The following is a 71,157-nucleotide window of genomic DNA, read 5'->3' on the forward strand; positions in this document are numbered from 1 at the left end:
TACTTTTTATTTTAAGTGCTACTATAATCATGGTTGTTGGTTCATGTAGGTGATTGAGACAGTTTTCCAGCAAGATAAGAGCAAATTTGACTCATCGGATAACTTATCAAACAACATTCTTGGAGGCAAAGGTCAGGGTACAGCTATAGCAGCTTTGAAGGAGCTACGGAAGATCAGTAGTTTACTTCGAGAAATGTAAGATAGCTGTATATCTCTTGTACAAGTCGTAAGTACAGTCTTCTATGGCTTAATCATAAAAAATAATATTTATATTCTTTTTCCAATTTTTCTTCCATTATTTGCATCAGACATGTTGGTCCATTCAAGTGAGCATTTATAACCAACCATTGTCCATCATTGTAGCCTCTTTAACTAAGTAGGGATCTGATCCAATGGCATTATAGCAATCTGTTACCATTATTTCTTTTAAGGTGATGTCTTGATGATTTCAACTCATGGATATATATTATCTAAAGCTGATAATTAGAATCAATGGTTGCAATGTGTTTTTGATAATTGATGGAACAAAATTTTCCACCTTTCTTCATTCTATGAGGCCATGGAATTCCATCTTCTCGACGAAATCTCTGTGAATATTACACAAGTATCATATAGCAATGTCAACAAAATTATTTGAGGTACTCTGATTTGCTTATGGCTTGGAAAGATCATTGACTTTATCCTTGTAAACTTTAGCTGAGAAAATTATATCATGTAGCTGTTCCCAGATAGTTGGGACATTAGGGCTGGTTGTTGTCCTGTCATAAAACTAGAAATGTGTTTAGGTGTTATCATCATCAAAAGAACCAATCATAATTTAGAAATAGATCGAAAAGCAAATTATTCTCATTTTATTTGGTGCTATGTTGAGTATCATCAGTTAGCATGTATTCATACCAGCAGCTTCTTTTAATCCATGATTGACGACAAAGGTACGATCAGTCCTACAACAATAACATCAAAGCAAAGTCTCAACTAAGTATGATCGGTCATTGTGTAAAATTTTTTATGCTTCCCTTCTACTGCTGTCACATTTGGTTGTCCTCTTTCTTCTTTTCTTTTGCTCATAAATCATATTGTTCTGAAACTTGTCATTGCTTAAGAGATACATATGGAGGCATTGCTATGTCGAAAATATATAATCTTGGTAGTTGTTTTCTTAGATCTGTTGGGAGAAAGAAAAAAAATGAAGACAGATGAATAGAAAGACAATAGGAACATGTTGGTGAGTATTTGAAGTTTTTAGATTAAAAATCACCACCAATTTGGATTAGATTCTAGCAACAGCTGCCTTATAAGCCCTACATTGTGATGCTTGAGATGATATATATTATCCATTGTGAAGTCTGTTTCTTCCATGCAAAGTTAGTTGTAGCCATTGATTGAAGGCAAAACATTGTACATGTGAGAACACAAAGAACAAAAGGAAGCTGCTCTGGTGTCATGCAGCAGCCAATTATGGCCATGAGAAGAGGTATATCTAAACCATGTCATTCTGCATCTACATAGAAAATTTTCTTTCTTTGTTTCATGAGAATGGAAAAGGATAACACACATCATGACATTTCATTATTCACTGGCATTGTTCAAGAAGGTATAATAGTAAAACTCATGTTGTGTTTTTCCCACACATCAAATTACAATTAGCTGTCACCTAGAAATTTGAAAAGAAAAACGCTTCTTCTTTTTTTTTTAATTAGAGTTTAGAAATTATGTTAAATATTCTAACTGATAGTTAATTTGAGATTATTTGATTGCTTTCTGAATCTATAAAAATTTCTGATCAAGTTAAATAGTTAAATAAAAATGTTAAATATTTCTGATACAATTGACTTAAGTTCCAAAAATGAATCTGCATTCTTGTTTGGTATGAAGACTCTATTAAGCCCAAATGTGATAGAACTACATAATGTGAGATTACTTAGCTCATTAAACATGTAATAACTTTGGTTCCATAATCATTATGCATTGCCTTTAAAGTCGTGGTTTTCTTATTGTCATACTTCCTGGCAAGTTGAGTCTTAGCAACTACTTGCTGCTATCTTGATGTATACATACAGCAATTGCTTAATCTGCTTCCACATTCTGTCACTTTTGAGTTAAAAATACGAGAATTTTTTAAATAAAATTTAATTTTTATATTAAATGATGTATAAGATATTCGAGCATATGACTTATCAACTATGCAACAATGCATCACTCCGATATCTTTTGCACATAACATTTTTAAACTTGATTATAATAGAATATATTTATTTTATTAGAAACAATTGGGTAACATCATGATCAGATTCAGGCTTAATTCTATAGTTTTCAAATCAGAAAAAATTATCCCTTGGAAAACTATACCTGCCACTATGTTCAAACATTTTTGCTAGCCAAAAAAAAGAGTCAGGATGCTTTTAATTTCTCAAAAATGAAAACAAGAGTTTTCTTAAAGATGATGAAAATTTGTTAGTACCATATCGATTTTGATTGTCAATTTGATGTGTCGAACCGATCCGACCTAATCTGTTTTTTTGGAAAGACATGATCTTGGTATTATGAACTTGTAATTTTTTGAAAAAAAAAGTTGTTGTTATTCAAAATTTATTATATTTTTCACAATTTTTTTGGGATTTTGGTACTGTGTTAGTGTAAATTAGAAGAGATGCAGACATCCATGTTTGATTTGAAGCACCTAAGATCCAATTGCACATCCATCTCATTTGGTCCTACATTTGTTGTTTGATGTCCACTTAAGAAGCCAAACTTGGTTGACTGACTTGTCATTTTAATGAAATGGGTTACATATGCAAGTCACTAGATATGTCATCATCATCATCATCATCATCATCAATCATCATGAGAGGACATGTTCAATAAATCACCAGTGGAAGATAATAACAAAGCCAAGTTTTTCCTTAGTCTTGTCATTCATATGCATTATGTCATATACAGAAGAACAAAGTGGCACATAAAATGATGCTATGACATCTCAGGTCAACCCAACTCTATATGGGTCAGGTCAACAGTTAAATCACTCATACAAGGGTTGACATTGTCTGAAGTACCCTTACATGCCTAATTTGAACATTTTAGGAATATGTCAAATGAATTCGAGACATTATGCAGTGGTTCATACAATATATGAAACAAAGCGAACAAGGTAGAAGTCAAACCTCCACAACGCAACAAGTATCAGTTCAAACACTATAATGAACCAAAGATGGCAGGCGGTCAACGCTGTACGCATGCGTTGTCAACCCAAACAACGGCATTACCTTCTGTTAGATACCAAAATCCCAATTCCATACGTAGACTAGCTATGATTTCTAGCCAACAGTAGAAAAGGATCATGATGTCTGTGGTTGATTTGAAGTTCGATTAAATCTGCTAAAGATTTTTAAGAAATCTCAGTCACACTTAATCTCTCGAGGTGGTATAGTCCCGAGGTGCACTTGATATTTGAGAGTGAGCTCCGGTCGATAGAAGATCCTGATTTGATTAACCATGATAGAGACAATCTCATATTTGAATAACTGATTTGATTATAATTTAAGTGATTGATTAATGGAATTTTTTTTTAAAAATTAAGCGGGACAAGTACACGTAGAAACACTTGTCATATACCATTATGCGCTATGTATTCTTCCAAGTTCATTTGTCCTCGTGGTATTTATCGTGCGAATGATTCATCATGTATTTGAACGTCAATCTCGGATATTCACTTATTTGAGTGACTCCTTTTCTTACATTTTAAAGTACGTTTTTCTCAAACGATTACGTATGCTGGTTGCCCTTAATACAATCATGTTAGGTTCCCAACGTTCACGTGTCAAGTGTTTCTACGTGTGCTTGAGGAGGGCAGTCCCACTAGATCCCCCAATACTTATAATTACTCAAATTCTTGTTGCTTTGATTGCTCTTTTTTGTTTAGATTTTTTATTGAATTGAGATGTGATAGTTGGTCTTGTCATCTTCTTCGTTTCTTTTCAGATGTGTTTGATGATTAGTTTGCTCATATAATTTTTCAAATGACATAAGTGAATCTCGAATTGCTACCATAAGTGTTTTATATTCGTTTCCTAGACTATTAAGAATATGAACGATAATTTCTTTATTACTTAGGGGATGAGTTGTTAAAGCTAAGTCATCTATAATAATTTTTATATTTTACATATAATCAACGGCTCTAGCATCACAACAACGATCATCAACATCTTGTATCACTAATATGGTTTCAAGTAGTGGAAAAAGAGAAGAATCATACTTGGAATATTTCGATTACTGCATTCAATTTTATCTTTTATAAATAATCTTTCATAGTCGTTTGGGATTAGGAGAAATATTTCGTGTAATGAAAAATATTTTCCATTGGGATTTAACTGACGTGGTGATGTATCGATTGTAGTTTTTTTTTATTTTTTTTTTAATTTTTTCTGATTAAGATGTCATTCAGACATACATATTTTCTTTATTGGACCATATTTTCTTGATCTGCTTTTACAAAATGAAATGCCAAATTCCATAGGATTGGAGATAGAATGTGCACTGAAAAAAGTCCATTCACAGTTTTTCTCCAAACCAAGTTTTCCAACTCTCTCTCTCTCTATAGTTCTCAGAGTGCAGAAAGAACACTGCCTCCTTCTCTCTCTCTCTCTCTATAGTTCTCAGAGTGCAGAAAGAACACTGCCTCCTTCTCTCTCTCTCTCGTTCTCAGAGTACAGAAAGCATTTTCTAATGATTGCAGTGAGTCTGTTCAGCATAGCAACCTCATCATCAAGCTCTCTCTCTCTCTCTTTCTCTCTCTCTCTCTAGTCCTCGGAGTGCAGATAGCATTTGCTAGTGATTGCACTATGTTAAGCATAGCAACCTCATCATCAAGCTCTCTCTCTCTCTCTCTCTCTATAGTTCTGGGAGTGCAGAAATTATTTGCTAGCAATTGCGGTATGTTCAGCATTACAACCTCATCATCAAGCTCTAATGTTCCAGCGAGAAGACTCGAGCACTTCCCAACAAGCAGCACCTCATAGGAGAACACATATCTGCATCGAGTGGTGTGTCCACTACTACGGAGAGCACAAACAACCATCCGTGATAACATGTTTGCACTATTAGACATGCTTTCTATCCTTATAAATCAACTAAATTTTCCTCCACATAAACTCCAACTAATTGTCTCTAATCTTTCTCAGTATTAGACCTCCTTTGATATCATGTATCACGATATAATATTAGCTTGATGCCCAATTATCACTGATTTGGAAGACTTCAATCCAAATTAATAATAATTGATCAATTTAATCTTATAAACTAACCCAATCTTACTTAGCAGACTAGATTTTAGGTGTTGTTTGATACTAAGATTTTTACCCAATTGATAATATAACTATCAATAATGGAGGGTTCAAAGACTTATCCAATAAATTTCAATGATAAAGATTTTGATCGTAATATCGTAGGATATATTGGGTAATTTCTTGAAATAAATTTCTTATTTTGATAAATTCTCTCTATTTTTCAAAAATTCCTATTGAGCGCAATCTTTTTCCTAAAAGATGAATTGGCCCCCCTTGGCCAGTCGTCTCCTTTGCCTTCACCCGATTGCTTCTACTTTCGTCTCATTACTCTCCTCCATATTGCTTGTTATCCTCATTATCTTCATCATCACTTTAGCATAGGGATTGTGGCTGACGGTGCATGGGTCCTCCCCGTCATTTTCTCACCATCTTAATTATCTCTATTGTGACGGAGGAGATTGCGGGTGAGGACACACGACGAGGATAATAATGATGATAGAAAAAAAGAAAGAGGAGGATGACAATGTAATGTGAAGATGATAGTTGACAAGGTGTGAAGGCAGTCGAATGGAGGCGAAAGCAAACATAACTAGGGGCAAACAAGTGAAGGGTGCATGCGTGTCTTGGCTCACAACTCCTTTTGCCAAGGTGATGATAAGGACAATAGGGACAATAACAATATCATTTTTTAGAAAAAAAATATCGTAGGAATTTTTCAAAAATAGATGTTAACTAAAAATTTATCAAAATATTTTTTTAAAAATTATCCATATATATAAATAAATATATAGAAAAAGGCCAATTGTACCAAATACTTTTATCCTTGTTGAGCCAACAAAGTTTCATTCAATGTCAAGTTGTGATGATTAATATTTAACTAGTTGGTTTGATATCATTTTAATGGTTTATAGAGGCACTCCGATTAATTTTAGATTTCCCAAAGCAATAAAGAAAAGAAAAAAGAGAGGATAAGGAGTCCTTCTTATTAGATCACAAAATTATTAATATATATAATTTATCCTTTAATTTGAGTTGATTTGTGATGTCAAATATTTATCCCATCGAAGCATTTCTATTTCTATTTCTATTTCTTTTTCTGTCTTCTTTATGCTACATAAATAATAGTTGGCCGTCGGACTAATTTGCTCGTTCCCACTTCCCTGTTCGTCCTCTTCGGCCTCCTCCTCCTCCTCCTCCTCGAAATCCCTCAACCCCCGCGGCAGGCCTTTAGATTTGCTAAAGAACGCGTCTTGGCGGCGGTGCCGACATGCCCTGACTCCATCAGGCGAGAATTTTGGGCAAGATGGCGGTTTTCTTGAAAGACTAGAGAAGGGATTTGCGAGATGATGCGGCGTGGGGTGGGGCGGGACTTCTTGATGGGTTCTTGCTAGAGGTACGAAGCCTCCTCCATTGCGATCCAAACACTCATGACAGGCACCAATGCGCGCCCTTCTTGATTAGGCCTAATTCGATTGGGTAATGGTGGAGTCATGTTGGTCCCGTTGACGATAGAGTTTACCGTTGATATATTATTGATGCAGAGAACAGTGAGTCAATTTGAAATTTTTCTTGGTTTGGTTTATTGGAGGCTGGTGATCCGTGCGCCAAAGGTGAGGTTTTGTGATGCAGAAAGAACCTATTTTGAGGCCATATTAACCTTGTTCTTAAACCAAGTAGTTCGTAGATGCCTTAGCTAGACGTTGCCAATTACCACTGAAGTTGCTAGGTCCTAGTGTTTCCACCTTTTCTGGTAGCAAATCACCAGCTTTTGATTTCGAAGATGGATTTTCACATTTTCTTATAGAACTACAGAAGATTCAAGACAAGCTCTGGGTCTTGTTTTCTATCGGATAATACTAAGCTGAATTGGTTCTCATTCTTCTCGGTAATAGTTTACAGGACCTATACACGATACTTGAAAGTGCTTCATTTTGTTACTATGTCATGTAAACATTCTATTCAGTCTATTGCGACTACTTTGTATGAGGTTCAAGCTTACTGACGTTAGGAAGATAAATTGGAATGGATAAATTCTTAATAGAATTACCATCTAAGCTGTAACCTTGAGATTTATGGTTATGTTGTTTGTTCATTCCTGTATTTGGATTTTGACACTTCTTGTAGATCATTTTATTGACAGAATATGGTATCTGGTATTGCTGAAAGCGGCTGCAGAAGTAAAAAATGAAGACTTCTAGAAAGAAATTAATTTGCTACACACCTAAAAAGTCTTCTCTTCTTGGGAAGGAACTCCATTCTAAATTAGACTCTGAGTCAGCAAAGAAGAATCTTCGCAAAGTTTCCTACAGTAGGAGATGCAGACTTAAGCCTAATACTTTTATGAAGAAAAGGGGAATAAGGAGGAGGAACTTTTTGAATGGGAAACCTGTCAAAACTATGCAGAAAATCTCCCACCATACCTCAGTTAATGGCCAATGTCTCTCACGATTATCGACAAATGGATCTTCTTGTTTGTGCAGTAAAGGGAACCCAGGGACTTCAGATGACAATGGAACAATTAAATTGCATAGAAGGAGAAGGCGTAAACGGAAGAAAAAAACTGTAGAACGTGATGAGGCCTCTTGTCTGCAAAGAAGGACAAGGTACCTGCTAATAAAAATAAAGCTGGAGCAGAATCTTATTGATGCATATTCTGGAGATGGTTGGAACGGCCAGAGGTGTGTAGCCTTTCCAATGATGGCTACTATGTAAACTTTTTATTAGGTTTTATGCTTGATTCTTATGATTGAAAATTTAGCTCATGATTTGAGCAAAAGTTATATTTTATTGTCCCCATGGTAGACACTTTCTTTTTCTAAGATGGTACTTGTTTATTCTTTAAGCCCTGGTTCTCATGTCTATAGTAGATGGTATGTCTTCGTGCTACCTATGAATTACTTCTTCCGGTTCTATAATACAAAAAATTGGATCCTGATCCGAAATAAACCAAGATTCAAGCATGTCAATTTAATAAAAAAATAATTTCTTATTTGAAAAGTTTCAAATAGTTGATTGATGAAGTTATAATGCATGTAGTAAATGACAGATGTAGTTATCTTCCTGTTACGCATCTAAGCACCTTTTATCTCTCGTACTTTAGCAGCATGCTAATTAGTTTCAGTCCTATCTTAGACCATATGATTCTTGAGCTGGTCTTGATTGTGTCTCATATTCACAAAGGGTAAGTGGGTAACACTCTTCATTCAAATTACTGCATTTATCTTTTCACTTGACCTAAAGGTGTAGAGAGTCCTACTACTTGGGAGTCTTGGACTAGCATTTAAAATCATCCACTGTAATTCCCCAAATTTGATCAATAAGATTGTAAATTTTAGGATTCTGTTCCATGCAAGTGCTTACGCAACTGATTTCTGTAAGAATGCAGATCATAGTAGCTTAACCCTTACTTGGTTCTATGGTCCCATTTGGCAGCCGAGAAAAGATTAAACCCGAAAAGGAGTTGCTAAGAGCTCAGAAGCAGATAGTGAAATGTAAAATTGGGATCCGTGATGCAATTCGCAAGCTGGATTCACTTAGTTGTGTAGGAAGCATTGCAGATTCTTTGATGCATCCAGATGGATCTGTATTTCATGAACATGTATGTATACTGTAATACATGTAAACACTATTATTTTATTTGTCTGGAAATTGAATATACTGCATGCATCGATTATGATTCTTAAATACTTTCTAACAGATTCATAATTTTCCACTAGATCTTCTGTGCAAAATGCAGATCAACTGAAGCTTTTCCAGATAATGACATTATTCTGTGTGATGGAACTTGCAACAGTGGCTTTCACCAAAAATGTTTGGACCCTCCATTAGAAAAAAGTGTGTCATTATCTTTTATATATCTGTATAGTTCTTGTCAATGTAACGGTATCACATTCAGATAACTCACATTTATCTTTTATGTTTGTTGCTTCTTATTTCCCAAATATCATTTCTATGTCAGATTATGCTCTCTTGCTTGATTAGTGAGCTATTTTATACTAAATACCGATGTGCTGTCCTTGTAAGTTGTATCTATAGAATATCAGTTTGTAGCATCAAAGATACATTTGGAAATGAGCACTCTAAATTATGCACTGTGCATTGAGAGTAATATATATGAATGCATGTATGTCATGCATATCCAAGGCAAAATCAGAATCATGGCTTGTTTTCTAGCTTTAGATCAAGCCCAATTTCGTCCAGAGGCTAGCATGTCCTCCAAACTTCTCCTCTCCTAGTTCTTTTTGCCTTGGCCTCCCCCTTACGGGATATCTTATTTGTATGGCTCAGCTTTATAGATATGCATAGATGAATATTCTACTAGTGAAGATAGTAAGAATGAATGTTCGTGAATCTGGAACTAAAATTGGCAATATAGTTTGAAATCAAAATTTTGATAGACCGGCTCCAGTATCTTGACTATAATTGTATCAGGTTAGGTGGAAGCAGTAGTTGGCTGAAATCAACATATTGTTGATTTCTCAGTTGTCTTAGAAGTAGTTGGAGCTGATTCCATTCACGTTGGATGATTCAGAACAGGAACACTCAATCCATTACATTGTGGTTTTAAAGATGTAATGGTTAAGGTGATGGTGGGAATGATATATGATATCTTGTCCCATTGACATGGCTTAATGATGATGGTAGAGACGTCAGACACATGGTGGCTGTTTCGTGGCATGGACTGATAAGCATTGATGGTAAGTAAAGTGATAGCAAGATTTGGTTACCCACTTTGACATAACAGATCGAGGTGATGATAATGATGCCGGAATAATTAGGATAGTGGTCTGTTGTATTTCATAATTAACGAATGGCTACCACTATCATGGGAATGAAGAAATTTGATCTATAAAGGTTTTGATTGGTGGAAAGCTACAAATATAGTTGATAGTATTTGAAGTCCTTGATGCTGAATTAGATTAGATGGAAAATTTTGATGTGTTGTCCACACATTTTAGTCTGGTTTATGGTTAAATCACATATAGAACATGATTAAGTTATATTGTATTATTTGTGGTGAAAATCATTTATTTAACTGAAGGAATTTGTTTGTTTTGTAATTGTTGATGTCGAACTGGCGATTTTCCTTTGTGGCTTTTGTTGAATGTATGGTGCCAGATATTGATAGAGTGACCATCATTGATTTCTTTCATCCCATCTGATTCGGCATCATCTTCCTAAGATTGATGGGGACTAGACCACCCAACAATGATAAACCTGGAGACAAATGCTTTAATTGTTTTGTACTTTTTTTTTTCCTTTACTATGTAGGTCCAGGTCTTACTATGATCATTTTAGTATTCTTCCAACTCTAGTTGCGATTTTGTTAGTGTAACTAACTGTACTATTACTTCAGTTCCTCCTGGAGACCAAGCATGGCTTTGCAAATTTTGTACCTGTAAATTTGAAATTCTAGAAGCTATTAATGCACACCTAGGCACCTGCTTCAGTGTGAACAGTAACTGGGAGGTTGGTACCTAGCAGTGATGATATATTCAAGTTGCCTTTTCATCAGAAACTACATTAAGAAACTAGGAGCTGACAAATCTCTCTGTGTAACAGGACATTTTCAAGGAAGCAACTGCTTGTTCTGATGTTGAAAACACAGGCCTCAATCATGCTGAAGTGTGGCCATCGGAGGATTCAGAAGATGAAGATTACAATCCAGAAACAAATGAAAATAGCAACAGCAGATCAGGAATCGAGGAAAACATGTCTAATGACTCTAGTTCGAGCAGCCTGTTTTCTTCATCCGATGGAACTATATCTTATTCTGATTCAGAACATTACAGTTATCTTGAAAAACCATTTAATATCATAAGTAGAAGCAAGAACAGGGTTGACCTATTTGATTCAGTAGGCAACTATGATTCTGGTCCAAGTAATGAATGTGCGATTACCAGCTACCGTAGGCAGCGGAGAGATGTTGACTACAAAAAACTTCATGATGTAAGTACCATGAATTTCAGTTTCAATTGTGAGAATCAACTAGGAAAACTCTATGCAGCTTGTGATGTGGTTAATATGGACTTTTTCTAGAGCAACTTAGAATAATTCTTTATTCAATAAGGTAGAAAGAATTCAGAAGATACAATATTTATGGGAACTAGTGAACCTTCTAACAGAGGCACTTAATGTCATGGAAGATGCCTGGTAAAGATAAAAACTATATTTCCAGGCTTCCAGCTCATGCAAGCTACAAGATGTAACTACTGGACAGTTTACATCTAACGAATGTGAGCATGTAGCCAGATGCATCTTTTGTGATTCTCTCTAATAAGAAAAAAAATTGGGAATTTTCTTAACCTTTATTTATCTATCTTTCCTCTTAATTAGTCATAAGAACTTTTAGGAACATTGCCTTTCATAAAATGTAACTAACTTTTGCGGAATCTAGTTTTTGTCACATGATCATGCACTCAAAATTAAAACTGATGATCTGAATGCCATTCACGTAAGGGGAAATTGTTTTGGCTGAATTGCATGTTTTAGTTAGTATAGCAAGATGTAGACAGTTACTGGAGGAGCCCCAACTTATAATTAAGAAAAGTTCATAAATGGGGTCCTGCATCTTCGTGATGAATCAGTAGTACACAGGAAAGCATACACCTATATTTAGATTACCTTGTGGAATTTAGGGATCCCTTATTCCTTACTAGGTCACAATTTGATGGAATTTATAAGGTTCTCCAGCTTTTGAGATGATGTCATATCCAAAAACCTAACACAAGTAATAACTGATGATTTCATCATTTTCATTTAAACATTAAAATGATTAGTTTGTCAGATAATGACGATCAATCTTGTGAAGGATCCCTTGATATTTCTAGTTTTGAGCTTCATAAGTTTAAAAAGTACTTTTTCATGTAAAGTACCATGAAAGTTTATAAGATTTTGTGTTGAACTTCTGAAAAACATTAAGTTACAGTTCTAAACAAAATTTCAATTTTTTGCTTTTTTTGTCTCAGTTATTCATTCCTATATTGATAGTTTAGCAAAAAAGTTATTTTGAGAATATTTATTTGATAACAATTAGATACAAGCAGTGATTTCAATAGGCGCTTAGGCGCTCGGGCGAGGCAAAGCGAGGCTCGAGCGTCTCGCTTTATTTCCAGGCGGCGCACTTCAAAGAGGCGTTGCCTGAGCGCTCGCCCGAGCCTAAGCATCGGGCGCTTCGAGCGAGCGCCCGGGTTAAACCAGGCGACTGAACTAGCGTTTTAGGTCTGGTTTGGTCTCCAGTGCTTTAGTTGGTTCAATCGAACCAACTAAAGCACATATATTAGCCTTCCTCTCGTGACTTCCCAACCCTAACCCTGCTCGCCGCTCCCGCTCCCGCTGCTGCTACTCGCTGCTACCACTGTCGTCGCTCGCCGCTCCCGCTCCTGCTGATCGCTGCTACTGCTACTGGTACTCGCTACTGCCGCTACCACCGCTGTCGCTGCCACTATTGTCGCTCGCCGCTGTCGCTGCTCGCTTCTATCGCTGCCGCTGTCACTGTCGTTGCTCGCCGCTCACACTCCCATTGCCGTTGCCGTTGCTCGCTGCTACCGCTACCATTGCCATTGTCGTCGCTCGTCGCTCCCGTTGCTCGCTGCTACCGTTGCCACTGACACTATCGTCACTCGCCGCTCCTGCTCCCGTTGCCATTGCTCTCAGTCAGCAGCCTCGATCTTCCTCTTACTCAAACTCTTCTCACTTCGATAGTATACTGTTAACAGTATATTAACAGTATACTACTAACAGTATACTAGTAACAGTATTTTTATTTATTAGATTAATAATATATTATTTTGATTTTAATACTATTAATTTTTATTTATTTTAAATTATTGTCATTGTTTTGAATTTTGAGACTTTTTGTTAATGTGATATTATGATTTTACAAGATTTTCTTAATTTAATATCATATTTTTTATTTAAATAATTATATTTATTAATTATATTATATATTTTTATATTTTAGCATCTCGTTTCGTTCGGGCGAGCGCTTAGCGCCTCGGGCGTTTTTAGACCTTAGCGCCTAGTACTTTTTAAATCACTGGATACAAGTATCTTGTTTATCATTTGCTGGTTGTTTGCCTTCACACTTACTATTGTTTATTCTTTATAGGAAATGTTTGGGAAGGAACCACCTGAAAACGTGGCACAAAGTGAAGATGAAGACTGGGGTCCTAATAGGAGAAAGAGGAGAAAGATGGAAGAAACCACTGGCACTTGCATGGCTAACCCTGTGACTGAGGATGGATCTTCAAATCTTGCACTGACAGAGAAAATATCATGTGATAAGAAACAGCTCTTCAGAATACCTCCTGATGCAGTTGAGGTAATCAGACTTGCACTCTTGTGGAAGCACTTTGATTAGGTCTTTTATTTCTTTGCTTTTCAGTTTCTTTATTCTACTTTAAGACATTGGGTGAACTATGAGGGAGTTGAATATGGATAAGAGAATTCCTAGATTAGAAGTTGGTAATTAGATTTGCACTATTGAGGTGATACTGACCGGGTTTATCTTTTTATTGCAATTCTGGATGCTACACTGAAGAAAAGATGGCCAAATATCAATATTAGTGTTGCTTGAATCTGGGGACCAGAATCCAAATGAGAGCATATCCAAATGTTTAATTCAGCTGGGGGATGAATGCTGGGATAAGTACTAGACGAATAATTGTTCAAAAATAGTATCATACTTCTCTTCTAATATTGTTTGAATGTAAATTATTGGAAGTTAAAAAAATGATAAAAGATCAGATTTTTGTATTGGTATGCCATTTGATATCTTCCAATAAAAATCTTAATGCACTAGGTTCCATCGGACACTTACAAATACGTCACAGTTGGTGGATCTGACTCATGATATGTTGCATCTTCAAAACCATTCCATAGGATTAAGCCCACACAAAGTAGGCAAGAATACAAACCGTAATAAAATGCAAGTGCTAGTGGTTGCTTCAGGCATCTTTGATGAGGTGATTTTTTTTCAAATTGTCAAGTGTATCTTCTATACTTGACAATCATCTCATCCTCTTTACATCTCTGTTAATCTTCTCGGCCTACCCAAGTATCTTGATGAGGTGAGAAGGTCTCAAGGCAAAAAGACACGAAGTGGTTGACGACACTGATCTACCTCAGTTTCCTTGGACCTTTTCTAGTAATCTCCAAATGAGAGTGGTGAGAGATCTTGAGGTGATGCTTGGTGGAGTGATAATGTTCCTCAATCATGAGCCATGAGCCAAAATACGTGATGCCATAAACTAAGAGAAAGAGGTTAAAACAACTTCCTGAATCACTGAATCAATTTGGAAAAATAAGATTAAGGCGGGATTTTAAATAGTTGAATGAACAAATTTTGAGAGTTTCCACCTGCTATAGGAAAACCTTTTGGGATTTGAATACTCTGTGAAACATATGGGTATCCTATAGGATCTATTAATCCCTCGATACTGATTTTTATTTTTCGTGGTGCTTGATGAAACTGAGTTGAACCTAGTTTGTTGGGAAAAAAAGAATAATGAATATGTTTAATTACCTATTTAAATTCAATTTTAGTCCGTGTTTTAAGCCCTAAACCTGTAGCAGATGCAACACATAGGAGTGCCACCACAAAAGATGCCAATCTATGACCCTTCCCCCTTTTTCTATCCCTTTTTGGTTAACCAGCATGTTTATGTTGCACTGCTGCATGCCTACTCAAATTTCATATAGCACAAAATGTTTTTTCAAAATGTCAAGTATAGAAGCTAATATGTGGGCGACCGAAAATCATTAGTTATAATCTCGCCACTAGTTCAAAACTTCAAATAGTTTAATGCCAGTTTTGATTACTTGGCTCAGATTAGCTTGGAGCCATGGTTTCAAATTAGCAGCTTTAGAATAATTTGTTCTACCATTCTGTTAAGAGCGATCAAAGAAGGATTGCCGTTTCAAAAGAAAGGAAGAATGGCAAAGAGATGATAACTTATGTCTATACATGAGTTACTAAATTCATGAAGAGATATTAAGAAATAGAGCAATGTTGTTGACTTTAGTTATGTACTTTGGTTTCTTGTCAGCTCAGCTACCTACTAGGATTGATCGTGGAGTAAACTTCATTTGTTTCATTATCTAACCTTTTTCTATGCAATACAACAGAAACTTCGCCTTGCTTTTGCTGAAAATGAACTTCCTTCAAGATCTGCCAAAGAGAACCTGTCTAAACAATTGGGCATTTCATCTGAGAAGGTATGGTATTGCATACTTTATATCTGATCAACCTTCTAATTGAATAAAAAACTTACATGTTGTTTTGCGATATACTTGGTATTGTGTAAAGTATGGTGTGAGATCAGTCATATTGGTCACTATTCATTTTCTCTTTCTCTTGTTTCATGTTCTGAGCTTTTTCTAAACATGTATGGACTAACTCTGAGAAATGGAATGCAAATGCAAATAAGCTTGAGCGAAACAAGCAAATGCACCTAAATGGCAACAGTGAAACTCCACATGCCTGAGCAAAACAATAATGCAGTAGAGCCTTGAAACCTAGTTCCTGGTAATCTATATACTATTGCTATTAATCATTATCATTATTCAATTGTGATTGTAGTGGAAGCTTTAAAAATTTAATCTAATCAATAACTTCTTTTGTTGCTCTATTTTTTTTCTTGAGTTTGACATAAATTAAATGAAACGTTGTTACAAAATATAAGTAGGCACTAACGTATTAAAGTGGAAATAAGAAAATGAAGGTGGTACTCTAATTTTACCTGGCAGAACAGTATGGATATAGGAGATTTATGTTTGTCCTCAAGCTCTATTTTTGAGCTATAGCACTTGTATTGTCTGAAAAATCACAAATCAGCATGCTCAGGTTTTATCAACAAATATATTTGCTGGCAGTTACCACATTGTGCCGTTGATGTTTCTTATCAAATTGCTCCTACAAGATGAAGCTGCCCCGTCACTTGTGTGGAACTTGCTAGTACAAAGGCTACCACCGACTGATCTAACATGTGTCTATGAAAAAAGTTTGAGTTAGTTAAGAAACTGAGAAGAAATAAGACTAAGAGAAGAGAGGCAATTGATTCTTGGCAGATCCTCTGCAAGTGCATTACATAAACTTTTTCCCATTGATTGGCAGGACAAGTGAGGGTCTGCATTAGAGTTAATTTGCTGTCCAAGTGCTTCATTTGAGTTTCATTAGGCTTAATTTATACTCTCAATTAGCTGTATTGATCTCCAAAATAAGGAAATAAAGAAAAGAAAAAGAAAATAAATTGGGTGGTGCTTGCGATACCATTGTGTTTATCCTCATTTTAAAGTATTTAGTTGTTGCCTTCATAGTAACCTTTCTCCAGTCTTTTGACAGTGGCCTTTTGCTAAACCGATTAGATACTGCATATGCTTGCATGAAATATTGTCTTTTGAAGTTTAAATTTTGGCCAGACAAATCAAACTTTTTAATTGTTATTTGCAGGTCAGCAAGTGGTTTAAGAATGCAAGATATGCTGCTCTTAGGATGAGAAAGGTCAACTTTGCTATCTTTTTTACTTTTTCTCTTTATATGAATATCATGCACATGATCAAAGTTCAACAGGAAAGGCCATCATATTCTTACTTTTTTCATTTGTATAGATCTATTGTTCTTAAGATGTTATTTAGCTTAAGATTTTGCTGCTGCATGTTTTTGATGAATTGTTCTATAGAAATGATTGGAAGGCATGCCTATTACAGGAATTATTTTCCTAAGACATTGAAAACTTTGTTTAGCATGACAAAATAACTGTTATTTCCGAATGTTCCCATGGATAGCTTGATTTCACTTGAAATGGGGTTTAGCTGTTGATTATTTAATACTGTACAGAGTTTTTTTTCCTTGACGTGCTTCTTTATATCCCTTCTTTGGCAGCAAGGCAACACTGTGCAACTTTTCATTTGCTTGGCGGAAACTGAATTCAACCCCTAAATGCAAACCTTAGTAGAAAAAATAGATTTCTGTGACTAAGCTTAGTAGGATAAAATTTCTGCGACTAAGCTAAGTAGAAAAAATTGAATTAACATGTTTTTGGTATCTGAATAAAATATCCACTACTTTTTTAGCACAAAGATTCTTTACTTTCTCCTTTCAACCAAAATTCTTTTCAATTTCTAAAACTTGGCCCTAATATATAGGAATTTTTTTTTCATGTATATTTAGAAAATAAAATAAAGATGTTCGCTCATGTTCCATGTTTTCAGACTAGATCATTGGTGTAATAACTTGTTTTACCTTGTGGGAAAAATTTATTCAGTGAGATCTTTGAATTTTCATATCTGATACCTTGTGCTTTATGGAGTGAGAAAAAAACAGATGTGAAGGGAAAAAGAAGCCGAGAAAAAGATATATCTCTTAATGAATCCATGCATTATAATGGAATTTGTCCTTTCTGTTCTATATGCAACATGACCTTCTTGGAAAGTCAGGCTGATGTAGAATTATTAAAATTTAAATGCTGTCTTTGCTTCTCTGAGGTTTATGATCAGCAGTTGATTTGCATATCTCCCAGTCCTGGGGAATATTTTTATATTGGAAACACAAACAAGTAAAACGAGCTTTGTCAAAAATTTTCAAAGCACAATATTAAGGCTCCACTTTGAGTTGGAAAACCATCTAAGAAAAGATTGAGCCTGATCTTTCAAATGGAGTGCTTGCTGATAGTCATCTTTTTTCTTGAAAACTTCCAATTCATGTGGCTATTTTAATTGATACAACCTATTTAGAAGATATTTGAGACAGCATATCCAGTTTAGCAGGTGAAAAGCTGATCTAAAAATGAGTTAAAATAATACTTGATGGTCAAATCTTTTGTCCTTGGCAATTTCATAGCCAAAATTATGTTTGGCTGTCAAAACAATAAATGACTGTGATAGCAAATGTCAGATAGCTTGTAATCTGCTAATATATTATTGCCAAAGGGCAATGTCCACATGTTATTTGGGCCGCTTATATTCTTTATGACAGTCCTGAGTGTGTGTTGGAGTGCATGGTGCCCATGCGGTGGCATCTGCTGCTGTAGGAATCATGTAGCAGTCTGGACGTCTACTGTGGTAACAAACTGTGTTTTGTCCAATCCCACCTGGCAGTGTCCTTCAAAGTTCTTATCAGTAGCAGCTTGCTAAACCACAGACAACAGATAGTGGAAACTTACATTTCTTCATGAATTGCATCTCATGGTCCAATTTTCTAGGTATAACTACCATATGTCATCAATCAAGTAATTTTCCTAGAGAATTAAAAATTAGTCACTGAAGGGCTGGAAGCTCATATGAAGTGAAGTTACGTCAATTTACAGTTCTTACCTATTACACTTATCATCCTTTATTCATGTGCCTAAAAATTTTAGAAAGATTATCTGAAAGAAGTGTCCACAATCAATGATGATAATATCAGGAAATCTGCAGAGAAGAATGGCTAATGAACACTCCTTTGACAAGATCCAGGTATTTCATTAGATGAATGATCTAAGGTGGTTTCCCACTCGTTAGAGTTTGATCGAATACCATATATGGCTCTTTTTCAAGTATAAAATGAAAAGATTGACGCTAATGTGATTAATTAAATTGATCTCTGGTTGTGCTGCAGAATGAGACAACAAATGCTGTTAAGAACCAGGATACATCTATTTCCATGAACGAAAGCTTGTCTGAGGATTTAGGCCCACCGGGTTGTCGGGTAAGGCACAAATGTCTTTATGAACACAAATAAATTCATTTTTGCTATTATTTAAGTCTTAGCTTAGCTTATCCATTTGCATCATCCTCTATACTAGGTGGGCAAATCATTCAGACAAGTGAGTGGTCGAAGGAGGTTAGTTCTTGAGAGAACATTCAACAAGGGAGGAACAGGTTGCCAGTTGGATGAGAAGACTGACAGTGAGCAGCTCTACTTAACTGAGGTTGAGAGGCTCTGTAGACTGGAGGATAAACTTCAAAGTTTGAAGAAGACATTGCTGTCATGCATGGATGAAGACAAACTGACCACCAAAACCTGTGTAAGAGAAGAGACTGTGATCTATGTTCCCGTTGCTGAGGTCAAGGAGAAGGCATGACACGATCATGACTGCTGTATTTTCTTTCCCTTTATACGAATTTAGAAGGATCCAGCTTCCCATAATCCTCGAGATCGTTGCACCACATGAGCTACACCTGATGTGGGGAAGACGCAAGTCATGAGAAATACAAAATCTGAAACTTCAGCGAAATGAGAGCAGTTAGGGACTAATATTCTTTCTTCAAACTGTGATGTCACTGCAAGCAACAAAGAAAACTAACAAGAAGGAAAATGTTGGACTGGATTGTTTGCAATTTTGCTCTGCTAAATGCTGACAACCCTTTGTTTTTCGACCACATCTCTTTGCATTCTGTTCTCCTTTGTGCTTGGCAAACTGGTCCAGTCCTTCTCAATCGTTTGACTGATGTTGCATAGGTATATGGGGTGTGATAAGATCATCAGCAGCAAGTGTAATTGATATCAAATATTATTGAATTGACTGATTTATGATACCTGCTAATTTGTGGCTCTGTTAATGTTACTGAATTGTACTTTGTTCAATTCAGCAGCAACCTGAAAGCAAATCCACCCAAGTCTAAGTGAGCCAACTTTGATCAGGCTTGGACAAACTTGATGTTTGGTCTCACCCAAAACCTGATGCAAAGTTGGACAAGAGGCATACACCTATTGTGACATAATGCTGGGAATAGAAATATGATGTTCTCAGTAAGAATGTCTGTGGCAGTGGAAGAAACCAAATTTGTGCCCCCCTTAGTAAGTTCTCAGGCTACTGATCTCTTGCAGCCACTGCATGCCCTCTTCAATAAGTGTATTCTCTCTCTCTCTCTCTCTCTCTCTCTCTCTTTTCTTTGTGGTTGGTTGATCTTATCCGAGTTTCTTATCATATCCAATATTAGATCTTTGATATGAACAAACCCGATGAAATAACTAATAATAGGTCTAAATTACTAATTTAAATATTTAGTACAAATTAACCACAGTAAATTCATAATACCTAATAAACATACTAATTGGTAGAATTAAAAATAAGAGGATGATTAATAACCCTGATACTTTTGTGCACTAAGATTTCGAGGGCAAAGTTTGTAATCGATTCTCTTGAAAGAAATATATGTAATATTTTTTTAGTGAAAAAATGGTTAAACGTGCACTTGATGCAGCTCATAAAAGAAGAAAATGCATTACATACCCTTTCCCCAATAATACTGTTGATGGTAATATTCTTATGACAAATGTATATACTAGGAAATATAAGAGCGGATGAAAACAAAAAGTAAAAGTTTCAAATTTCTTAATATGTTTTTATCGTCATGCGGAAGATTGGTACGTAAAACCTGTAAAATAAAAAACTGCATATCAGAAAGATAATTGTGTTTTACTTAGGGAGACCATATATCCCTGAATCCCTATAGATCTGTTGGAAAGGATGAAGGAGGTCAAGCATCATCTTCTCTAGTGATGATCCATATAGTAAAGCTGTGATGATGTTTCTCCATGTCTGTTATCTGAAAAGGAGAATTAGAAAGGAGAATAAGAGGTATCAATAAAAAAATCCTAGTATTTAGTCATTTTCTATTTATAGAAGCCTTCAGTTAACCCTAATAGATCTTGCCCTATTAGGTACTGCATCTCTATCCACACGTACTATTACATTTTATTGAAATCTGTAAATATTGTGATGCTTTAGAATTAAACATTTTGCTATTGTTTGTCTACAATCGTCGGAAAAAAAAAAAAAAAAAAAAGGTGATGATCTCCGTTTGCTTGACAGTAGATTCGTTTCATAGTCCAATCGAGAGAAGTAGCCAATGTCACTTCTGAGATGATTCTATCATCCACTTTTCAGCTTTAACTGCGTCTTGAACAAGTCAGGTTTTGTCTCTGAATTGCTTTTTGGATTGTAAGAAGCTACTCTTTTGCTTAATGTGAACTCAATGATCGAACACTCGTTTAAATATTACACACCATGCATGATGTCTAAACCTTCATGCAAAACCTTTCTACCTGTGGAGGACTATATTTCTAAGTGAGCATGTGTGACACACTGAGTGATAGTTAAGTGTGACAGACGAGCTACAAGTGATGAGCGATAGGTGCGATGGGCGAGTGGTGGGTGAACGGGTGTGATAGATAAGCGACAAAGAAGTAGGTGCGACAGATGAGCAGATACGATGACAAGTAGGTGCGACGAGTGAACGAAGAAGAAGAGAAAATCCGTCCGAAAAAAAAATTTATATAAAATTAATAATTTAAAAAATAATAAAATTATTTTTTTATTTATGTAGTAATATAAGGAGAATTAAGGTTAAATATTTTAACTTCTTATTGGGATCTCAATATAGATTAGCTAAGGGTAATATGTAATTACCCCCGACGTTAAAAGATAAATTAAGGTGCCGTCCATAATTTCCCACAACCGCACGTTTCGAATTCTACGGTTCAGATTATATATCCTCGGTGGGCGACGTCACTCCCAGCATGTCTCCGTGCTTGGTTTCGATTTCGTGAGTACAAATTTCTTCTTCGCTTCTTCGCCGATCGGACACCGAGAATTCTGGGGCTTCTCCAATTCGACTCTCCCATGGTCTTCTACGGAATCGGATCAGTGCCTGTTCATCTACCGATTACTTTCTTCCGCCGAAACCGATCGATTCCGCACATCATCTAGATCGCGGTTACTTTTTTTTCTGCGGTTTTCACGTCTGTGATGGTTAAGCTTTGTGTAATTCGACTAAAACGAAAGAGGCATGAGTGAGAAACCCGGCCAACCGGCGGATTTGAATGCGGCTCGCCTCGTTCGGCAGCCGGCCGCGGCCCATCCGCCCGCCACAAGCGCCGGCGAGGCCCAGTTGATAGCGGCCACCGACGCTAGGACGTTTTATTCGTACGTGCACGACCAGGACATTGATGGCGGCGGCGACGGCATGGAAGAAGGTCACGATGGTGCCGTCGAGTAGGAGCGGATAGAGGGAGCGCGTTTCCCGATATTGGCAATTTGGGGGATCCAAAGGCGGGGATCGTGCCTCCGGCCGCCAGCAATCAACTCACTCTCTCCTTCAATGGGGAGGTATACGTGTTCGACTCGGTGTCCCCTGAAAAGGTGAGATTTTGCGTACTTTTTTTTTGGTTGCATTTGTGAAAGGAAAAGCCTCTTATATCATCAAATGCTTTTAATTTAGAATAGTAATACATTTGCTTATCCTGTAGGTTCAAGCTGTGCTTTTGTTATTGGGAGGACGTGGATAACTAGTAGCTTGGCTTCAAATATATCAGCTTCGAATACATCGTATAAGGTACTTGTTAGACTAAATAATCTTTAATGGATTAGCAAACATGGGTGGTCTCTAATTTTGCAGCTTTGTCTGTTGGTTATTTACAGCGCTCAAATTTCCCTCACAGAGTTGCTTCACAACTGAGGTTTCGGGAGAAGAGGAAAGAACGGAATTTCGACAAGAAGATATGGTATGCTGTTTGGAAAGAAGTTGCCCTCAGGTAAGAGGTGATTTTTCTATTATGTTTGTCTGCAATTTTCGTATTAGTTTCTTCAATGCATCAATAGATGGTAATATTCTGTGAATTGTATTTGAAATTGCAGATGCATGTCTTGGGAATTAAATAAGTTATATGATCAATGTGAATGGCCATTGTCCACATTTTAGTTATGTGAAAAATGAAAGTTTCTTTGCAATAGATATTGATACTGTGGATTATATTTAGTTTAGGGGCCTAAAATGTGACATACTTTGTTATTTCTGTTCTATGTACTGTTACAAATATGTATATTTGGTCTGTGGCTACGAAGTTCATGGTAGAGGAGGTGGAAATGGGAAGTAGTTCATAAGCATTTCTGAGATGTCACATGGTCTGATGTTTGGGTATGATGCAGTGCAGATATTTCACAAATGTTTTGTTTAACTCCATGTTAAGTTTATTAGTCTGGCCTTTTGATATTTTATCTGCAGCATGTCTTTTGGCATGTAGTGCTCTTCATTACTGTTGCTTTCCTTATTGTCAGGATGCAGAGGAACAGGGGTCAGTTCAGATCATCAAAATCAAAGCCTGAGGATGCAACTTTGGGTGTCACAAATTGCGAGGGAATGCAACATTGGGGTTCAATTGAAGGTCGACCTCCATCAGCAACTGCGTATGTTCATTTACTTTATTTCTATGGCTATTTGAGAATTCAAAAGCAAAATCCTTCTAAATTAAACAATGGCTGTTTGGTGCAACCTTTCATTATATTGGTTTTCTTGTGGTCTTCGTAATATAATATGTGTGTGTATATATATTAACACCCATGGGACAATTTGAAAAGGAAAGACTTTATTTAGTTTCTTGCTAACTTGTGTATGTTTCAGCTTATTATTTTCCTATCTTTCATCTTATTATCTCTCTATTTTTGCATCCAGGATAATCTTCGATTTATCAACCATAAATTCTATTGTTTAAGTTCTAATGCAAGATATATCACAGGATGCTGCATAAGATTTTGCGATTGACATTTCCTTGAAAATTTTCAGTTGTCATCATTGTGGCATCAGTTCAAATTAAACACCAATGAAGCGCCGTGGACCTGATGGACCAAGGACCCTATGCAATGCCTGTGGACTTATGTGGGCAAATAAGGTAGTTACATCTATATGTTGATCAATTTGTTATGGAAGTTTTTATATTTTCATGAATGTTCAGACTAATTATTCTTTGCTTCTATACAATCATCTTCTTGTCTGTGACCTTTTGTTATTTTTTGTTTTCTGAGAAGCCGAGATTTTTTTTCCATAACTTGTAGCAGACTTAGTTTCTATTGTGCATGTAAGAAAATTTTGATGTTCCCTTTTGGTTCTTAGATTCAAGTATTTGCATATCATGCCCCAGAATCTGGGGTGGTTTAAATGTGCAAGTTCTTCCATTGACCATGCTGTCAGTTCATGACAACCTGTTGCACACCATGTATGAACATGTGCTGGTTCCTGCCAGTTTATTTTATAGCATGCTAGTGCACCGCATAAAATGACACGGTGCTACAAAATTATCATTTTACGTAGATCTTAATGCGTGGCATTGGCTTATGCTAGGAGAACAGCATCATAGTATACATATTGTATGAACCTGTGATCAGCAAGTACTTTGTGCCACAGTGGCACTGCCACCAGATCTTGAATCTTGGTTAGCAAGTCTTCAGCTGAATATGAAGGGCATGGTTTTAAACAAATAAAGTGTCTTATATTTCATGTTTGGTAATTTTTGTTTACATATAATTGTGTTTTTGATCATCATGGAAAAATGTATTGCACTATCCATTATATGTTGATAAATCATGTGAATTCAGCTTGCTAAAGAGAATCATTGATGGGAAAGTATTAAATTTGAGTTCATTTGGAGATTTTGCTAGCTGTAGCATGTGGATATCATTGGCTATATTCACTTATTTTATGAACTGTTGTGACTGCTTCAAGAACAGATTGTTTTTGAAGTATGTGGATGCAGGCATGTAACAGTAAGTCGAAGGTAAAAGTGATATGGTTAAGAGTTGGGGTTGCCAAGCTTCATAGGATCAGGATTGTTCTGGGGATTTACTATCAGGGTATGACTGGATCTTATTAGTGGATCAGGGTTGGCTATGAAAACAACTGAAAAATAAAGATTGTAAACACATCAAAATGAAAATTATAAAAGTAAATTTGGGAAAACATAAATTATATATGCTATAAGATTCTTTTTACCTTTGTATATTTACACAGCTGCACAACATATAAAATGGAACTAAAATATAAAAGGTAAAATGAAAAACATTGAAGAATAACTTATAATACACATTATGAAATAAATTTAATTATGTAATAAAAAATACTACCCCACTGAAGAGCTGTTATAGATCCATTGTAGAAAAAAATGCTAAAGTGGCCTATCTAGAGCTTTGAACATGGTGATGGACCCATTGAGGCTTTGATGCCTATTTAATCACCGTACAAGTGAAGCATTGGGTAATGCAGAGATAGGCTAGAATAATTAGCATTGGTGCCTCTTTAGTTACCATATAGGTGAAGCATTGTGTAATGCAGAGATGGGAAAGAACAGGACTTTTTTAAAAGACTGCCAACTTTGTTGTCAAAGACACGAGGTGAACTCAAGATACCAAGTCTCATGACTGCTCAAAAGCAAGAGGTGTAAATAAAAGTGCAAACCTGAGTGAAGCAAGGCACTACTTTAATTAAAAAGAAACTTTAACGAGAACTAGAGTTATGGAACTTTAAAGTTTGAACTAATAGAATAGCTTGAGAAAAAAAAATAAAGAAGCAGCATTTATTAAAGCAAAAGAAATACTGTAGCAGAATAATTAGGAGTCACTGACCAACAAATTTGGTAAATGCTTACATCTTTATTGTTTGGGCGAGCAATACAGCCGTTGCTGTGTAAGAAGCAGAAATTACCATGGCCATCAAGCAAGCAGCAACAACATTTGCCTCCACTAGCTGGCCAAGCAGCAACAACTAGACAGCTTCATTAGAGAGAGAAGGAATAGAAAATTATTAAACATTGACTATATGTTGGTCAACGTCGATCATCCGTTGATCTCCAGTGGCTGTCTACAATGTCTAGTTATCTGCAGATGATCCATCTTTTTCTCCTACCCACATCTTAGGGCATTATGGGATTTGGATTAGGAAAACTTATGTGTGTTGATATGTCAAGTTAATCAGCAGCCTATGTTTTAAGTTAGTCGCATACTTTACCTAGAACCTAAGCACAAATGGCTTTCCTGATAAAGTGGCTTTGACTTGATGCAGTAGGGACACCATTGGTTTGGCTTGCCTTGCCCAGGAGGCTAGGTAAGCAAGGTGCATGCTTGAGACAACACTGCCCGTAACATCTCCCTTCTTTGAAATGTTATTTCTATTTTCTGAAGTGGCTAAGAGATGCTCTTCTCCTCACTCTCTCTCACGAATCTTTCATCTTTGCCTCTTGCACTAGGAAACATGAACATTGTGGCATCAACAAACACAACCACAGTTGCTTTTTTGTCACTTTGCCGACCTTACACCCCCTTTTTATTGTTGAAGTTGACAAATGGGAAGATTGGTTAACTCAGCCTAGACTGGTGAATTTCAACTGATTACCATTAGATTTGATTAGCCCAAATCAGATTGGCGTTCACTACTACTTCACCTCCTTTTTTTTCCTCTCTTCTACTACCTCCAATGACCACATGCCTTTGTTTCCTCCCACCATTGTTGGCAGTGGCAAAGGAATTGAATTTCTGGAGAAGAGATTTGGATGGCAGTTGGATTAAATTTTTAGACTGGACATAAATCATAATTGGATTAAATTAGATTGTGAAGCATTGGATTGGTCTGAGCCCTATCTTTATGCTCTGTTTCCAACCTCGTGATGATTGTATAAATTGATATTATGTTTGTTTTGGATATACAGTTTTGAGAGATGAATTATATTTTATGATGCCTTTTGTGTGTTTTGAATGTATTTTTTATAATGTGTGTTGAGATGCTATATGAAATATAGAACAGAATCTTTAGGTTTCCTTTGTGTTGTATATGCGAGGAAGCATAAAGTAACAGAGCTTCTTTGTAGCACTGTGAAGAATTGGCATTTATCATCTGTTAACTTCTGATGTTTGAATTATTTGATCCTTATTCTGGATTCTGCAGGGTACATTGAGGGACCTCTCGAAAAATCCATCTTTGCTTATGCAAAGCGGCACGTCAGAAGGAATTGAAGTGGTAAGTTGTTTTATTTTCATCTAATGAACTTTATTGCTTACACAAAGCCTCAAAGTCGCTTGATTGACTTTTCTCCTTTTGGATGTCACAATTACCATCACAATGCCGTGGGATGTATGCACATAGAGCTATGTCATGTGAATGGTGCCTTTAAGTAAATTAGAGTTCATTTTCTGCCCGAAGTTGCAATTTCTACCTGTTTCTGGCTTTCTTCTTCCCAGTTGCTGTCACCAACTCTTTCTCTCCTCAGAATGGAGCTTCTGTGCCTGTAGCTGAGCAGCTGCCTCCTGCGAACACTGCCAATGGCCATGACTCATCCTCCTCATGATAGGAATTCTGGTTTGAGAGACTAATAATTATGAGTGAACTCTTGTGCTTGTTTGATTTATTACGATCTTAGAGAGTACCATACATTTGCCTTTGCCATATATCTTCTCATGGTGTTTGTCTCATGTTGATGAATTAAAACTACTTGGCATTGTCTTGTACTCACCTTACTCTGGTCTCTCTTTATCTTTCTATCCAGGCTTTCACCAGTGATGACAAGTCCAGCCATGCAAAGGATCACATTTTAAATGCAAAGGTGCTTCACAGAGTAAGAAGTTAAATAACTAGTAAGAATCAGTGATGGATTACTGCCTAATTAACAAGCGGGCTTGTCATTTTTCCATTGTGTTGAAGCCCACTTTTATTTGATTTAATTTATGAGGGTATTTTAAACGTTCTTTGCAAGTATGAAACTGTTTACTCTTGCTAATTTATTCATTTTGAGATTTTTTTTTTATGGTCATTCTTATTATTCATTCCTAAAAGATTAAAAATAGAAACAAATACAAATAAAATTATATATAAGTAATTTATTTGTTTTCTATTTTCAATCTTTTAGTAATAAATAATAAGAATGATCATAAAAAAGACTCCTAAAATGAATAATAAGAAATTTAAGAAATGAGCAAAGTAGTTTTGTACTTGCAAAATCGATTTTAAATGCCTATTATGTTGATACGTTCCTATTGATATTTATCAATGCCAAGGATACCAATTCGGTATTTAGGTTTTTTATAGCAATATCGAATGGTATATATATATATATATATATATATATATATATATATATATATATATATATATATATATATATATATATATAGGCTGATCATAAAGTCTTGACATCGTCTTATAATTATTATTTTAGCTATTAAAAAAAGAAAGACATTAAGAGTGAAAAATAGAATATTGTCAGTGTATGAGATACTCATTAATGTAAGAAATAAAATAGATGATAATATTATTTTTGCCCCATCCGAACGTGAATAACATATGGGAAGACACGTTAAATCATTGTATATAGTTTTAGTTATATTTATAAATTAATAAAGAATATATGTATGAGGACTGGACAGAGTGAGACAAGTGATACTATTTCCATCTCGATTAATTTTTAGAAATGTTTTAGAAACGAAATCATCATTTGCCATTTTTATGCGAACAAAAATGTGATAAAAGTGTGACGGGTCGGGTTACTCGGAGTTTGGGCCCGATAGGATTTTGAATCTGGACCGGCCTAAATTATTCGGGTCAAGCTCACTTCGATTTGATCTCTTTTGAGCCCCTCATAGTCTCCATATCACGTGACATCATAATTCGCCCTCTCTCTCTCTCTCTCCCCGATGGCGCACCGGCTGCTGAGGGACGCGCAGGCCGACGGATGGGAGCGGTCCGATTTCCCCATCATCTGCGAGTCCTGCCTGGGCGACAACCCTTACATCCGAATGGTACGCTCGATCCATATCTTGAATTCGTATTCCTCCTTCATTGTGCCGCTCGATTGGTTTCTCTTGCTCTTTTTCGTAGAGGAATCTATGTTTTTTCGGAGGAACTCCAATGATTCCGTCTGAGGGAAATATAGGTTCTAATCTCCGAGCGATTCAAGATGTTTAGGTCAAGGGGATATGAGTCGGTTGATCTCTGAAGTACGAGATCTTACTTTGTGAGGTTTCGAGTTAAAGATTAGACTCTTTTGGAAGCCTATTTCTTAAGGTTGGTAACGAGACCGCAAATCCTGATCTTGTTTCGCGTGTAACATTTTAAGGCTATTTTGGAGAGTCTCCTTTGGTTTAGTTAGGTTCTCGATCAGGATGAAGCTTCATATGTTGCTCCGCTCCCTCAACTTGAGGTTTGGATCCGACAGTTGCTGCGCTGGATTGGGGCTATTGTTGCTATTCGGGTGAGGTTTTGGTTGAGGAGTATGTTATTTCCTGTACTGTTTTCATTTGGATCTCTGATGTGGTCCGCATTGTGAAGTGGAATCTGAGGTTCTCTGCTGATGCTAAAGTTCCAAGGTTATTTATGTGCTTGGCTTTGGTTAACTTTGCCGTCCAAACGTAGTACTAGAAACCCACACTACTAATAGAAGAGTACACAGAACCCTTTTTCTGTTCTTTCAAATGATTCCCTCGTTCCTGGTTTTGGCTTGTTATCGATTTTTTTTTGTTGCCACTGCTAAGAATGAATAAAACTTGTGGCTGTTTTGGTTATTATGGTGGCTGAAGTACATCCTTAAGTAAGAAATAACTTGTACCTTGAGTTGTTCCATGTTTATAGCATGTTGTTTACTTGGGGTGGGAATGTAGGTTGCCACCAATATGTATCGGGTTCGTATGTACTGGTTGCTTCCACATCCATATATTTCCATTATAAATTTGAAATAATTTTAAAAACTTTTATGGAGGAAAAGTGCAGGTGTCCTTGCACTGTGGACCTCGTCTTCTATATTATGGTCTTGTTTAACTGTCTATTGTGTAATTGGAAATGTGTTTCTTCAGTGGCTTTTTTCTTTCTCATTGTTCAGACAAAGGCTGATTATGACAAGGAATGTAAGATCTGCAAACGGCCTTTCACCGTCTTCAGATGGAGGCCTGGACGTGATGCAAGGTACAAGAAGACAGAGATCTGCCAGACATGCTGTAAGCTGAAGAACGTCTGCCAGGTGTGTGTCCTTGATCTTGAATATGGTCTACCAGTTCAAGTTCGGGACACTGCCCTCGCTATCAATTCTAATGATGCCATCCCAAAGAGTGATGTGAATAGAGAGTATTTTGCTGAAGAACATGACCGCAGGGTATGATAGTCACTTTTTTTGTTCCTTTGCTTGCCATTCACATCAGATTATTATGTTTCAGTTTTCTTCTGTGGAGTGTGTGTTTGTTTCTCTGCCTGGCCAACACTGGTGTGTTTGTTTTCTAGTGCTTTTTATTCATTCACCTGGACTCCATGTCATGTATGCTTTATCAATGTTGTTTACTGTACCTATTGCTTGCAGTGTACTTTATTATCTGCTTTTCTGGTACAAGTGGATTTTGTAAACATTTACCTTGTTTAATTGTAGTGGCTGGTAGAATAGCTAACTTGTGGGGTAGAAATAGTCAACTTGAATTAGACCTTTTTATAATTTTGATTCATTGGTTGGCATTTGGAATTAATCTAGTTGTGTGAAAGTTCAAGCACTTCCAGAAAACAGAAAGTCCTTAAAACAGATTAGTTGATTTAATTTGACTCAGTAGAATACATGAGTATTTTTCATGTCCGTCCACATCATGTCTTCAAAGCCCAAAGGGGTTTTCCTGTAGATTGAAGTGCTTTTATGATGATCAAGCCTGATATGCAAGTTGAAGAACTGAAAACACTTCCAGAAAACAGAAAGTCCTTAAAACAGATTAGTTGATTTAATTTGACTCAGTAGAATACATGAGTATTTTTCATGTCCGTCCACATCATGTCTTCAAAGCCCAAAGGGGTTTTCCTGTAGATTGAAGTGCTTTTATGATGATCAAGCCTGATATGCAAGTTGAAGAACTGAAAACAAAGGGAGAGATCTTAGATTACTTGGGCATCCCTTTGTTCTTTTCAGTTGGTAGTTTAGAAGAGAAATGTAACTGAAGGGTGGAATGGAACAAGTCTTGGCACCATGAGAAGGTTGCTTCTTATCAATTGGGTTGACCAAGGTTCAAATCGTCGAAACAGTCTTTGTATTTGTAAGGATAATGTTGCTTATGTTGATCCTTCAAGTCAGCAACGGCAAAAGCCTAGTGTATCAGGTTGTGCATCCTTTAGAAAGAAACATAGTGGCACATAAGAATAAGTCATGATGTAAGTTTATGATTAAAAAAAAAAAAAAATCAGTAATTTGGTTTCTAAAATCAGTTAATACCAAGGTAGGCAATACCGAATGATACCGTCCGGTACGGGCGGTACATATCGGTCCGACGGCATATCGATACGCGGATTGCCAGCCACCTGGCGGAACGAAAAATAATAATAAAATAATATATATATATATATATATTTAAATATAAATATTTTAGAAAAAGGCGACGTCGCCGAGGCGCCTCTTTCATATATATATATATATATATATATATATATATACCGAGCGGTATACCGCTCGGTATGTCGTTTCGTACCGTACCGAGCGAACGTCGAAACGTCGGTACGGTACGATATTGCGAACCTTGGTTAATACAACTGTAACTAGTTAGTAAATTAGCTAATTAACAACTTAATTTATTCATAAATAGGATGCAAGCTGGAGTTGAGCCCATAGTTCTGCTCTAAACAGCTTACTGTAGATTGTCTTCTCATCAGCTACCAATATGCTTCTTTGCTTGCATTTTTTGCTTCTTAATAATCTACGCATATATTTATTGCTTGTTTTTGTGGTATTAGCTAGTGATATGTTATTCTTCGTTCTTGTCACACCAATCCAACAGTATATTGTCCCTACTTGTTGTTTGTGTTAGTCTCTGCTGAAATTTTCTTTTTACAGGCCAGAGGTGGCATAGATTACGAATCTTCGTATGGAAAAGTGCTTCCAAATGACACCATCTTAAAGCTTCAAAGGACAACACCATACTATAAAAGAAATCGAGCCCATGTTTGTAGTTTCTATTTGCGTGGTGAATGCACTCGTGGAGCTGAATGTCCATATCGACATGAGATGCCTGAAATTGGTGAATTATCTCAGCAGAATATAAAGGATAGATATTATGGGTATGTATACTGGCTAACTCTATGTTTAATGTAAGCAATAATGCAGCACAAGTGGAGAAAATTTATCTGGAAGTCAACACAATCGATATCTACATTACCAATAATTTACCTATTCAAGGCATCAATTGCTGGCTTTTTACAAATCAAAATGGCAGCAAAAGATTTATATAGCAGACTTCAAATAGTTGGGACTTATAGTTTTATTATTGTTCTTGTTGTTGTTGCTAGCTATCAATTGCTATGGTACAGTGGTATAATGCCTGGTATGTGCCAACTTGATTTGGTATTAGTGTGCAGTTTTACCATGTTATTAGACCAGTATATGTTTCATTAGGCCTATTGATGGGTCATTTCACTAGCTATTTCTAGTCAATAGGAGTAAATTGCAGTCTTTGCTATATCTATATTATACTTCTAATATTTCAGATTGTTTTCTGTTATAGCAATCTGCATCATGATGTTATTTGTGGTACTTTCATTGTCAAAAATTCCCTTTAAAACAAAAGATATGATAGAAAAATATTAGAACCAGATATGTTGATTTAGGTACAATCTCTACTAAATAGAGGTTTGTTGCATTTCTTATCCAGTTTATCCTGTGGGATTTGCCTTTTTGTAGTACATGATTCCCGGGGATAGCAAGTGTTTCTAGTTTAGGTTTAGTTTGCTCTAGAAAATGGTTAGGGATTTCACTTTTCAAGTAGAATCAAGTATATAGCATCTGAATCAGGAGTTTGTTCAGGCAGCACTGCATCATTCTATCTGCAATTTCCATTCTCACTCTAGTCTGTAGAGACCTATTTAGTTCGAGCGACATTTTTTATTTTCTCTTGAACAGATGAATTGATTGTAATGACACTCTTTTTCTTGAATTCAGAGTGAATGACCCTGTTGCTCAGAAGCTTTTAAGCAAGGCTGGTGAGATGCCTTCTCTAAATCCCCCAGAAGATGAGAGTATAAAGACCCTATATGTTGGTGGCCTAGATGCCCGTATTTCCGAGCAGGATCTGAGGGACCACTTCTATGCCCATGGTGAGATCGAATCCATCAGGATGGTGCTCCAGCGAGCATGTGCATTTGTAACTTACACAACAAGAGATGCTGCTGAAAAAGCTGCAGAGGAACTTGCTAACAAGCTTGTCATAAAGGGTCTCAGATTAAAGCTGATGTGGGGAAGACCACAGGCCTCAAAACCAGAGGGAGAGGCACAGGATGATGATGCCGGAAGACAGGGTGTTGTCACACATGCCGGGCTGCTTCCAAGGGCTGTCATATCTCAGCAGCAGAGCAACCATCAGCCGCTCCCACCTGGCACCGAGAACCACCAGCAGCCACCCCTCAACTACTTCAACATTCCCGCGCCACCGCAAGCTGCACGGACATTCTACCCGTCCACCGATCCTCAAAGAATGGGCGCGCTAGTCCCGACACAAGAAGGTAGCAACAACAAAAGCGGGTCGGAGAAGCAGCCAGAGCAGCAAGCACCAAATCTTCACGGGCATGCTTTTCCCATGGCTCCTCCACATCCCCAAGGGAGTCAGTACCGGCCGCCATATTATCCACCATACGGGTACATGGCCCCACTGCCACCGCCATATCAGCAGTACCCTCCATACCCACCGATGATGGCTCCACGACCGCCACCACCACCACCTGCACCACAACCTGCAGTGCAGCAGTACACTCGAGGCCCTCCTGGACCATCTTAGAGTTGACATCCCTTTGTTTGTGAATCTTGTTCTTCTTCTTCTAGATCACTGTCGATGAAGTATTGAAATGGAATATGAACTTGTATCCAGCTTAAGTGCAGTGTGCATCAAGAAGGTTTTTGAGGTTGGTTGTGAAGGAAGCATGCAGGAACTATTAAGCTTGTGTTGTCACCACATTGGGTAAGTCGTCCATGATATGATCACCAGACCTGCATTCAAAACAAGGTTTTATATCTCGATCCATTATTGGTATTATAATCTACGGATCAATATTGGTATTATGACTCTGTATCAGAAATCATGTTCAATATTAACCGGTTTTTTAAACCTTCAGTATTTATCGCCCACCACAGACTTTAGTTGTTGTTGAGCCTCTCTCTCTCTCTCTCTCTCTCTCTCTCTCTCTCTCTCTCTCTCTCATGAATTGGCAGTACTTCACTGTTCAGCGAACTGATGCCACAAAATTCCCAGGCAAGACAAGCCCAATGTGCTGTACCATTTCAACATCAATCATCTTTAAAATGAAATATATTAACTTTTTTAGCTGAAATAATTCTGTGTTCACCACTTGTCTTTGCATCGAAAATAGGAAAAAATGAGTTCAAGTAAACAAAGAGAATGTTGTGGTTGAGTTGGCGAGGAAACCAGCTCAATCGCCTATGGTATCAGATCTGTTGAAGCAAATGAAAGCTCCCCGAAACCACTGGGGAGAAGTCGGAACTGCAGAAAAAATCACCTGCGCCATGCAATTACCAGACTCTGTTTGCCCCAAAAAAGAAACTAAGTTTAAACTTGAACTACCAATAATGTTGTACATGGAGGCACTAAGCGGGAATGCATCCCTCAACATTCTACAATGCCTAACATAATTCCAGAGCATGTCGGGCACCAATGTTTCACTGCAGCAGTAATACTTCCTGCACAGTGCATCCTAAAGGCAACCATGTGGTGAATACATATAACAAAATCTGCAGTCAGTAGTCTACACTGTATCTGCCCCTGCCTAAAATTTGCTGACATTCAAAAAGGTCACAATGCCACAAAGCTATGACGGCGACGATGCCACAGCCTCTCGAACACCATCTCCCATCATATGCATCAAAGGTATCAGCACAACAAACTGGAAAGAAGACCCAAATCACAAGTTAAAAATCATTCATCAAATGTGCACTTCTTTCGAAAATTTAAAATCTAGAATTTACAAGACTAAGAGCTCGATCAGAACGTGCACATATCTTTAATTTTAAATCTAGCATCCACCCTACCATTAATTTTTCTCAATGAACGTAAATTAACCTAGTAGTTCTGTTGGTAATGCTGACCAACATTTGGCAATCTCGATACTAAATTAAGATTATTGGTCTATGGTAAGGATCAAGATAACCCACAGTACCTGAATTATTCATCTTAGTGTAAAACGAGTTCACTGATATTAAACAAATAAAGAGAACGAGCCACAGCCGATAAGCCTCTTTTGACAGCCAATCTTTGTGCCCTGATCATGATGTACTAGGGTTTGAAGGCCTAAAAGAACACAGGAGGGAGAGACAAGATGTTTTCAAATAGGAAATTCTTTAATGGAGACCAAATCCATATGTTTTCTATTTTCTTCAATGAAATTACTAAAAATAAGGTAATATATTGGACATGAAATTTTCTAATAGAAGTTCTAGCTGTAACCCGAAGGCAATTGTCTAACTCGATTCCTTCTGACTACCTCCCAAGGCTTTCAGTCCGCGTGACCTCTGCTTGGGAAGGAAATTAATGTGGCAGCAATACAGATGCCTCTAAACAATGAAACATGCTGATGATAGCAAATATACAAAAGCTACAAGAAGAATTAGCAATGACTAGTTTCATGGTTTCCCACAAGAGCTGGCTATGAGCCGACGGAAGCCCTGGCGAAGGCCAGCTTTCTTTAGGCTTTTGTGTCATCAACCCAAATAGTCTTTTGGTCTGACATGGTCTCAGGTTCTGATCATGCTCACCCAGAATCACATAAATCAGTCCCAAGATGTCTCACCCATTACTTATCCTAATGTCATTGATCTTTCTACACTTCGCAGCCCTTCTAACCATTGTCATTGTTTGTTTTACAGCGACAACCTTGATATTGCAGCTAGAGGAGCTCCACCAATGGAGGATGACACCCCTTTAATGGTCTATTATGCCATCAAAGGCAGAGAAGCCAAGAAAGGAAGGCAGTGGAAGCAACCTCAACGAAGTGAAAACATTTACGCAAACTCTGATGTCATCATTGAGGTCCAAAGAAAGAGGATGATTATGGTGCCAGTAGAAATTTTCAAAATTTCCATATATGACTCTGATAATAAAGGCACTCCACTGAGAGTTAAGATAACTTCCAGGAGGACTGATGATAGGTTGGCCGTGAATGATAAAATGCATCATTCTAATATTTCCCTCATGGTGGCTGGATGGACAATGAAGGGACTGCAAGGTACAGGCCTGTACCAAGCACTGAGCTTTTATTAAGTTTGACATGACAGGCTGAACCAGATGCCATATCATATGGGCCAAGCTTAAACCCAACTCCCAGCCCAACACTTATAGACATAAGGAGAGATATTGTAGCTCATCAGTATTTGTGTTTTGTACATGTTTTGACTCCCATGATTATCAAATGGCATATCAAGGTTCTTCCATATATTAAAACATACAGCAAACATATCACTGCTGCTCTGACTTCATTTGTCTAACTAATTGGAATATAGTTTTGAGTTCAAAAAGACATAATTAAGAAAAAAGCATTCTTAAATAATAAATTACAACATTTGGGAAGAATGCCATAGCAAAATATGAAGGTATATACGGTAATTGAAAGTTTATCCTATTTTATGATGCTTTGACATCTGAAAATATATTCTGATACAAACAAATGTAAGCTTTTATCATTGGAGTTGCATGTTTGTTCTGTTCTCTAATTTTACTCCTACTGCATTTTACCTTATGAAGATGCAAGATAATTAAATAGAGTATGTTAACGTGTGACCTTAAGTTGCTAATTATACAATGTCAAGAATTCTAGATGACTGAGGTAACGAGTACAGTATCTTTGAGCAAGTTGTACCCATAAAAATCAAATTTACAATGGTGAACTTATAGGTTGTAGCTAATTTCAATCACCTCCCCACAAGGACACGAAACCCCTCATTCCTATCCTAAAACAATATCCTCCCCCGGATGCAGTTATCTTCATCGTGATCAGAAAAGGTGTCACATGTCATCCATCAGGGAAGAGGCTTGAAATGGAAACTAGTCAGGAAGGAGGGAAAGATCAGCTTTTCTAAGAAAATGTGTACCCATTTATTTATAAAGCATATTCCCTGTTTACAATGTATTAAAAAATCCTACCAGCTCATTATCAAGTCTTCTTGAACTCATATGTAGATAGCAATCCAACTGACTAATTAGATTTTTCAACAACATGAGGCAAAAAACAAAGCCAATAATCGCCATAAATAAAATTACAAGGATAATGCGAGACAATGAGGTGACTACTTATTTATCTAGTTCAGCAAGATTACCAAGATGCATGATATCACCAGAAAGAACAAACAACAGAAAGCAGCTCCTTACCTTGAGAGCAGGTAGATGCTTATGTACTCAATATTGTTGCTCAAAATTAGCCAAAATAGCCTCGACAATTTGGAGATCCACACAGGCACTTCTTAGCTCTCTGCGATATAAAGCCAGTTCCAATTTTCTGTTGACCAGCTTCATCTCCATGCAGACCATAATCATATGTCAGTTCAGTCATGGGAGGAATGTGTTTGATTGCAAAGAACATTATATGTGGATAATCTTCATCACCATGATCATATAGAACTGGTTGCCAAAAGACATTAGGCGAGCAGCTATGATTCATAAAACGTGCTATGTTTCCTGAATTCTTTGCACTTATCGTAATAGGAAATGGTCTAAACACCTCATTTGAGTTATTTATATCTGGATCTTCTAGTAACTCAGGCCCACAATTCCATCTGGAAGCTTTCTCACCAAGATATGTCGCTTGAAAAATATACTCATCTTCTTCACCATCATCTTCAACTCTGGTTTTACTGATAACCTCACCTGCATATTCACAAATGAATGTACCTGCCCTGATAGGGTCCCAGGAACGGAGACCCCAACCACGGTCCTTTGTCCTGAAAACTTCAAAGTGGAGCCTAATTCCCTTTTGGGTCACCCTATTTCGGCAATTAAAAGAGCATTGACAAGAAACACTGCACTCATAAATCAGAGGCTTCCGTCTCACAAGAAGCCCCATCGAATTATATGGTAAATCACCATCATTTTGTTGTGCACAAAAGCAGTTGGTATCACCAGGGAGACACACACTAAGACACATGCAACCCTCTAAAGGCTTCTTTGAGATAGTATGACACAAATGTTTAACGGTGGTTACATATACAAAATGGTTTGGACCTCTCTCATCATCAACATCATTGATAAGGCAAACAGGTATGTTTTCTGCACCTGATGATATGTCAGGCAATATGACTCTGCCTCTAGATGATGGGTTCTCTTTCCACTTCTGGATCATTTTCCATACCGCAATTCCATCAGGCTGCCCTGGTTCTCTCAGCAACTTGTACTTGAAAATATTGAATCCTGTCTTACCTTTCTCAACCCATGAGTCATCAATCTTATAAAGACCATCATAGATGTATATTTTGCCAGTTGGACAGCTAACATCTTTGGTACTACGTACAACCCGGATCTGATTCTTCCTGTGCAAGCTTCTTTCGAGAGCAAGGTTACCCCTTTCCAGTTTCTGGTCATCTGGTTGCTTCTTATCATGCTTACCACTACCTCCCTGGCCGCTGTAAATTAAAACATCGACATCATCATCTTCATTCTCATAACCACCAGCCGAGACAATACAAATGGCAACAGGCTCATCTTTGTCAGAAAAACTAGCTGTCATGTAATCAATACCGGCCATGCTAGGAGCATGCAATCCAATCAAGCACATCTCAAACCTAAAATAGAAAATATCCCCAATTTCAACTCCTGGGACAGGTCCGATCCTCTTTCCTGCATTAGCCTTGAGATCCTTACCAGACATGATGGCCCCAGCCTTCAGATCTTGGCGCCTGTTTACATCTTTTGCTTCATCCAACTGCAGAAGCCTCCTGCGAAGTGCATCATAGGTCATGAGGACAATCTCCACAGACTCCCTGGGGTGGTTTGATGAAGAGGGCAATAGGGGAAGCTCAGTGTTCAGACTCTTATTAGGTCGTTTGCGCTTGACATCTGTCCCTGAGCTGCCCGCCTGGTTGCTACTTCGGCGTCCTGCCCTCTTAGTCTTTCTGCCTGATGCTGGCATATTGTCATCAAGAGAAGGGTCCTCATCCTCATCTATGGAAACATTGGTCGCTGATGGTGTCCAAAAAGTACCGGAGGTTGGTGTCTTGGCAGAAGTGGAGAATGGAGAGGCCCGCAGAGAGCCATTAGCACCAGGCGTCATTGCAACATGAGTATCTACAACACGAGTAGCAAAAGAGACAGGGTCAGGGTTTGATGGCTTTTGGTTGGGAGCTTCGTGAAAGCTGAAAGGGGGGAACGCCGGTGGGACTCCTGAAGGATATGATGAATCAGAGCCAGCAGGGGATGAGCCAAAGGGGGTGACACAAACAAAGGGTGGGACAGTTGACTGTGTAATAGCATTGAAGCCGAATGGTGCAGGGAACATCGGAGCCAAAGATCGTAGTGGTTTCACATCCAAGACCCCATTTTCACTGGACGAAGGAGTGCAATTGGAATGCCTTTCCATGGCAAACAAAACACTGGAAGCTGCAGAACAAGAAGAACCAATTTAATGAAGTACTCAGGTAATTTCCCTTCTCTTTATAACAGCATGAACTACTATAAAGAACAAAATAAGCTACAAGCACGCCAAATCAGGAGTAAGAAAGAACTAATAAAATAACAGCGAGGCAAAACATCTTAGCGATCTTTGAACAAGCCAAGGAAAACCGCTAAGTTCATCAAAATCGAACTTCGAAAAGCTAGGAAGAAAAAGTTCCTTTTTCCTAACAGAATGAACCACTATGAACTCGATTAAGAAGTGCAAATAAGCCAACATCACTTAAAGAATACAAAGGAAAAGAAAACAAAACAAAAAAAAGGTTCTTTATCCAACTTCAGAAGGCAAGACGACTGCTTTTGGAGCGGAGACATACTTGCAGCTATATGTTTAGAAGCTAACAAGCTATGACAAAGGGAATAAAAGAAAAACAAGCTAAAAGCATTTGACAAAAGACATCAAAGCGGTAGAAGCAGCAAAGAATTAACAAAAGAACATCTACGAAAACCCTTCAGGGATCTTCGAGCAAGCCAACGGAAATCCCAGAAGTCGATCAAAATCGAATCTTGAAAAAGCTCGGAAGCACAAAAAGCACTAACTTGCCGCAACGACACAAAAGAGAGCTCACAGATTCGACAGCGGAAGCAGATTCCTCGACCAAATCTCTCGCTATAATAGTGGTCCAAGACAGCAGCAAACTGGGAGAAAAAGGGACACTAATCGAAGAACCGATTACCGGTAACAACCAGTAGCAAGGTCAAGGATCGTAGGCTACGGGTAGAGATGCAGCAATCCTCACAGACCTCGGGCGGTCTCGGCTCCTCTTGCTCGCATCTCTCTCTTCGCCTTGTGCACCTGGAGGTCTGGGAGCGGGGTTTGGTCGCTCGGTTCCCCCTTCGCATCTTTATTGTTCTCCTCTTGTCGGAACCTAAACGGAGCGTGAGAGGAGGGCGAAAAAGGTAGGGACCACGTCCGTGCTATCGTGGCAGCCCCGACAGCCCTTAGATCTTCTCGGATCCTTGTTTCGATAGCGAAATGGGGAAGCGGACGCCGACCCAAAAAAATACCCAAGCGATCCCAGCCGTCGAATCGTATCTGCTGCAAGAACAAAAATTAAGGTTAAGACATAAAGTAATATTTTGACCATAATAGAAGGTTCAATTTTAGGCAATTTTAGCAAATTCATGTGGCAAATATGATGTATTATTATATTGATCTTTTTTTGTCAAAATATGCACATGAACTCATTTGAACTGATTCCAATTTCTTTTGACAAAATTCAATCCCAAGATCTTATTATTGACAGTCAAAAGTTGAGATATTCTCAAAATTAATTGGATAAGATTTGAAATAGTTAACTTTTGACAAGTAAATCTAATGCACCACATCTCTCTCCCTTCAATTTATAGTCACAAGATCACAGAAGTGAAATTATAGTCACCATGCAAAAGAAGATATATGTGTTAGCATTTATAAGCACCATCAATGAAGTCCCAATATCTCAGTATATTTTTATGCATACACCAGCTGAATCCCACAGTGTGAAACCACAATTGGAAACTCTACAAATCATGGACATGAAGACAATGTCAAAGCTGATTTATATTTTAGAGGAATTTCAAGGGAACTTCAAGGAGAATTCCAACTTCCATTAGCTTTAATTATAGTAAAGAGAAGTAAGAAAGTGATTTTATTTTTCTAATTGGATGAAAATATTTCAATTAGCCATCCAACAACTGCAAACTATACAACAGATGAAGATAAAAGAGCTCATGACACATGGTTTCACGTTGATATTGGTGGGAGGATGACAACATATGTATAAGAATGCAGATGCTTTGACCTTTCTTCACATCTGGCTCTATGGTATTATCATCTTTGGATTTGGAAGAACTTCAATTAATTTGCTCACCACTTGCCAGGCGTCTCTTCTCTTCTTCTACTTGCTCGAGCAATGCCTCCAGTTCAGCTTCAGTAAGTCCCTCTAAACGTTTCTGGAATTTAGGAAACTTTCGTCATTTATCTAGTAAAAGAAATTTATCAATTGTCATTTTATACAGTCATGTAAATCCCATAGGATCTTCTAAAATTTCTCTAAGACACTAATGGGGATCAATGTTCCAAGATAAATTTGAACAAACATATTCTTGGTATTGAAAATTATAGTTTTACCTTGATATCAAAAGCAACACTCTTTGCTAATGTCCATGGACCAAAACCAAAATTTTCATATTTTTAACTTAATTCAGACATAAATTCCCTTTACACAACTTCTCATATAAACATGTTTATAGAATAACTTTTTCTTTTTCATAAAAGTCTTTCTATAATTGGATTCCTTGTCATCCAAGAATACCAGTTTTAGGAATAAAAAAACACTTACCAACTCCAATACCTCAAATACCAAAAGCACCTTGTACGCTCGCTTACTGCAAGTCTTAACTTTCTAGGAGTAATCTTGGGTGTGCATTTTCATATTCAGAGTAACATCACAACTTCAGAAATTTGACATGGATTCATTTTATTTTCAAACATTTCAAGAATACCATTATCAATCTCAAATAGATATGCAAACTCAAAAGAGAAATTTACATCCAAAAAGTCGAAGTACAAAAGAAACAGATGTACAAGACAAGCATTTGTGAGATCAACTTGGAGGAAATAGTTTTCTGAACTGAAGGAAGCATTACTGACCTCCATGACTTTCTTTTCATAGTCTCTTAACTGCTGAGCATAAGTCATATCTTTGTTTGCAACTCTAAACATGTATGTAGAAATCCATCCAACTGTTAGGCCCAGGACAATAAACAATTGAACCACATTCCCTGCTTGCAAAGGATCAACCCCAGCAAACTGAAGCAAATGAAAAAGATAAGATTAAAAAAATTGCAGCATGGAAGTTCTTATACGAAGTAACAGATGTCATCTGTGTGTGCTAATAAGTAGATTAGATTCTCCACAATCTCATTAACTTTTTCCTTAGTCAAGGTTCCAGATAAGTTCTACCAACTTCTCATCTAAAAAATATGGTTGCATAGATTGGAGAATCTGATGGAGAAACTGAGTTGAAGAATTAGCATTACCTCCAGTCCACTTTTTAAACCAATGCCTGCTAAGGTGACTATAAGACCAATCAGTAAAACATCCTTTCTTGTGTATCCAAATGGAACCTGCATGACAAAATATTAAGTCTAAACATCACTTTCACCAACATTTCATCTCGAAGAGCTGATTAATCAATCAGAGTCTACAGCAGAGAAAATTACATGGTGGGATAATGACTGCTTATTCAATGAAATCCTGGTGGGAAAGAACCAATAATTTTCAAGGAAAAGGAAGGTAGGATATTGATATTGTGGCAAATGCTGGAGACTTTGTGCTGTGCTAATATTGATAAATGATAACAAAGCACTAAATAATTAAGTACAGCAAAAACAAAGACTTTCTCATGTGCTAGTATTAATAAAAGCATTACTCCAAATCATGGGCATCTGTTCCCACACACAATAATTGGAATAATCTTTTAGATGTCTTTCCAGTACAGAGTACTGCAGATCAGATTCAACAAGATGACTTAGACCAGAATAAAAAATCACAACAATTACAAGAGAATTGTGTGTTTTTGAACGAAGTTGTAATGTGATCTTGGTCCTGAAAGACCATGTAAAGGTCAAACAACAGTAGAATCAAGTTCCAAAGAAGGCACCCATAAATCTTGTCAAATAAAATCAGAAATATATTGTTCCATGTGTTATGGATGATTAAGATAAATGTATATCCAAAAGATTTACAATTTTTAAAATAAATATCATGAGAACCTCTAAGGTGATATATTAAGAGGAGAACAGCTAGACATGTATCTAGTATAATGGCTAAATGACCACATAGAAAACTGGCATTAGCACAAACAGGAAGAGAACTATACCAGCTTTAGAAGTTATCCATGGTACATCTGAGACCAATCATTTTTCTTACTAACACAATCTTGCATAATGCTCACTGATTTTCTCCTAAACCAATTTTTCCTTATTGCTTTCTATAAGATTTAGGGACTAGAATTAACCTTTGCTCATGTTCACATGTTTATATATGTCAATATTGGGCAGCAATAGGACCACAATTTGGAAAAGGCGTCAAAATTTAGAAGCCAGCATTTGCAAGGAAATAGACATCTTTTTTTCCATAATACTGTAGCATGAGATCAAACATGGAAAAATCTTCAAGGAAGAATTGACATAACCCGTTCTCACCTTCAGCGAACTAGAAAAAGGTCCTAAATAAATGATCAGAGTGTTGCATCCTCACATTCCATCTGCCTGGTCAGGAGGATACAACACCCTCGTGTCAAAGAGAATATTTTGAACATGAGGTTGAATCGCTCAATTGGCATTGTGAAATGAAAGAAGAAATCAGTTTTGCTCTATAGAAGATGTACCCAGTCCATGAAGAACATCCCAGATGTCAAATATTATACCCAGCCTGGAAGAGCTTTGCAGACATGAGATTTAGTTCACATTTTTCACAATATTTGCATCGGTTCGAAGTATTTGCACAGCTGGATTCATTCTAGGTTATTTCAGTTGCTCTGTCAGACTTTCATGCCTATTTGTTCATTTTTTGAGAAAAGATGTGGGAGTGACTACATGTTTATGATACGTGGTGTTTTCTTCCAACAGAAAAGAAAAATCAGATACATTAACAGCCTATTGGCACTAAACACTATAATATGCATCTATTGTGCAGCATACCTCCTCTTTGTCTGATGGCTTTAAGTCATCTGGATTCCCTCCTGACGATGATGAACGAGTGCTTCTGGGAACCACAGAGAACATTCTTCTCCTATTCAATCTGGAAAGCTCTCTTTTTAAATAAGTGACACTCTTGGCCCTATATGTATTTTGACAGCCAACTGCAGCAGCAGAGCAACAGCTTCTTTTAGGCTTTTAAATGTCAACTGTTGACATAAGTCCATCTAATCAATGAATTCTCGCTTTATATTCAGTTCTAACTACAAGTAACAAATGTAGCTGATAAAAAGTAACTCTTAACTATAAAGAACAGCATCATATGGAGAAAAGCAAAACAACTATTATGTAGAAACAAGGTTGCCTGGGTTATTCCCCCATTATTTCAGTTGAAAGTTCGATTCAGAAAAAATATAATACAGCCATGGACTAGACTGAAATAGGATATGATAGTTCAATACTCCAAAAACTTTATTTATGACCACTTAAAAAGAGCCACACTATAGCAAAATGCTCATTCTCAGACATCAAATTTATTTTCTTAAAAATAAAGCAAACATCACTCCATTTGGACATATAATTTTACTAACATATGAAGGTACAAACTGTGCCCATTTCTATCTAGGTTGAATGAGGATGGCAGAACCTAATCAGAATCCTAAGACTCGCCAAGCATCATTAGTACATAGTGAGTAAATGAAATACGGATCCAATGATAAACACTTCTCCCTCCAACTCAGCAAAACAAATGGTTGGTTCAAAATGAGAGTTATTTCCCCTATAAAAAAGATCCAATATGTTACTACTAGTCTACTATTATCAAGATATTGAGAGGATCATCTGCATCCTCTCTCACAAGTAATTCGCCTCTTGAACTTATATATTTTGATGTTTGGGTCCTTCATCAATATAATCTCATGATTACTATCTTATTTTTATTGGTCACTTCACATAGTATGTGGTTATTTCCCGTAAAGCAAAAATTTAAAGTATTCATTATTTTTCCTAAGTTCAAACTTATTGTCGAAAAGTTCTTTCAACGATCCATAATTTCATTCTACTCTAATAATGGTGGTGAATTTCAAAAGCTTCGTAACTTTTTTTGAAACTAATGGAATCTTTCATTTTCTCAACCCTTTACATACTCCTGAACATAATGGGACCACGGAACGTTGTCATAAGCACATTGTCCAAACTGGTCTCACACTCCTTACTTAAGCTTCCTTACTTTTTTAAATTTTGGTCTTATGTATTTGTTACATTAACTTATCTTATTAATCACATGTCCACTCTAGTTCTCAATATGATTTCATCATTTGACAAACTATTTGGATCCACTTCTAACTATAGGAAATTACGTGTTTTTGAGTGTTTATGTTATCCATGGTTAAAACCTGACACCCATAACAAATTAGAAATCCGATCAAAAACATGTGTTTTTCTTGGATATTCTACTAATCAAAGTGCCTTTAAATGTTTTGATCCATTAACTAAAATAATTTTCATTTTTCATCATGTTGATTTTATAAAATTTGTTTTTTCTTATAAATCACTTGACTCTTCCTTACCTAGACGAACTTCCAATCAGGGTCTGCCGTACCATATCATATCAGCGTTTTGACCCGGGCTCGGTACCGGTATGGTACGGTGTACCGAGCACTGTAGCACTGTGCTGCCCGGTACCGGGCGGTCCGCGTACCGCTGGCCTGTCGGACCGGTACGTACCGCCCGTACCGGGCGGTACGATCCGGTATGGCAGACATTGCTTCTAATAACTTTATTGATTGAGTCCCTCGAATTCATAAGCCACCTCATATTATCATTCTCGTTCAAGTTGAAACATCAACCCCAACCACCAATCCAAAAACTCTATCCACTCAGAGCCTACCAGATCCTTTCTTAATGGTGCATGATGAACAACATGTTACCTTATTCATCCAGCTGCCTTATGAGAGTGTCACCCATCAATAGAATTCACGACAAGGTTTGGTTTCAACATCCCCTATTTTAAATTATTCTTGTCCAACACGTCCTAGAGATATCATTGACCCTACACTAATTCATCTTAAGGTTACTAGATCGAAAAATGAAATCTCTAAACCAAATAAACATTTCTTTGTTTTCATAAAACAATCTCAAAATTTTATTTATGGGCTTTCTACTGTCAACCAAGCCTTAAAAATTCCAGAATGGTGAGCAGCAATGACTAAAGAATATAATGCTTTATTATGGAATAGTATATGGGACTTTATTCGGAATAGTATAAACCTTATAGGGTGTAAATGAGTTTTTCGTATCAAACGAAATCATGATAGACCCATTAATAAGTATAAAGCAAGACTTATTACAAAGGGATTTCATCAATGTCCAGACCTCGAGTACCATGACACCTTTAGCCCAATTGTGATGCCAACCAAGGTTTGCCGTACCGGACTGTACCGCCCGGTACGGGCGGTACGTACCGGTCCGACAGGCCAGTGGTACGCGGACCGCTCCGTACCGTACCGAGTACTGTAGCAGTGTACAGTGCTCGGTACACGTGAGTGTACCGCTCGGTACACCTGGGTGTACCGAGCGGTATACCGTACCGTACCGGTACCGAGCCCGGGTCGAAACGCTGATATGGTACGATACGGCGAACCTTGATGCCAACAACAATTCATATTATTTTATGTCTTGCCTTGTCTAACAATTGGGGACTTCAATAGTTGGACGTGAATAATGCATTTCTTCATGATCATATTTTCGATGATATATTTATGAGGAAACCTCCAGGTTTTATTGATCAAAATTTTCCTCAAGATATATATAAGTTACGTAAGGCTCTTTATAGTTTCAAGTAGGCCCCTCGTGCTTGGTATCATGAACTTCAAACACATCTAGTTTCTGTTGGATTTCATAATTCTCAATCCGATAATTCGTTATTCATTTATTCTCGTGAGGGCATAATCATTTTTTTACTAGTTTATGTTGATTTAATTATTACTGGTAATAAATCAATAATAATTAATCAGTTTATTCAGTAGCTTGGAAACAAGTTTACAATCAAAGATCCTGAGTCCCTCAACTATCTTCTTGGTGTGCAAGTCATTCACACAGAAAATGGTCTATTTCTTTCTCAATAAAAGTATATTCATGACCTTCTAGATCGCATCAAAATATTTGAAGATAATATTGTTACTATGCTAATCTCTACAAGTGTTCCTTTTACCGTATCCGATAGTGTTAATCTTAGTGACGCCACTGAGTATCGTCAAATTGTTGGCAATCTACAAGATTTAGCATTCACTCGTCCGGACATTGCATATGCAGTAAATAAATTATCTCAATTTATGCACAATCTTACTTTCAACCATTGGACAATCGTTAAACGTTTTTTGTGGTACTTAAAGGGCACTATTAATCACGACTTATTTCTCCGAAAGGACTCCCCTCTATTGCTTCATGTATTTTCGAGTGCTGATTAGACAAGTAATAAGGATGACATGATATCTACTAGTGCTTATGTCGTATTCCTTGGTCACAATCTAATCTCTTGGAGTTTCAAGAGACAACGTTCTGTTGCAAGATCTTCTACGGAGGCTGGATATCGAGCATTTGCTTCTACAACTGTTGAACTTTGTTGGATTCAATCATTACTATATAAACTATTTATCACATTTTCTGATCCTCCGTCTATATATTATGACAATATCGGGACAACATATCTATATGCTAATCTTATATTTCACTCTTGAATAAAGCACATAGTTATCGATTTTCACTTTGTTCATAACAAAGTTCAAAATGGTGAGTTACGTGTCTCTCATAGCTCATCTTCTGATCAACTTACATATGCTCTTACTAAATCTTTGTCTTACCAATAATTCCTTCTACTTCGATCCAAGATTAGTGTCTTTGATGGGAGCACCATCTTGCAGGAGAATCTTAGGAAGGATATTATTAAGAAAAATAAATCATTATAAGATTATCATGATCCTCTCAATCAAGGTCTGTCGTACCGTACCGTACCAGCGTTTCGACCCGGGCTCGGTACCTGTACGATACGGTATACCGCTCGGTACACCCAGGTGTATCGAGCACTGTAGCACTGCTACAGTGCTACTGCTACAGTACGGACAGGTACAGGGCGGTCCGCGTACCGTTGGCCTGTCGAACCGGTACGTACCGTCCGTACCGGGCGGTACGATCCTGTACGACAGACCTTGCTCTCAATATCTTGATAATATGTTATAATGATTCTAAATCATAGAAATTATGAGAACATATTATCATGATTCTATGAATAATAAGGATCATGGTCTCAACGTGATCTCCTACGTTATGAAATGATTTAGAAAAATATTTTATATTTATTATTGATGAAAAAATAATGTAATTATCCTATTTTTGTAATCTCTCGTTGTGGATATAAATTCATGCACGCTATCAATAAAAATTCAAGCCAGTCATTTCTTTCAACTACGACCAAATATTTAACCAAGATTCTTGATATAACCGGGGTAAACTATATAGCCAGTAAGAAGAAGCTGCAATTTTTCGTGGGCCTATATGCAGCTCTGGTGTAACTGTTCCCGCCAGCGATTGATATCATAATCTCTCAAAACAAGAAGGTGAAACATGTCTTACAAGTTCCGTAATCAATCCTCATTCAAGCATAATCCAAACGCAAGCAATTCTATCGAAGGATCCTTCAATTGCAATCTAATAAAAACCAACATAGCATGCCGACAGATCGGAAGCGAATATTATGGTTCCTGAACCACTACGGAGAAGGCAAACAGAAAGGGAAGAGACGAAAAGAAAACCTGAAACCAGGTTGCTTCTTGTAATCGAGAGGCGTCCGTGGGCAGTAAAATGCACAAGCGCTAAAGCTGGATTGAAGACCGAGACGCTCGAACTCACGGCAGCCATTTGGGATTTGGCAATTTGGTGGTGGGGGTCTCGAGCTCCACTGTCGCACCAGAGAAGAAGCGAACGCGCAATTTATAGGTCGCCTTTTGCTTCTTATCCGACAAAATATCTTCTGGGCCGTTTATGGGTCGTAAACCGAACCGCACCGGTCGCTACTTTTATAGACCGAACTAACTAAACCGGACATTGAGACAGCAGTTAACCGGTTCGGCGAACGAAATACTGTACAGTTTTGCTATGTACCAACGCTAATTAAACCGATTCAGCGTCTGTTCGATAGGGTCGGTCAAACTATGTCGAACCGAACCGAGAAGAAGCGAACGCGAAATTAATAGGTCACCTTTTGCTTCTTATCCGACAAAATATCTTCTGGGCCGTTTATGGGTCGTAAACCGAGTCGCACCGGTCGCTGCTTTCACAGACCGAACTAATTAAACCGAACATTGAGACAGCAGTTAACCGGTTCAGCGAACGAAATACTGTACAGTTATGCTATGTACCAACGCTAATTAAACCGATTCAGCGTCTGTTCAGTAGCGTCGAATTGATCCATAACCAATTTGACCCGATTCATCAATGGTTTTGATTTGATGACTATAAGCTCTTGCCGGTTCGATTAATCGATTCCAATCGAATCGAACCAATCGAATCGATTCTACACTTACAAGGTTCTGAAATAGTGCATGTGCCTGTTCAAAATCTATTATAACACAAAAACAATTATGAAGATAAATATATCTAACACATTGATCTGGTCGTTAATTAGCTTAAACATTTTAAATATTAATAACAAGATATTAAGATCATATCTCATTTTCACCATTTATCTTTGATGAAAACAAAATGGAAAAACATATAGAAGCAGCAGCAACTGTTCTTCTTCAGTCACCTTCACTGCACATGCACAAAGAAGCACGGAGGGCACGAGGATGAGTAAGGGTGGCCGTCTCAGGAATATCCACTACTGCTTGTGAAGACCACGATCGCTTGCACGCTCGGTTGCGGTTGTTGGGATGAGCGGCTTTCACGTACGCAGCGTCGTCAGAGGCGTCCAAATGCCGCCGGGGCTGACGCGGGTCTTGGCATCCCGTGGTTGGCGTAGTGTCGGCATTTCAACAAACATTTGTGCTCCATGCAGTGTGGGTAGCGTCCACGCTTTCTTCTCTCTATATATGTTGCTGTTTCGTACGATTCAAGACAGATGACATGACAAGCCATCATCAATACACGAATCAAAGATAAATCGATCGGTATAATATGGTATAATATGATATTGGTGCACTGAATCCCTAATTAATATCAGTGGTCGAAATTATGAACCGCGCTTCAAACATAATTTTCATGAGAGTATATTCAAATCAATCACTATTAATTATAATTATCATTGTAAAATAAATAATATTTTAAAATTATATATAAAATATAAATATGATGTGATTAATATTTTAGATCATTATTCGTATTTCTAAGCACTAATTTAGAGGGAAGAATGTGAAAACCACTAAATAAAAAATTGTTTTGGAAAGTACAATCATATTTATGATTATTTGTGTAGATAAAAACAAACAGAAAAAAAGGAAACCACTACTGTCACCGGATAAGGGGGGATGACAGCATGGCCGGGCCCCGCCGGGGATTAGGCGGAGGCTTGCAAGCAATGAGACTTTGAGTGTGGAGGTCGCCTCCGGTCTCCCGATCCCCATCCGACGGGCCCTGTTCCATCCGTCGCCACGAGGAGCCGCTGCCTCCCCCAACATGTACCCGTCGTCGTTCTCGCCCCGGTCGACAACGTTGGCGTGATTTCAGCGGACATCCCTTCGAAGGAAGAGGAACCGCTCCCCTACTTAATCTCCCTTTGCAACCACAGCTCCGCACTGCGCCCTCCGTTGCGTGTCCAATCCGATCCCTTGCTTCCTCGATCCCTCGCCTGTTCTTGCGGTCGGAAATCGGTAAAAGACTCGACCTTTATCTTAGCCGGCTGCTAATATTTTCGGCGCCGTAGTCAATTGTACGGGTTGATGATTGCGGAGAATCTTTGTTTTGTCTTTTCTTTGTTGAAGTCGCGGTTTTTTTTTTAACGTATTTCGATGGAGTCCTTCGCTCTGTTGATTAACCACGTCCCACCTTCGACTTCAATTATTGTAAATGTTCGAATTTTGGACGCTTCTCAGTGTTCGAATTTTGCACTTCCGGTGAGCCTTGTATATTTATTTGTTGTTCGTGTACTCTGGCTTGGAGTTGTGGCTCTTGAAATGGCCATTGTTTTCACGTTTTGTTATTGGTGTGTACTTTGTTAGGTTTAGATTGCATTGTGTTTGTTTCCTTTTATCTTCTTCTGCTAAGGCATGTTATTCAACTTAGTAGGATCTTTACCGATTTCATTCCATATGTATTTTTATCTCAATTATGCAATTAACTTTTAGCGCCTCTAACGGCTTTTGAACTTATATTTTGGGTGTCACTGTTGTTTTTCTGGATACACCAGATTCATGCTCTGATATTGTAATGGGTGTTGGAGAAACATCTTACGGTGGTATGTTATGCTACATTTTCCTCCTATTTGCTCTTCCTTGGTGCTTTGCCCATGGGTTAGAGGCAAATCAGTCTGCGCTGCTGACAGTAGATGCTTCGCCACAATCTGGTCAAAAGATTCCTGATACTCTGTTTGGTATCTTTTTTGAGGTTAGTAATTCATTTGCATGTATCTTTTTCTCTATCTGGCCACATGACAAATCAGGGAAATGCGTCTTAGGTTCTGGAAATTAATATCATTGCTGTTTTCTGGTAAATTTCACTTCTGCTGGTATCTTAGCATAAAGACAAGAGGAAAATTGAATAATTGAGTGCCACTTTCAGCTAAATTATCAGGTTGATAAGGCTTCATGTGCATTGAAATAGTTGTATTCTGACTATTCTCTTAATCCTTGGTGCGATTTTTTTGGGTGGAAGTTGGTAGCCCATTTATCTATTGGTACTTTGAATTCCTTTGCTGGAGAAATATTCCAAGTGTATATATGGTCTATTTGAAGTCTTGTATAATATTTAAACCAAGGTTATAAGCCAACGATAACTAGATCATTATATTATTATTTGTAAAAATCACATGTTGTGAACTAATGAATTTTTACATGAACTCAGGAGATTAACCATGCTGGAGCAGGTGGAATATGGGCTGAGCTTGTGAGTAATAGAGGTAATTGAATCCCTAAATCTTGGAACAACAATAACAGAGCCGGAAAGCCCCAAGTATTTTGGGTTGACTAAATGAATCTTTTGCCATCATTGAGACATGTAAAAAATCATATATTTATTTAACTTAGGAAGAGTTTTTAAATATTTATTTATAGTTTCTATTAAGATCTAAAATCTTCCTCCACCTCTCCTCGTATCACTGATAGTAATCATTTCACCTCTTTCAACTATCCTAAATTCTAAAGCAAAACAAAAAAGTTTTCTAGTTGTTTAAAGAAAATCACCAGTTGTCTTCTCTAATCGATTTGAAATGAAAGGATACTCACTATTCTATGTCCTATATGACTTTTCAACTTCCATGACCACCATCACCAGTGGCGATGGAGGATATATATAGGTAAGCTGAATGTGGGGAAAGGTACTTTTTTGAATGAATATGTTGCTACTTTTTGAATTACTAATTTACACTTGTTGTATCTGCTGTAGTCGTTTGAAAAGAACTGTTTTTTTTTCTTTCAGCATCTTTTTTGCTTAGATTGATGGTGAAATCAGTCCACACCATGCTATGTTGTGCCAATGGTGTTGGACTAGTCTAAACCACTTTTCGGCTGGTGTCATTTGGTGCAATGGTGTGCCAACTGGCTTAGTCTGGTACCATATCATGTCAGGAAGGTGTTGGCATTGCTCTTGTACCATGAAATGATAGATCTTGCATGGAAGATACTTGATTTTGTGTTGAGGAGAAACATGTTTGGAGCTTCAGCAAGGTTTGTCATACCACGATGTATTGCTCGGTACGGGCAGTACATACCAGTCCGATAGAGGACCGGTATGAGTAGTACATACTAGTTTGTTAGTATATCCCACCGTACCATGTGTCCGTACATCAGTATATACCGTACCAATTACTGGTTGGTACATCGGTATGGACCGGTAAGGCGAACCATGAGTTTCGGCAAGTTGATGTTTGGGTTAGAATAATGGAAGGATGGGTTGGTGTAGGAAGTGGAAGTCCAAAATTTGGTAGGTTTTTGAGTTCTAAGTTTGGAGTATAGACAAGATGGTGTGAGATGCCATAGAGAGAGGAATAAGTAGCTGATGCTGCCTTTGGATACCCTAGATCATGGAAAAGTCAGGATGCAAGATGGTGTGATGGAAAAGCTAGAGATAGATGGGTATGTTGTTTTTGTTAGGTTTGATTTTATAACAATGCTATTGAGTACCAGGGCCAAAGATTTCGGTTATGTTAATGCATTAAGTGTTTCGTAACTCGAGGCACCTACTTATATCTCTGTGAATATTAAAAATTCAGATATGTACTGAACTCTATAATCTATGGCATTCTGATGCCAACAGGCCCAGCCTACCAAGAAAAAGTGTACCTTGTAACACAACCTTATAAAGACAAATATACATAAAGATGTTTTACCTTCTCAAAAAGAGGCCAAAAACAAAAATCATAGCTTGGTGTCTGACCGTTGACATATTTCTTGTACCAGAGTTTGTGCACATCAATTTTTTTGCCACTGGTGCTGCGTGAGCTTTTTCTTTTTGTGGATTTTTCTTCCAGCCAGGGGTTTTGTCTTCATACAATATATCTTACTTACGATGTTTTCATACAAGAAGGCACATGAGCGGGCATCGAAATTGGCAAATGTTAGTAGAACTAATTCAGATGGTCTTGTCATTTCAGGAAAAAAAAAGGAATTATATCGCTATAATGAAATTATACTGCTAGGCTATTTATATTATAGTGAGTGGTGTGATAAATGTCAAAATATGATTAATAAGATAATGCAACTAATCACATATGTGCTTTGTTTAATTTTATTCCCGTTGCTGGCACATGAAAAAAATGATTTTTTTTAATAATTGTTTAGCTAAAAACTAAATCTTGTTTGGTATGTTCTTTATTCTTTACGTTGTCAATTCTCTGAACAATATCTTTTTCAGGTTTTGAAGCTGGAGGCCCTAACACACCTTCAAACATTGATCCATGGTCCATCATTGGGCAAGAATCTTTCATTTATGTGTCAACTGACCGAACTTCTTGTTTCCCTCGTAACGAGGTTGCACTGAGAATGGAGGTACTCTGTGATAACACAGGATCTGCCATCTGTCCTTCTGATGGTGTTGGCATATATAACCCTGGATATTGGGGCATGGTATGTACTTCTTGTACTGAATGCAATGCCTCTTTTTTGCAAGTAACACTAATAAAAGAATAGGGCTGATTTGAACTTGAAAGAATCTGCACTGGCCTACCTAATTGGAAACATGACACAGTTATTTTTAACCTTCTATGTGGCATTCCACCTCTTCAAACTTTTGCTTAATTTCTTACTTCTCCTGTCTTCCATTTTAACCAATACAGCACACTTAAGATAATTTTAGTCTATGTGAGTGCTTTGAAAATTCTATTTGACTGACTCGGTGCTATTGGGATCACTGCACCTATACAAATGTACAGACATACATGATATCTACATGTATAGACTTTTTGTATAAAAAATTGAGGGCTTCTGCCTATTACATGTGTTTATAAATCATTGATTCTAACTATTGGAATATACAGTAATTTCCAAACAATTCAATAATATTCTCTGCTTAACATTTTCTCTCCCTGCTTTGTCATTGGGATATTTCAGAATATAGAACAAGGGAAGACATATAAGCTGATTCTGTACGTCAGGTCACTCAACTCAATTAACATATCAGTTTCATTGACAAGCTCAGATGGATTGCAGAAACTGGCTTCTGCCAGCATATTGTGAGGATCTTTGTAGGCTTAAAAATTTACTAGAACCTTTGAAAGTCAAGATCCTCATATGTAGGAGCTTCTTTTTTTTTCCTTTATTTTCAGAGCTGATGCTTCAGATGTATCAAACTGGACCCGGGTGGAGCTTCTTTTAGAATCTGTGGAAACAAACATGAACTCGAGGCTTCAATTGACTACTACAAATAAAGGAGTTATATGGTTTGATCAAGTTTCTCTTATGCCATCAGACACTTACAAGGTATGCTTTTGCATAGTAGATTGTGTATATTTATTTTTTTCTTTAACAAAGGAAAGACATTATATTGAGTTACAAGTTCGATGCAAGTTGCACAGCTAATGGATCAGCTACAGTCCAAACAATTGGAGAACCAAGAGATCTCCCAAAAATGGCAAGTTTGTGAGGCACTGTGTTAGAATTCCTAGGGATATGATTAATAGAAACATCAATCAATTGCAAAGGTCAAAAATATCATCCAAAAGATTCCTAATGAACCAGGGGATTGGAGTAAATCCATAGCAAAATTAAGTATCTCCATTGAGTCCAACTGAACCCTTATAGAAGAGAGATTCAGCTCGTGAGCCTTTCTTAAGCCATTCAAAAGTGCCAAGGCTTCATCGGCAACTGAAGAATCAACCTTGCCACTACCACCTCCAACTCCAAAAAGGTCCAGTGAATCACTCCTCTAGGTAAAACCAGTTCCTGCAGGTAAGCAAGAGGAGACAAACGAGCCATCAATTTGGAGAATAAAATCACACCTGACCTGTTCCAGAGGAAGAGGTATTGCTTTTCTCACTGACAGTTCCTCAGACCCCAGGGAGGAATCAAAGCTATCATTGGCAAGGGCTAGGGCTTTCGCAATCAAAAAAGAAACATTGGAAGGGTGGTTGCGAACTTTGGCATCATTTCCGGTTGTCCATACGACCCATAGGTTAATAGAAATAATACAAAGCAGTCTGCTATTGGAATCTTTATTAAGTTCTTTTCCCTCATCAATCCAAGACCCCTCAGCCCTTTCATTGAAGAGTTTGAAAACATATCCAACCTGCTGCTGCAAGTAAGCAGGACAGTGCAAAAGAACACTCAAAAGAATATATGTTTAGCATAATCAGCATGAAGTTGACAAAGGAAACATTGATCAACTTGACCACAAAGAATGTCCGAGATCCAACTCGATGTGGGAAATTTGTTCCAGCAAAATTTCCATAAAAAGACTTTAATTTTAGGGGCCACTTTAAGATGCCAAATGGCCTTCTAGCCCCACCAGTTATAATCATCTAATCCTAAACCTTTGCTTAAGCAGTGATAGGTGCTACTTACCGAAGTAATGCCACTTGGACTAAGAGTCCAAACCCAAGTTGTCTTCCTTGGGACATTGTGAGAGATGAATATACCAAATGTCATCCTTAGTGAGAGATGAATATACTGAATCCTGTCGATCAAAGACGCGTGAAAGATGGAGGTTAACAGGGATATATTCCATTGTCAGTTTATAATTAAATCAAGATCCCTACCTGATGGAAGCTGTCTCCAAGGATGGATATCCCCAGATGGCTTTTTAACAATACTGAGATCACTAATGCCAAGATTCCCTTTGTCTTTAGGTTTAACTATGGCATCCTAATAGAAATGTCATTCCCAATCAGTTTCCTGAATCCAAAATTTATCAAACAGACCAAGTTAAAAACTGCTTTACTGGATCTTGAAATCCTACCTGAAGGAAGCTGTTTCCAAGGATGGATATCCCCATATTTAGATGAGAAGACCCTAACGCATGATCTATCCTTCTTGTTCAAACTAGTAATGATGCATTTGGTACAAATGTCTTTTTAACAATAGTAGGATCTCTAATGCCAAGATCCCCTTTGTCTTTAGATTTAACCATGGTATCCTAGCTGATGAGATGCATTTTCCTACAGTGGCGATCATATTCCAAAAGAAACTAAAGTGTATATTTACTTTTACCATATGCAAAAAAGCATTAGTTTAGAGAAATGCAATAATTTGTATGAATAAATAGGAATAAGAACAAAAAGGGACAACTAAGGAATCACCCATACATCAAACAGTATATGTTGTAAGTCATAAACTTCTGCCTATAAAGATTTTGTATTTTCCCACACAACTCAAAGTCTAAGGATTCTTGAAGCAGGATAAAAATCCAGAGTCTCACATAGAAGGAAATTTTACATTTTTGAACTTGCCATTGTAACTTGGTTTATACTCTTTTTATTGATGGTTTTCTATTGAACAGGGACATGGCTTTCGTAAGGACCTAATATCAATGATTGAAGATATGAAACCTCGGTTCATAAGATTTCCTGGTATGAGAATAATTAAATTTTAGTCTTAGTTTTAAGAACTTCCATATACTGTTTGTAACTATTTATTTGCTCATTGATTACTGCAAATTATATTTACATACATATATATACACACGATTTTTTTTTTTTTTGTGTGTGTGTGTGTGTATATATGTATGTATGTACATACATACATACATGCAAAAGATGCCATATACACTTCTTTTTTTTGCTTTAAGAACTGAGCAGCCAATTTTTCGTATATGACCATGCATGCAATTATTGTAGATGAGCAACAGAATTGGGTTCTGTTGTGGGGTCTTTGTGCAAATTTATCTTTGTCTAGTAGGAAAAAAGACTAATACTGAAAACCCACCATGAATTTTCTCGCTTTAGTATAAGAATATTACCTTTTTTGTTTGGTCAAATGATCATTTTTAGCAGAGTGAAAATGTAGCATTTTGTTGTTCTTCATATATTTTTTTTGTTATCAACTATGTTAAGGGAAAATGCATAATGTGTTTAATTTTGTCTATGGTATCCAGTAAGTTTGTGTTAAGCCATCTTTAGCAAACTATTACTCCAGCATATTATGTTTCTTGGACTTACTACCATATGGACTCTCAACGTGCTTTGCCACAAATTGTATACATCCATTTACCGGGTTCACATTTTACTCCTGATAGATCAAACAGGAAAAGTAGACAGACAAACTATGAGAAACTGATGTGATTGTTTAAGTTTAACAAGTGGTTGACAATGTTATATTATCTATTCCATGGAACCATGTATATATTGTATGTTACTTATTGAGAGTCATTTGTTTGTTGACAATAATATTTCTACATGCTTCTGTGTACTCTCGTTAGTGATGTACATGCTTTGCTGCATGCTAGTGTATTTCCTGGTACAAACTTGTTTCAGTCAGTATAGGTGGATTGGATCAAGCATCATTTATAACAAAAGCTGGTTCAACCACACAGACAGCAAAAAGATGCCCATGTAAACTACAATAGGATCTGGTTTAGCTCAATTTTAAATGCACTATGGCATCCTGAATTTGCAACCTGTGAAACTTCTCTTCAAAGAAGTCCCAGCAAGAAGGGGAATACTGTCATTACAAGTCCATAATGGCAATGTTGACTCAGAGGAAGGAAGTGGGATAATTTTGTACTTCTTTGTGTTCTCTCTCTCTCTCTCTTGTTTTCTTTTCATGTGTCACTCTGGCATGCTTGCATTGGCACAGATATGTGCTAGATCATGCTGACATTCATTAGCACTGGGGAAACTAAAATCCTGTTTTTTAGAATGGAAAATCTGTTGGAAAGTGTAGAAGAACTTATTAATTTATTTTTTCTTGATTATTGTAGCTTCTTGTTGTTGATATGCTTAAGTTAACTAATTGAAATGTTATTACTACAGTAACTCACAAGATCTTTATCTGTTGTTTCTTTCCTTCACATTATTGACAAACTTATAAGACTTGAATCTTTATTATTTCAGGAGGTTGTTTTGTTGAAGGTGAATGGCTACGAAATGCATTCCGGTGGAGAGAAACTATTGGTCCATGGGAGGAACGACCTGGGCACTTTGGCGATGTTTGGATGTACTGGACTGACGATGGACTGGGGTACCTTGAATTTCTTCAGGTTGGATCAAGATAGTTCTTTAGATCTCAAGTTTGAGGTTTTGTGTCTGTATGTGCACCTGCACACACACACACATACATTATCTATATATATATATATATATATATATATATATATATATATATATATATATTTATAATATAGGAGTCTGCTTAGCTTATTTTCATGGTTTACTGCAGCTTGCTGATGACCTTGGTGCTTCCCCTATATGGGTGTTCAATAATGGTACTTTCATCTACCTTGTAGATAAAGGGCTTGAATAAGCAACATTTACATTTATCCGTTGCACTTGTTTTGTTACAGGAATTAGCCATAATGATGAAGTCGATACTACCGCCGTCCTTCCTTTTGTACAGGCATGTCTTGAACATAGCAGTTTATATTCTAATGGATAAGTTGATCATTACTAGTTTATATATTAGTTCCTGATGAATTTAAAGGACAATTGATGGAAGTTGTATCGAGTTATCTACATATGTATAACCAGAAGTACTTTGCTACAGTTACTAGTATATGTATTAGTTCCTGATAAATAGTATTCTTTGTGTACACATGCTTACAGTGAATTTTTCAGAAAATATAGCATATGGATACAGTGATCTAATTTTTCCGGTATTATGTTGTTTAATTAGCTGTAACTGTTAATAAAATCTTGAATTTTCACTTAAAACTTCTTTACAGCATGTGAATAAATAAGATCTGTTCTTTTATGAATATTACTGCTTCCCACATGATTTGCCTATGAAGATATTTTTTGGAAACCATTATTTTCCTCACAGTTTTACTTAAGCCACACTTTTTTTGCATGAATTGCTTATAATTTTATTTTATTTCAGGATGTCCTAGACAGTATCGAGTTTGCTAGGGGAAGCCGTGATTCAAAGTGGGGCTCTGTTCGGGCAGGAATGGGACATCCAGAACCTTTTCAGTTAGAATATGTTGCTATCGGAAATGAGGATTGCGGGAAAAAATTTTATCAAGGTATGTTGTTGTTGTGTTCTATTGTTTGTTATGTCTTTATTTATCAATTAATCGGTGACCATACCAAAAATTCAAATATTAAACAAGTGTGCATCTATTTCTAAAAAAATTCCTATATGTGAATGAGATAATCTAGTTTTATATCAATAGGATTTTGTAATAGTATTATACTTATGAGTTCCGGGCAATTTTACTATTGTTCATGTCAAACTCATGGATTTTCTTGTGCGTGAATCCTTGTAATACTAAGAATGATTGTTCCACAAAATTAAGTTCTGGTTACGTTGACTTGATTATATCAGCAATTTGAACCTTCAGTAAAATAGAGTCAACAACCACCCAACCCAATTGATTTCATATGATTCTATGCCATGCTAAGCAAAAATGTATTACCATAAGAGAGTACAAGTCATGGAACTGATTACTTAAGTTCTATTAGTTTCTTTTTAGCTAGTCACTTGAGTCTATGTATCTACAAGTACCAAACACCAACTCATGCTAAAATAATAAACATGTAATAGTTTAATTGATGATTTGAGGTTTAACTAATCAATATTGGCAAACCAGTGGCAACATGTTTATTATTAGGGTGATCTAAGAGTTTAACTTCTATCTATTCCAACTGGGTTTTTGATGTGACTGCCACTGCATTAGATTTTGGTAACAGGTTTGAGGGGAAAGAACACCGGATACTGAGGCTCATATGAAATATGTATTATAATCATGCTATCTAGTAGCTCCAACCAAGAGAAAACTAATACCTTTTATACAGAGACACATAATTAGCAATGGTGATTATGATCAACTCCATAGATTATTGAGTATGGAATAAACTTTCCTTTGCAAAAGTATTTCAATTTTCATACTGATAACATATCGAGATGAAAATGTTTAATGCAGTGATGTGACCAATGTTTTTACCAAATTGGGACTTGATATATGAAGTTTATAGTAAGGTTCATCATACCGTGACATATCGCTTGGTATGGGCGATACATACCAATCTGATAGAGGACGAGTATAGGTGGTACATCAGTACACTCCCATATACTATGTGTCGGTATGCTCGGTACGACTCGGTACATACCATATTGACAACTAGTCAATACACTGGTACAGATCGGTAAAGTAAACCATGGCTTATAGTTTATCATAAAATAACGAGACAATAAATCCAATGTGGCTTATCATTTCAAAGTAGACCACAATAAAAAAAAAATCTGAATACAAATTTATTCAGATAATATTTTCTTGATCACAAGAAGTTAGAATCTCAGTTCATAAATTGGGACCTTATTTCATATATTAAAATTATGCTATCCAGTAGCTCCAACCAAGAGAAAACGAAGACCTTTTATAGAGAGACAAATAATTAGCAATGGTGATTATGATCAACTGCATAGATTTGGACAGTTTTCTTGAAGTTTCAGAATGATTTGATTACCTATTCAACTAATCCAAGGTGGCGGGAAGTCACTGCCTTCAAATTTATGGTTATATTTTTCAATGCAATATTGAATTCTAATTAGTTCCATTATCTTGGTATTAGGAAGTAGTTTACAGATGTATCTAAAAAATCTTTTATCATACTAACAAACACCCTTTTTATTTTGCTTGCTGTGATACTTTAGTGCATGGATTAGCTGCCGATTTTTGTCAGTGCATTTCTGTGCTTTAGGCATGCCAACATTGTGCTTGCCTCTCCTTGAGTTGGTGTAGATTAGCACAGATTGACCATTCCAATGTGCATGTATCATACAAGCACATTATCTGCATGCTCATTTGTCTTGGAATTTTAATTATTCTTTAGTGCATAGTAATTTTTCTCTTAGTATGTCAGCAGCATATGAACATTAATTTCAACTTGAGACACTTGTAGCTTTTTTAACATGCGAGAAAAGAAATTGCATATGCTATATTTTTATTCAATCATGTATCTTGAAGAACAAGTCAGTAGTTCAGCAAGCACTGACCTTAAGACTAAATTAGATAAAATTAGGGAGTAACTGAAGATTGCAAGCAGTTATAGGAGGTATGTTGATATTGTTTCTTAGGCGCTGGGCTTACTGTATACTTTAGTCATCGTTCTTGTAGTCTACTCATTTACGTTTTATGCCAAAATCATTCATAATTTATTTGCATCAGACGTACTAGGCATTTATTCTCAGTTCACTTAGCATATTGTACAAAATTGCAAATTTAGCGGCTGTTGATATCAAAATTCTTTGAAATAAATTAGAGGTTCAACTTTGTAGTTAGTAAATAAAATGCTGGTGAAAGATGCTTCTTTAGAACAGAGTTCCGTTCTTGGTTGTGATTATATTAACAATCTTCAAATTTCAAGAATATAGTAGCAAAATATTATATACTCTCAAAGCTTCCATTTGTTACATTTGAGTTTAAACCTTGTAACTAATGAAAACAACTTATTGTTTTACATATATTTTCTTTTTAGTTATTGCTTGTACATAATTTTCATGTTCTTCCAGCCATGTAAGCAATTAAAAGTAAGTTCTGTCAAATAGCAGAAAGTGATGTATTTGCAAATTTTCAATCGTGCATGTTGATTAATATTCTTTCTTTACTGTGTATTGATGTTTACAATTGAAAATTGAAGTTCCAACAAGAATATGTCATTGAATTGAAGCTGTTTTTAGGTTCTCAGAAGATCCATTTTTCTGTTGCTATTGGGTGGCTTTCTCGTCTATATTATACTTAGACAATTGCAACAATAAAATTTGAAAAACTAATCTGATGATTGTCAAATTGTCCTTGGACAGGAAACTACATGAAGTTCTACTATGCAATAAAAGCTGCCTATCCAGACATTAAAATTATATCAAACTGTGATGGGTCATCTAGACCATTGGATCATCCTGCGGATTTTTATGATTTTCATGTAAGAACTGTTTTGAGTTGCAGTTGGGAGAATTTTCTCTTCATTTTTTATTTTTGTTGATCATGAATACGCTGAGTTGTCTAGTTTTCAGTTACTTAAGATGACATTTCCTGCATAGGTTTATACCTCTGCCCGCAACTTGTTTTCAATGACCAATCATTTCGATCGCACATCACGCGATGGGCCTAAGGTATTGCAGTTACAAATTTTAACACTTTGTTTGAGTGTTTGATGCTTTCTGACATACTCATAATTATGAGACGAGCAAAGATCTGTGTTTGATTCTTATTTTCTGTTGAAATAATTCCAGGCTTTTGTTAGTGAATATGCTGTGACTGGATCAGATGCGGGTACCGGTAGCCTTTTAGCTTCATTAGGAGAAGCTGCATTCCTCATTGGACTAGAAAGGAATAGGTATTTTCATCATCAAGAATATTCTAGATAAATGTCTGCATTCCTCATTGTGTTAGCAGGATGTGTATATTTACATGCTCAATGATTTCTTAAACTCATTTTTAGACATATGGCTTATGATTGTTGGCCATCCGATGTTTTTCTTTAGCCATGCATAGTAAGTTATAATGTATAGTTTGAGCTAATTGTTATGCACAACTGAGAGAAATATGCTTAGGCAGTGTTTTCCTCTCCCGGTACAATGAAGGATACTAGAGATGATCTTTTTTCTTTATCATAACTATTGACAAACATCGCTTATCATCAATTTCTTGTGTTGTTTCTTTGAATGTAGTGATGTTGTTGAGATGGCGAGTTATGCTCCACTTTTTGTCAATACCCATGATCGCAGGTAAATGTTGGGAATATTACATTAATTTTCTCCTGCACATTTTTCTGATGTTTAGTCCTTAGGATTGCCATACTGGCTTCTTAGATGTTTGCATAAATTTGCTTTTGTTAATGTTTCATATATGGAATGCACACATATATTGGGATTAAGAATAGATGGCATTCACAAATGCCCCTTAAAAGTTTTTTATTGTATGTCATTTTGAATGGTCATGCAAAATCATGAAAACTTGGAATTGCATCAGTACCCATATTAAGGGAATATATTCTTAGAAAGAATAGTTTTGGAGGGTGTAGATGCAAAATTAAATTTTTGAGGGGCATCTAAGGTTTTTTTGAAGGCCAAACATATAATTCCTTAAAAGAATTCATGTCTTCCTTACATTTTCAACGGTACAAGCAGTGGTAATTGAAAGGTTAATTTACATTCTGTAGGTGGAATCCCGATGCTATTGTCTTCAATTCATGGCAGCAATATGGAACTCCTAGCTACTGGATGCAACTGTTCTTCAAGGAATCCAGTGGTGCAATCTTTCACCCTACCAAAATCCAAGCCAGCTTCTCTGGTGCTGCATTGGTTGCGTCCACAATAACTTGGCAGGATCCAGCTGACAACAGCAAATACTTGAAAATAAAGGTGATCCCTTTGGCCTTTATGTGCTGCCTGTTCTTCTCATTAGCTCTTGTTTCATATTGCTTTGGTTGCTGCTAACTTGATGCTGGTAATCAATTATTTGTTGGACCTTCTCCTTAGTTTCAATAATAAATCATTTCTGTTCTACGTGGATTGGCATTTTATGCATAAGATTGTTCACTCTTTGACTAATAAAATCATCAAAGAAACTTCCATCATTTTGAAGATCTAATACTTAGCGCTGTAACCTGTAGTCGCCTAGCTTAGTGCTAAACCATATTTGCTTATGTGGCTCATCAGCTTCTTATGAATGACATATGTGGTTTTCATTTATATTCAGTTCACATGCAGGTTAATTTAGTCTGGATAAGTGTGTTCAAATGGAGAAGGTGCTATTTAATAGTATATCTCTTAACCACTGATTAGGCTCTGTTTTAGGTGTACAAAAAGAGGTAAGTTTGACCAAGGCAAAAGAGATGGTTATTTAGCATGATGGTGACCTAACATGACATGTGGAGGGTGTATCATCCTTCGTTCATATCCAGTCCCCCACAACTTTTTCTACTAAATAGTTTTTGACTCAACCACCTTCACCTCCTCTTTAAATTCCTAGGACTTCATCTTCCCTTCATCTGCTCCTTTTTTTAACTTAATCCACCCTTCCACCGTCCTCTTTGTTTCTTCTTCTTTTATCATCTGATCTCTTCTTCGCCTCCTCGTATTGCTTATACTAGCTTTTCCCAACTTTGTCGTCCCTCAAATTTTTTATGTTATTTATTCCGTAGTAGATCTTCATGTACGCTTGCTTATGCATCCATGTAAAGCCAACTCACAGGGTGGCACCTTGACAAACCTTAATAGTTCCAATTAAACCTGTCATGAGTTTGTTGGTCAAGACATGTCCCTTGACCCTGATGTGGGATCAGTTCCACTATTGTTCGGAAAATTATTTCGCTTGAACATTGCTAATACTAGTATGAAAAATTAAAAATTTATATGATGTGAAAATTATTTCACTTGACCCTGATGTGGGATCAGTTCCACTATTATTCAGAAAATTATTTCATTTGAACATTGCTAATACTGGTCTGAATTTAAAATTTTGTCGCCATCGATCATTGTGAGCAGGTTAAACTGTTGGAGCTTTCACATCATTTTGTATGTCATTCGTGTGACTTTTATCGGCTAGATAATTTGAATCATGCAGACATTTTAGTGTACCTGTACATGATGAAACTCATTTTTCTACTCAGTTTGTCTACATAGATACCTATGCAACAACGCTTTATTATTCGCATTTCATATCAATAATAATTAGAAGATGCCCATAATTGCTTCTGTTAGTTTGGTTTTTCATTTCAGAGTCTTGTGTCTAAGAATGGTTGCATTTTAACATCAAGTATGGCTATCTAATTTTCTTTTCATCATGTGTAAACGGGAAAAGTCATGAATTAACATTCAGCAAATTCATTTTGGTGGTGTGGTTGAGATTATTTTCTGACAAAATTGGATCCAAATCCCTTTTGCAGATAGTCAACTTTGGAAGCGATACTGTGAATTTGAAGATCTCTGTGAGTGGCCTAGAAGCTGGCATCAACTCATTAGGTGCCACAACTGTACTAACATCTGGTGATTTAATGGACGAAAACTCCTTTGATAAACCAAACAAGGTAATGATAAATGAAAATTCTATTCGGTACGCTTTGGAGATTTACATTCACCATTTTTTTTGTGGAACATTTTATCCATGTAATGAAGCTTCCGTTATTTCCAAGTTCCTCGACAAAAGTAGCACTCAATTTTCACTTTTGGATGCTTTGATACATCGTCTGCATGTTGAATTATGTAGGTCGTCCCAGCCTCAAGTAAGCTACCAAATACTGGAACGGAGATGGATGTTGCGATTTCGCCGCATTCCATTACTTCATTCGATTTGCCGCTGATCCCGATGGAATACAGATCTGCAATCTAAGCAATAGGGGATGAGAAGTGGCTGCAAAGCCTATGACATGGCTGAATGAATAAAGGGTTGTTTCATGTATATATATATATATATATATATATATATATATATATATATATATATATATATATATATATATATATATATATATATATATATATATATATATATATATATATATATATATATATATATATATATATATATATATATATATATATATATATATATATATATATATATATATATGAACCAAATGGATGTGTTGTGTGCTAAGATGTGGATAATTAATTCTATCATCACATCGATTGGAAAAATAATATATTCACGTGTGTTATCTATGGATATCATGTCTTTTTTATGTTTTATGTCATAACGTTTATTATATCGATGCATCCTGTTTAGTATGAGCGAGATATGTACCCGTTCAACTGGATATTGATACGTGGACTATCCTCTATCGAGTAGTACTGATCACTTGATCTCGTATTGGGTGATATGAGATATGTACCGGGTAGTAATGATCGAAATCCAATAGTTACCAACCTCTATCGATAATGATCAGATTTTGATTGTTATCAATCAAGGGTTGAGATTGTTCTATTTCAAACAGCCCATTTGATTGTTTGAGACTTAGAAAAGAATTTTAAAATCCTTTTCTCCCTCCTCTTTCAACTCATTTTATTATTTTAATCTTTTAAACTCTCTTAAACTTTTTTTTCACTCACATCTCTCTTTTATTATCAAGAGTAGTAGTATTTTACATATCACCTAAGATTTAGATCATTGAGCTCAACGAGATATTAGTCAAGTTTATGCACGAAAGAAAAAGAGAAAGCTTGTGGATGATTTTGAGTAGATATGACAAAGCTTACATGATGTAGACACGAAGCGAGGCTTATTGTATTCACAATCATCGTATTATGAAGAATCTTACGGTTAACAATAATATAATAATAGTTGGTCATACTTTTTTTAGTAATAGCACAATGATCAATCTTACAATACGGAATAATAGATCAATAACAAAAGTAAAAGTTCTAATATTCTCTATGCTCCACATCGATACATACTATATTTGTCATTGTATCAAGAGCCACCTCGGATATATGTGGTTTATGATAATTTGATTGACTATCACTATATTAATACACTAATGACATATAATGCATCGATACATTATGTCGTAGGATTAATTTCAAGAATAAGTTCGACAAACATATGATTATATATATATATATATATATATGATCAAGGACCTTAATCCACCTCTCGTGGAGTCTCATTATTCTTTTTAGTGATAAAACTTGATATATTCATCGATTGATTACTTAATTCATTTTAATCTTAAAATTTAAGTTATATAAAAAATAATCTAATAATTTAAATAATTTTTATATATAATTCAATATTAACAGAAGGATGATCTAGAACATACAATAAAACTACTCTTCAAAGTTTGAAAAAGATATATGACATTATTCTATCCTAATTTATATTATTTTTACTAAAATTATATTTATTTATATCTTAAAAATTATAATCTATTTTTTATTTTTTTAAATATTTTTAGAGGTTTTTTTTAATATTTTGGACGTATCAATAATATGACCTCGATACAAACCGTACCAAGCCTTTTATCGAGCAAGGCTCAATACAACCATATGGATCAAAATTGTAATCCTGTGTTCTTATGAGGTGGTGTTTCTACTAATGTTTGGCATTTTAAGGATCAAATTAAGGTAGGACATGCAATCCTCTCTTTCGATCCAGCATAAGAATCAAAATTTCTTGATGAGTCATGCAGATATGAACAGAAAATAGAATAGAAATGCAGATCTAACAGCTCTCATGAGAGGGCAGAAGAGAGAAATGTGAGACATCAATATCCATCTCTCTCTCTCTCTAAAAAACTGAATCTCCAATTTTTTCTTGGATTAAATAAAGATTTAAAACAATCAAATAAGGTCTAAGATTTTGAATTAATTTGTCATCAATATATGATAGAACAGCACTACATCCTATCCGAAATTAAATCGATCAATGATTTACGGTTTCCAATTAAACCAGAGTTGAATTCCGATTCCAAATCAAAACTGAATGCAACAAAATATTAAATGGTATAACTAATCACATGATTCACAAAAGTTTAGCAAATACTTTGTGCATTGCATGTTTCTCTAATATATTTTAGAAGCTAAAGAAATACTTAAAGCCACACTATGCTGGAACAGGAAGGATGAAACATGATTAACATTAACCAGCTAGAATTGAATCACCCGAATAAATCCCAGAGTTAATAAATTCTAAACATTAACATTCTGTACAACATGATACAATATTCAACTGCGGTAAGCAAGCATGCGTCCAAGATTCAACCAAGCATGCTATTGAGAATTCAAAACACAAAGAACAAGGTTGAGATTTTTTTGTCAATGCAAAATGTATTCACTTACAAAGAACACAGCTTTCCCCATCGACCCTCTGCAACAACTAGGATCACTCAATGTCAGAAAAATAGAGTGAGACATCATTTAAATTCAACCTATAAAATACTGAGTTTATTTAGTGCCTCTAATCTGCATCCATCTCCTCCAGTGCAGCTTTGGCGGCTGTCTTGGCTTCCTCCAATAGATTATCTGGAACCTGTGATTGGAAAAAAATTGCATAGTTTGAGAATAGCAAAGATTTGCCATGTCTTTTTTCTTTTTCTTTTTTCTTTGACCCCATCAAATCAAAGGGAGATAGCAAAAAAACAGAGGTTTATGTGGCAATTCTCTCGTGATAGGCATGATGTGAAAAAAAATAAAGCAAAGGGAAGAACAGGCACGAGAACTCAAAGAAACTCCTACCAAGGGTTCCTTTTTTGGCTTTTGAGAACTGCAAACAAGATTTTATCAGACTAGATGTGTTGACCAAGATTGAATTGTTCAGAAGACACTATAAATTAGAATTGTACAAACATATCCCTTCTTAAGAAGTAACTGCAAACAGAGATTTTATGGAACTATTCATGGTAACTTTGTGGAATTATGGTGTCAAACAAAGGCAAAAAATTCAAAATTTATGACAGCACACAAGTGATAGCAACTGGCTAGTAAACCCAAACCAGCAGATGGTAAAAACATTTAAACAAGCTAAAAAATGAAAAATGGATCTGTGAAATGAGAACTAATTTAGTTAAAGAAATCATTACATTGAGACATCACTTGGACCAAGTTTGCTGTTAATGTCATCATTTGCCTCTTTTAGACAGCCCAGATAAATAATAGCGAAAGATCCACGTAGACCAAGTTAACATATAGACGGACCACTTATGCAGCCAAGCAGGCTAGACATCTTATATCTCAAGAATAGGAGACATCAGAATAACACCTGACAATCTGATTCCGATCCATCCACATATCAGAGAAGAAGATTATGAAATTATCTCAAAATTTGCATTTCTAAGGCAATAATAAAGCAGGAACAGTATTACCTTTAAATTTAGGAAAGTTTGTGGTGAAACTAATGATATTAAAAGATAGCCACCACAAAGCAGTAATTGAATCACAAAGATCATAATGTATTATCTATCATGTAGACCAGTCGAAAGTAAACAACAATCACCTTCTGATGTTGGCGGTTAGATTCATCACAGATCCAGCTCATTTCTAACTCAAATGCTTTATCTTTTGCCTCATCATGCACTCCATAAATTCTGCATGTAGGAGCAACGAAAAGAAAGTGCAAATGTCAAGTTGTAAAGTTCCAAAAAACTATACATAGATGTATATATTGAACTTCAAAGCCCTCATTTAAAACATTAAGCTGCAAGATTTAATAATCATAAAACTTCTTCTCAAATCCTAAAGTATCAAAAGAATCAGATTCAGTATTTTTCAGCTGAATAACAACAAAAGCACTCAACTTTATTCCCAACATCTGGCAAATTTCTTTTTGGATCAAAGAACATAAATCATATGCAAAGCAAAATGATCAAAGGGAAGAACTGAAAGATTGCCATCCTTCCCTAGAAGCACTACTATGCCCATAGAGATTGAACAGTACTAAGATCTTCAGTATTCTACATATCCAACAAAACAGAACCATCAAATTTAGTTCTCATATTTGATCTTTATAAATAAACCATGAGGCACGTAAACAACCTACCAAAGAACACAAACAGTTATATCAAGTACAACCAGTAATTAGAGAGTAACTGATAATCATGACAGTGCAGAACAATTTCTTTAGCAGAAGTTACAGATCTGACAAAACTAAAACATTAATGATTAATTTCCAACAGATGGAAACATGACCATGATTTGCAAACTGAGCAGAAATCCCTTTTCAAGGAAATCTAAACTTCAAAAACCACAGAACAAGAAAAACTGGAAAAGAAATAAGCAAAGCATAAATATGTTTTGCATGGATCGCATTACCGGTCTGTACTGGTATACCGACCAGTCATGTACCGAGCTGTACCAAACATACCGACACACGATTCACTGGGTGTACCGATGTATCACCCATACTGAGAGATATGCATCAGTACGTTAAACCTTGATGTTTTGTCAAATGCTATCAATGAATGTCGATATTGTTTTATTCTAATTCACTTATAATTTAATCTCATCAGCCAGATTAATGACCACAGGAAAGCACACATTTTGCAGTAC

At 36.6% G+C, this 71,157-nt stretch overlaps 7 protein-coding genes and 1 pseudogene across 13 annotated transcripts in view; 5 read left to right on the forward strand and 3 right to left on the reverse strand.

Moving 5' to 3' along the window:
- The window catches only part of LOC135619792 (uncharacterized), a 4,799-nt gene extending 4,515 nt beyond the window's left edge, over positions 1-284 (forward strand). For both annotated transcript variants that reach the window (XM_065122131.1, XM_065122130.1), the window contains exon 5: positions 50-284. In XM_065122131.1, coding sequence (XP_064978203.1) covers positions 50-199 — 150 coding nt within the window. In that variant the 3' untranslated portion in view covers positions 200-284. The remainder of the gene's footprint in view (positions 1-49) is intronic.
- Positions 285-6,337: 6,053 nt separating this feature from the next.
- Positions 6,338-19,643, forward strand: LOC103995166 (pathogenesis-related homeodomain protein). 3 transcript variants are annotated; one of them, XM_018830952.2, is made up of 12 exons: positions 6,338-6,675; positions 7,423-7,960; positions 8,715-8,880; positions 8,999-9,116; positions 10,639-10,751; positions 10,845-11,231; positions 13,393-13,605; positions 15,411-15,500; positions 16,735-16,785; positions 18,688-18,737; positions 18,880-18,969; positions 19,067-19,207. In XM_018830952.2, the coding sequence occupies exons 2-11, from the start codon at positions 7,467-7,469 to the stop codon at positions 18,926-18,928; spliced, it is 1,731 nt and encodes a 576-aa protein (XP_018686497.2). In that variant the 5' UTR covers positions 6,338-6,675; positions 7,423-7,466; the 3' UTR covers positions 18,929-18,969; positions 19,067-19,207. The 3 variants fall into 3 exon arrangements, with proteins under 3 accessions (XP_018686497.2, XP_009413966.2, XP_009413967.2); XM_009415691.3 differs by lacking the exon at positions 18,688-18,737 and having other exon boundaries at positions 19,067-19,643; XM_009415692.3 differs by lacking the exon at positions 18,688-18,737 and having other exon boundaries at positions 6,474-6,675; positions 7,407-7,960; positions 19,067-19,643.
- A 2,165-nt stretch (positions 19,644-21,808) lies between these two features.
- LOC103995165 (GATA transcription factor 20-like) lies at positions 21,809-27,802 on the forward strand (annotated as a pseudogene).
- Positions 27,803-28,660: 858 nt separating this feature from the next.
- Positions 28,661-33,941, forward strand: LOC135619793 (zinc finger CCCH domain-containing protein 40-like). The gene is made up of 4 exons (XM_065122135.1): positions 28,661-28,822; positions 29,899-30,168; positions 31,873-32,096; positions 32,974-33,941. Exons 1-4 carry the CDS (start codon positions 28,718-28,720, stop codon positions 33,803-33,805), a joined length of 1,431 nt encoding a protein of 476 aa, XP_064978207.1. The 5' UTR covers positions 28,661-28,717; the 3' UTR covers positions 33,806-33,941.
- Positions 33,942-34,567: 626 nt separating this feature from the next.
- On the reverse strand, positions 34,568-40,708 carry LOC135585215 (histone-lysine N-methyltransferase, H3 lysine-9 specific SUVH1-like). 3 transcript variants are annotated; one of them, XM_065122132.1, is made up of 3 exons: positions 40,372-40,708; positions 37,403-39,622; positions 34,568-34,925 (listed from the first exon to the last, which is right to left on the reverse strand). In XM_065122132.1, the coding sequence occupies exons 1-2, from the start codon at positions 40,535-40,537 to the stop codon at positions 37,449-37,451; spliced, it is 2,340 nt and encodes a 779-aa protein (XP_064978204.1). In that variant the 5' UTR covers positions 40,538-40,708; the 3' UTR covers positions 34,568-34,925; positions 37,403-37,448. The 3 variants fall into 3 exon arrangements, with proteins under 3 accessions (XP_064978204.1, XP_064978205.1, XP_064978206.1); XM_065122133.1 differs by having other exon boundaries at positions 40,264-40,538; XM_065122134.1 differs by having other exon boundaries at positions 40,235-40,514.
- A 594-nt stretch (positions 40,709-41,302) lies between these two features.
- LOC135619794 (uncharacterized) lies at positions 41,303-49,348 on the reverse strand. Of its 2 annotated transcripts, none has more exons than XM_065122136.1 (5): positions 49,189-49,348; positions 44,384-44,544; positions 42,719-42,805; positions 42,330-42,488; positions 41,303-41,629 (listed from the first exon to the last, which is right to left on the reverse strand). In XM_065122136.1, the coding sequence occupies exons 1-5, from the start codon at positions 49,292-49,294 to the stop codon at positions 41,531-41,533; spliced, it is 612 nt and encodes a 203-aa protein (XP_064978208.1). In that variant the 5' UTR covers positions 49,295-49,348; the 3' UTR covers positions 41,303-41,530. The 2 variants fall into 2 exon arrangements, with proteins under 2 accessions (XP_064978208.1, XP_064978209.1); XM_065122137.1 differs by having other exon boundaries at positions 41,303-41,658.
- Positions 49,349-50,909: 1,561 nt separating this feature from the next.
- LOC135619795 (alpha-L-arabinofuranosidase 1-like) lies at positions 50,910-66,881 on the forward strand. The gene is made up of 18 exons (XM_065122138.1): positions 50,910-51,243; positions 51,780-51,976; positions 52,433-52,487; positions 54,440-54,651; positions 55,135-55,256; positions 55,350-55,503; positions 57,518-57,587; positions 59,070-59,215; positions 59,395-59,440; positions 59,519-59,571; positions 60,052-60,196; positions 62,977-63,095; positions 63,214-63,285; positions 63,406-63,509; positions 63,844-63,900; positions 64,335-64,536; positions 66,063-66,203; positions 66,383-66,881. The coding sequence occupies exons 2-18, from the start codon at positions 51,800-51,802 to the stop codon at positions 66,503-66,505; spliced, it is 1,998 nt and encodes a 665-aa protein (XP_064978210.1). The 5' UTR covers positions 50,910-51,243; positions 51,780-51,799; the 3' UTR covers positions 66,506-66,881.
- A 2,012-nt stretch (positions 66,882-68,893) lies between these two features.
- LOC103995160 (proteasome subunit alpha type-3) overlaps positions 68,894-71,157 on the reverse strand; it is a 5,528-nt gene continuing 3,264 nt past the window's right edge. Inside the window, exons 9-10 of the mRNA XM_009415684.3 lie at positions 70,106-70,196; positions 68,894-69,142 (exon numbers count right to left, since the gene is read on the reverse strand). Of these exons, the coding sequence (XP_009413959.2) occupies positions 69,071-69,142; positions 70,106-70,196 (163 nt within the window). The 3' untranslated portion in view covers positions 68,894-69,070. The remainder of the gene's footprint in view (positions 69,143-70,105; positions 70,197-71,157) is intronic.

The sequence above is a fragment of the Musa acuminata genome, chromosome BXJ2-8 (assembly GCF_036884655.1).
Source record: "Musa acuminata AAA Group cultivar baxijiao chromosome BXJ2-8, Cavendish_Baxijiao_AAA, whole genome shotgun sequence".
NCBI classification, from domain to species: domain Eukaryota; kingdom Viridiplantae; phylum Streptophyta; class Magnoliopsida; order Zingiberales; family Musaceae; genus Musa; species Musa acuminata.

Bases quoted from the DNA above. Each gene is read 5' to 3' on its own strand.
- LOC135619795 (XM_065122138.1), top strand. From the start codon at position 51,800: ATGGGTGTTGGAGAAACATCTTACGGTGGTATGTTATGCTACATTTTC. The intron at 59,572-60,051 runs GCATGTCTTGAA...ATTTTATTTCAG, and splicing joins CCGTCCTTCCTTTTGTACAG to GATGTCCTAGACAGTATCGA. The intron at 63,096-63,213 runs GTAAGAACTGTT...TTTCCTGCATAG, and splicing joins CGGATTTTTATGATTTTCAT to GTTTATACCTCTGCCCGCAA.
- LOC135619793 (XM_065122135.1), top strand. From the start codon at position 28,718: ATGGCGCACCGGCTGCTGAGGGACGCGCAGGCCGACGGATGGGAGCGG. The intron at 28,823-29,898 runs GTACGCTCGATC...CTCATTGTTCAG, and splicing joins ACAACCCTTACATCCGAATG to ACAAAGGCTGATTATGACAA. The intron at 32,097-32,973 runs GTATGTATACTG...TCTTGAATTCAG, and splicing joins ATAAAGGATAGATATTATGG to AGTGAATGACCCTGTTGCTC.
- LOC103995166 (XM_009415691.3), top strand. From the start codon at position 7,467: ATGAAGACTTCTAGAAAGAAATTAATTTGCTACACACCTAAAAAGTCT. The intron at 10,752-10,844 runs GTTGGTACCTAG...TCTGTGTAACAG, and splicing joins GTGTGAACAGTAACTGGGAG to GACATTTTCAAGGAAGCAAC. The intron at 15,501-16,734 runs GTATGGTATTGC...TGTTATTTGCAG, and splicing joins TGGGCATTTCATCTGAGAAG to GTCAGCAAGTGGTTTAAGAA.
- LOC135585215 (XM_065122132.1), bottom strand. From the start codon at position 40,537: ATGCGAAGGGGGAACCGAGCGACCAAACCCCGCTCCCAGACCTCCAGG. The intron at 39,623-40,371 runs GTAATCGGTTCT...CTTGTTCTGCAG, and splicing joins CTTGCTACTGGTTGTTACCG to CTTCCAGTGTTTTGTTTGCC.
- LOC135619794 (XM_065122136.1), bottom strand. From the start codon at position 49,294: ATGGCTGCCGTGAGTTCGAGCGTCTCGGTCTTCAATCCAGCTTTAGCG. The intron at 44,545-49,188 runs GTTTTCTTTTCG...CTGCTGCTGCAG, and splicing joins AAGAAGCAACCTGGTTTCAG to TTGGCTGTCAAAATACATAT. The intron at 42,806-44,383 runs GTATGCTGCACA...TTTGTCATGCAG, and splicing joins AGCCATCAGACAAAGAGGAG to GTTCCATTTGGATACACAAG.